At 46.6% G+C, this 72,089-nt stretch overlaps 3 protein-coding genes, 1 non-coding gene and 1 pseudogene across 4 annotated transcripts; 1 reads left to right on the plus strand and 4 right to left on the minus strand.

The window, feature by feature from the left end:
* Nucleotides 1-2,644: 2,644 nt before the first annotated feature.
* Nucleotides 2,645-5,828, plus strand: LOC129386327 (endothelin-converting enzyme 2-like). The gene is made up of 2 exons (XM_055074183.2): nt 2,645-2,797; nt 3,675-5,828. Exons 1-2 carry the CDS (start codon nt 2,645-2,647, stop codon nt 5,826-5,828), a joined length of 2,307 nt encoding a protein of 768 aa, XP_054930158.2.
* A 6,600-nt stretch (nt 5,829-12,428) lies between these two features.
* LOC129386328 (neprilysin-like) lies at nt 12,429-14,336 on the minus strand. Its single transcript, XM_055074184.1, has one exon. It carries the CDS (start codon nt 14,334-14,336, stop codon nt 12,429-12,431), a length of 1,908 nt encoding a protein of 635 aa, XP_054930159.1.
* Nucleotides 14,337-33,639: 19,303 nt separating this feature from the next.
* On the minus strand, nt 33,640-33,831 carry LOC126537224 (U2 spliceosomal RNA). Its single transcript, XR_007600764.1, has one exon. It is a non-coding gene; the product is annotated as a U2 spliceosomal RNA (small nuclear RNA).
* Nucleotides 33,832-43,612: 9,781 nt separating this feature from the next.
* LOC126537221 (U2 spliceosomal RNA) lies at nt 43,613-43,783 on the minus strand (annotated as a pseudogene).
* Nucleotides 43,784-46,575: 2,792 nt separating this feature from the next.
* Nucleotides 46,576-47,519, minus strand: LOC126536549 (uncharacterized). Its single transcript, XM_050183563.3, has one exon. It carries the CDS (start codon nt 47,425-47,427, stop codon nt 46,579-46,581), a length of 849 nt encoding a protein of 282 aa, XP_050039520.3. The 5' UTR covers nt 47,428-47,519; the 3' UTR covers nt 46,576-46,578.
* Between the last annotated feature and the right edge of the window lie 24,570 nt (nt 47,520-72,089).

Genomic DNA, 72,089 nt, shown 5'->3' on the forward strand with positions numbered 1-72,089 from the left:
CCCAAATATTATTATTATTAAGAACGTGGATTCATGAAATGTTCATGAATCTTCATGAAATGCTTCAATTCACGCATATTGCATCTTTACTCACCTACAGTGCATGACCAAGCTAAGAAAAGCGAGAACAGACGACAAACTGTTTCAAAGCGAGCACCAATCTTGTCGCCTGTCCTCCAACTTTAGCGGCCCGCTGATACTTCTTACGTTTCATATAATTGTACATGCAATAACAAGTTCTCATAGTTAAACAAAACATGTTTTTGTGCAATAATAAAGCTAAAACAGCTTCTTACGTGCAGTTTTAGTAGAAAGTTAATCATTGTGACAGACGGAACGGTGCTTGCCTCCGAGAACGATGCCAATCCGAAGTGACATTATATCGGTATTCCCATGCATACCGCAGCGCAGCAGCGCCAGATTTCCCTCTAGGCAATATAGTGAGAAACTCTATGGGGTACTCGCAACGAATTGGCGCAGCTGCAATGTACCGCACGCTTTTTTTTTTACTATGCTAGATCGTCCATTCAAAGTGGGTGAGGTAAATAAGAACGCTTCGCTTAAAAAAAAAAAAAAGAAGAAACTGACAATCAGACGGTCCTGCTGGTCCTGACGTCAGAACTTCGCCAGAAGGCCCTGACGAAGGAAGTGCCTATGTCTAAACACTGCTTCAGCGGCATTTATTGTTCTACCACTGTTAGTCACTTCGAGGCTTCCCCTTCCTGCGAATATGTCTTTTGTTTGGATGGAGAACAAGCACCTTCAATTAAATGGTAAATACGGCAAATAAGCTATTCAATCTAATCTTACACAACACATAGGGTATACGCTGAGCTTGCGACTACACTGTAAAATAATTTACACCCTTAAAAATGAATAAGGGAGGAAATCGGTCTATAACTGACGCTTACACTCAAAAAGCATGTAAAAGTGTGAGTTATAAACCTATTTACACTCTTATTCACTTTTAAGGGCATAAATATTTTACATTGCTATAGTGGGGAATGTAATCCTCACATTCAGTCGCTTCGTAATGCTTCTCCGACCCGTATACAAGTTAATTGCAACCACGCGGTGGGTACGGGAGAATAACGAAAAGCCACTGCATACACCAGAGACAATATTTTTTGCTTGGACAAGAACAGACGCTATAATTGGGGGGACGACCTCCCCATAAACGATGGAAGCAAAGGGGCCGGCTCACTTCTCGTTGCACGGGGTGAGGCGACGGGCTTATTCATGGGGCAAAAAGGACCGTAAAAAGGACCGACTTAGCCCGTCCCCCTGCGAGTCGTGTTTGTATATTCCTGTCGCCTTCATCCAGCAAGAGGGTCATCCTCCTCGCTTATAAGGGTAATATATGTACTTCCGTCTTTCCCACAATTCTGGTGCAAATGCGCAACACGGAATCGCGACGACAGCGGGAAGCAGGGGAAGGGGAATGGTGTGGTCTACACGTTCTCAAAGGCGTCCAAGCCGACGGAGAAAGGGTTATGGCGGGGAAGCTCCGCCATATACAGTAGCAACTGTCCGCCATATATGGTGTGGGCTTGTTCTTTCCTAGTAAAAGGCGCGGGCGGCAAGGACATCTGAGACGGCTTCCGCGACATCGAGGAATAAAAAGCGAGGTGATAACGACTGGTCATACCCGTAGCCTCTTTTAGTTAGTCTGAGTGCTCGCTCGCATACTAGTCTGGTTATTGCAACATCTCTTGATTTTGTGTTTCTTTTACTTCGCGTTTATTGTTTTCAAATCAGAATTACGTTTAGCTACCTCCTGCCGCCCGATTCTTGGCCTATTCCCGGTGGGTGCGAGCCATGACAGAAGTTCATCATCATCATCATCATCATCATCATCATAATCATCATCATCATCACCACCACCACCACCACCACCACCACCAACACCATCATCATCATCATCATCATCCACCGCTGGAAGCTCGCTTTTCTGTGTCCTTACCGAGGCACGATACTTAGGTCCTACGCCTCGCGTGGTTTGGAACGTTCAAAAATATTATCACGATTGCGGCGGCGCAAATGACGCAAGCCCGCTCCTTGTGAAAGAAATGTGCCGAATCTATGTCCTTTACGCGTGCGTTATATTGTATTTGTGTTCGTGTAGCCATCATAGGCTTAATTCTGCAACCATAGTGTTTTACTTGGCTCTGCTAATCAATATTATAATTAGCGACTTTTGGTTTATTTCTCAGTTAGTATAAGTATCGTGTATTTCGTGGCGTTTTCTTACCGCCGAGGCTGGGTGCCCATGCAAGTCGCCTTTAAGCCACTTGCTTTCTGAGAATCTTAGAATTGCTGAAGCACGTTCCCCGCCGTTCGTTGCAGCCTGGTTGTAGGCTACCGTGATGACTGAGCGATTGCAGAAGGGCGGCCTCATTTATGTTATATATACATTTTTTTTTGACTGAATGACTGTCTACTTAATCGCATTGCAATTTCCTCGTTTTAATTTATTTATCAAAATTATAGATTTAACCATTTATTACCTGAACACGTATATAAAGTCTGCCTGACTCTTGGCCAATCACCGTGAATGAGTATGCGCCAGACACATCAGCATCATCATCATCATCAGGGCGGCGCCTCCAGAGAGGTGCACGGATCTCCACTCCTCCGGCCAAAGATGTCGACCTCGCTGACGGACGTGCGCGGTGGTCGCGTGGTAGCGGCGACGGGGGCAGATGCCGCGTCCTCCAGGGAGCGGCGTCGTTCCTTGCAAGACGTTGACGGCGAGATACGTAAGAAGACCATGCCGACGGCCATCATCCAGAAGCCGGTGAGATAGCGGCCGCGCTCGCTCTCTCGACATGGTCGCTTTAAGGTGGCTTAAATAGAAGTATCGCCAGGAAAACTATGGCTCCAGGTTGTGGCCGAGCGTGACACCAAGCAATTCCTATGTTCTTGTAATGTAGAAATGTGCTTAGCTATGACGCAAGAATAGTACTAACAGACACGGCCCATGAGTACCCCGATTAAGCCTGCATTTTTTATCTGGCCACATCTTTTTGTATCACGCAAGACATCTATACATTGCTATCTGTACATTAAGATTGCCGGTTTGGATGGTGTAGAATCGCATCCTGACGCTCACAGGTTAACTTCGCCTTCGTCTCATAAGCAGGCTTGACATTTTATTTTGCTTTAGAATTGTGATTTTCCGTCTACGCGCCGCAGTTGCTTGGCGGCTGTGGTGTTGCACTGCTATAATATAAGCACGGGGTCGCGGGATGAAATCCCAGGCGCGGCGGCCGCATTTCAGTGGGGGCGAAATGCAAAAACGTCCGTGTCCCGTGCATTGGGGGCACGTTAGAGATCCCCTGGTGGTCAAAATTAATCCGGAGTCCCTCACTACGGCGTGCGTCATAATAAAATCATGGTTTTGGCATGTAAAACCCCAGAATTCAATTCAATTAATTAATTTTACGTGTATTTTTGTGTTCCTTTATCCGTAAGGTATCATTACGAAAAAAATGGAAGGTCTAAATTAAGGCATCTGCGTTAAAAAAAATGAAGCGGACTTGCTCTTACGTTTCTAATAGTTTATGTGCTTACGTAACGGCACAGTATACACGTGGTTAATTATATGTCTTCGCATCCTTCCGGGGATGCGGTCGGAGGTCGACAATATATTGCTCGATGACTGCCGCTTACAGAACTCCTGCAACGAGCAAGCGAGCTACAACTTACTGCGGCGAACCAACGCCACAACGTCCCTGCTCCGGTCGGTACAGCGCAGTCCCAGCAAGACCTGTCTTCTGACAAACTCCACCGTGCTCCTGGTAGCCGCCATCGCGGTCACACTTTTGATCGGCGTGGTTTCTTGGAAAAAGGGACGCAAGCTCCCCCCGCGGGCCGATGCTCGTGGTCCGCCGCGAGTCAAGCTTTGCCGCGACGAGGCTTGCGGCCGCATCGGGGCGCTGCTCAAGGACGCCCTGGACGACAGAGTGCAACCCTGCGACGACTTCCACGCGTATGTGTGCGGCTCCTGGTCGCACACACACCCAGGCAAGAGCGTTGCAGAAGTACTTGCTTCGGCATTCCTCAGTCGTGTCACTCGACACGCTAGAAAGAATGCCCACATTCCACTGAAGCATGCAGCCGGCAACCAGACGGCAGTTCAGAAGGCTGCAAAGCACTTGGTCGCGTGCGACAACATCGTCGCCGTTTCGGACGACCAGTCTACAGACGTCAAGCGGGTTCTGGCTGAAGGGGGCATTGCCTGGAGGTCTGATATGAAGAATGGTTCCCCGACGGACGTCTTGAAGGCCATGTTCTACATGTCACAAGTGGTTAAGATTCCCGTGTTACTGGATGCGTCAGTGGAACCCAGCTTGGACCGGCGGGTGGTAATTCGGAGACCAGACAACACGCAAGTATTACTTGGAGAAATGAAGAGCCGGTTAAATGACATGGCCTCCGAAAAATACGACGACTATGTTCGTGCCGTTTACGACAGTTTTTCGGGAGGCGAAAATTCGTCGGGGTTCGAAGTACAGAACATAGTCCGCCTAGAGTTTGCATTGGTGTCCTCCCTGGGCTTTTCTGCTGGTGGTAGCAAGGAATACAAAGACAGTGCCTGGTTCACTAGCACATCTTCGGTGCACAAAATTTCTCGAGCCATCCCAAAAGACCGCTGGCTGAAGGCGTTCGAAGTTTTCTTGAGCATACCAGAGGGACGCAACACCCCCGTCGTTGTGCACACCGGTTCTTACTTCCAGATACTGTTTGCCCTTTACGAGAAGCTTGGGGAGGCCGATTTCAATGAGCTCTATGCTTGGCTGTGCATACAAGCGCTCGTACCTTTCACTAGCAGACGCATCGTATTGGCGCAACACATGCCTGCTCCCAACACCGTTCTGCAAAGACACAGGTGGCAGTGCTTCAAGAACGCCGAGCGGGTCTTCCATTATGCTCTGGTATACCCTTACTTAGCCGACATCGTCTCCGAAACGGTCAGGGACGACGTGGCCGCGCTAATGCGGCGGATCAGCCGGTCGTTCGGCAAGGTCGTTCTAAGAGCGCGTCCACTGTCGCCGAACAGTAAATGCACTCTCAACAGCGACGAGATTTTGACGGGTGTGCACACGGAGATGTTCAGTCGCGCCAGGCCTGACTACTTCGAAGGCTATTACGCAGACTTTCCCGACATGACGCCCATCGCCGTGACGAACTGGATGCGAACTGCGGAATTTAGCCCCCTCTCCGTCACGAGCGGCGACACACCGGGAAGCGTCGGAGACGCCGCGTACGTCAACTATAGCCGCGCCTGGAGTAGACCTCTGGAAGCGAGTTACCTCGACGCCCCGTGGTACTCGCTGAGGGCGCCCCGCGCTGTCAAGTTTGCCGGGCTAGGTTCCCGCCTTGTCTCGAGGCTAATATCCGAGCTGGTACCGAAGAGGCGCGCTTGTGACAAGGCGTTCCTCGCGGAAGTTGAAGGCACAATTGACTGCCTCGCAACCGTGCATGAAAGTCACATTCGAAATTTCAGCGCAATCATTGACGATGTTCGTGCTGCAGTGCTGTCCTGGACTGTGCTCTGGAAGGCCCTCGAAACGCACGTGGGGTCAAGGGCTAACGCTACCGCGCTCGAACATTTTCCTCGTCTGTCCGAGCCAGCGCTGTTCTTCGTCCTGGGATGCCTGTTAACGTGTGGTGAGGCCACAGAAACGGCGGAGGCAAGATGCAATTTGCCTCTCAGACATGACGCCAATTTCGCCGCTGCTTTTGCGTGTTTTCGGGGGTCGCCCATGCGCCCCAAAAATCAGTGCCCTCGCGACTTTGCGGGTAATAGTGTGGGTGATCTCTGAGCATATCAATTATATGTCACATTTATCAGAACTGTTCTCGTGTTATATAGGTTTCTGAAGTCTCACCTGCAATACACGTGGCAATATATAGAAATATAGAACATTGTTCTTACGTTACAGTCTAGTACTACCACGAAAGTATTTCATAGCGAAAGATAGCAACCAATCTGTCCTTGACATTACTTTGCCCTTTACTTACTTTCTTAAGCTAAGCCTGCATGCGAGCACGCATGCCGTTTCATAAGTATAGGCATGTCTCTTTCGACACACACGCAAACACATGTGCACGCAGACAGAGGCACGTGCAGCCATATGGTAGGTGCGTGTCATGTGCAACGTTTACGAGCATTTTGCCTCCGCATCAGCAAATTTTCCATAACGAGTGTCGTTAGTGATGTTGCCTTTCCGAGCACCGGCCGATTTACCGACGCTACTCGAAATTTCCTGCGCATTTCCTTGCAAAGCGGGGAACCTTATATGCCATTGGCAGCACGCCGCCTCACGCTGGGCTGGCTTTTATCTTCGGCTGTTTTTTAAAGCGCAACGAAACGAATAAAAACAGAGAAACCACAGAGACAAGGCGCTTACTCGTATTTGAAGAATTTATTTAACAAGCTTCACATGTATATGTGCCTAGAAGTGATCGTGCATGCGGCGGAAATCAGGATTAACAAATCGAAATGACATACCGATTGGCAAGGAAATTGGCAAGGAAATTTAAAGGGTAAACCGAAACAAATTCCTTATCATTTAACAAGACACAAGGATGGCTCACACAACCTTCTTTTCTTTTTTATAATATGAAAGGCCTCTGCAAAGTTCTGCCGTGAGCTGATTATTGCTTTTGAAAACAATCTGTTTTCTTAAACACGGAATAGCATCCTCACTCTCTGCAATGGGCTGCCGTATGCAACAGCCCACTTGATTTTAGAGACGCCTGATGCTACCTTAGACCAACATTATACACCGGACAGATTGGCCCACATATACCTTGGCACAGTTAACCAAAATCGCGTATACAATTCCTGAAATATATTCCACAAACTTTTTGCTGTGTTTAATGGTACATTCAGGGGTCTTTCTATGTACACAGCAGAAGATACGTTGAACCTATTTTTTCTTAACATGAAAACCTGACTTCCACTTTATATCTGGCCCCTACGTACGTTCTTTAATTCATGAGCTGTCCTATGCATGCACGGACTAATTTAATTTTTTTTTCTTATGACGGCGTGCCTTTAGCTCGACGCCTTTCATGCCTTTAACAGAGGTAAGCCAAAGTGATGTAATATCATTCTGTGGATAGCCAGCCTGTTACGACTTGTCGAACTGTTATTGGAAAGTCCAATTCATTCGGTGTTCGCAGAATCTTTTCTAAATGCATAGCTCAAGCTGGCTTTAAAGATTCCTCTTTTTACCAGTTTTGAACACCCAGATCTCTAATCAAGGATAGGTTTAAGAGATCTGTGTCGGCAATACCAGCAGACGGGACGCGGTAGAAAGGCCAATCTGAGATCGAGGAGTTGGTCATCATGGAGCAGCTCACAAGAGAGAAAGAATGAACTTTAGTGAAAAAAATGACTCAGTAGCCTAAGCAGGGTGAGGTTCAATGGTGGGGATCATAAAAAGTTTTAATAAAATCTTTTAAAATGCTTGCAACGTCGCAGAAGGGATGGACTTCCTGGACCTGTGAAAAATGTGTTTAGATATGGGGATAATTTTCAAATATTTACTAACGTTGATATATCCCTCGCGCGACGTTGTAAACATTTTAAAATGTTTTGAAAAGCTTCAAAGATGAATACGAGCTTCTCAAATATAGTACGAATTTCACAAGTGTCCTTCTTAGTCGCCAGACCCAACAAAGATGGCACACCTTGCTCTGCAAGTGGAAACAACGCGGTAGATCCGGACGCTGTCTCGGCCACCTTGCCTTGCGTGGAAGGCGCCAATGTGAGGAGCAGGATCCACAACCAATGTAAAGTCCCGCATTCCATGGAAAAAGCCAGGAGGCACGTACTGCAAGGCGGCGCGGCGGTCCTCTAGGCCACCGACCACAATTTCCACATTAGGTGTTTCGTGGTGGGTCCTACTGTTTCATAGCAGTTGGGGCAGGTATGGCCACATTTGGGGACGCCACGTGCGTCGTTGTCAGCGTGAACATCTTGTCGACTTGCATCGACCGGACGTATTGCGTGAGTACGCCATTTTTCTAACACATCTGACGTGAAGGTAAATCCAGATTTGTAGCTGCAAAAGAAGCACTTGTCCGACCCGGATCACGGCATCTCGCAGGTGCTTCTGTGGTCGCTTCCTATAAGGGAGCGCTGGACTCGATCGGGGGAACTCAGGCTGAGAGTTGGACAACGGTGATGCAGAATATACAGGTGTTCGGTAAATGCTTTACAACTAACGGCGATGCGTACAATCTAGTTTGTTTCATCCTATACAACGCGCAATCTAAGATAGAACTTATTCACATGTAATTTTTATGTTGTCTTGTGCCACAGTGGCACATACGCACTCCGAAGAATTGGCAAACAATGACGACCCATTCCGTGGCACATAGCGAAGGCTAAAAGAAAAAAAAAACATAAAATAAGTCATTAAAATGTAACCATTAAGATTATGAGCCTCAGTTGGGCATTGGGCTCATAAGGACGGTCTTGCGTCCACAACGTCCACTGGTACTTGTGCTTGGCGCACACGCAACGTTCGCTGTGTCCTCATACACATCCACCGACACACTGACCGACCCAGACGCAGACAGCAGCAGCAGCCATCGCGAACGGGTGAAGGTAGGCGAAGAAAAATTTCTTTTAAATTTATAGTTACAGGTCGTGTTGATGCCATACTGCGCTAGGGCACAGGGATACGAGACGAACGTGACACAGCGCGTGTCTCCGTCACCTAGGCAGCGTCAATGCAAACAAACCCAATAAAAAATGTCAGCGGTCTTATTCTTCTTCTATTATTAACTGTTACTTTGCAGCCCGACATTCGTACCTGTGGACGTCGGTCATCTACTACACATTTTTCGCTTGTGGAATTGAGGCAAGGAAGCGCTCGTGGCATGTCTGTTTATAGTGAAGTGCTGGATTTTTTTTTATATCGGCTCGCAAGGCCTGTAGCGAAGTGCATCGGCATTCCGTGCATTATTAGCCCACAATGACTTCTTTAAGCACGTGCAACAGCCATGCATTCCATGGCAGCTAGTGTCAATCTAGGGCTTTTTTATACACGAGGGTTGCAATGTGGGCTTGCTGGTGATGCATCTTGAAGTGGTGTACGGTAGCGCGGTTAAAAGACGGGACAAAAGAAGACACACAGGGACGCACACAGCGCTGTGCGTGTCCCTGTGTGTCTTTTTTTGCCCCGTCTTTTAATCGCGCTACCGTACAACCCTTTTATTGTATACGTATGCACGGGCCTGCAACTTCAGCGCATTTGTAATGTGCGCCATAAATTAATCATCGTTAGTGATATATTGTCTAATGAATATTTAAGTAAATACGACGCGGTTTCGAGGCGATTCACTCGCCCCATAATATCCCATGTTAATTGTGTTGCCGTATATTCTACGTGTCACTGACTATACAACAGGTGCAGGCTAGTGCGAAATGCGCGAGCTGACAAGGTAGTCAACCACATGAAGCCTAGCCAACCTCCCAGCCTTTCTTTTTCCCTCTTTATATTCCAACAGCCCTGATGAATCAGAACTCTGCGATAGACTTCTTGGAACTCTAGCCGTAATATTTACGCATTATGAGCATGTCTGCGTAAACTACTGCACTCGCCTAATGGGAGTGGCATCACGCTACTGAGGTCGCCGGTTCGAACCCGGACGTAGTGGCCGCATTTTGATGGAGGCAAAGGGCATGAACGCTCCTGCAGTTGAATTTAGGCGCACGTTAAAAAAACCCAAGTAAGTGGTGAATATTGATCTAGAGGCCTCCACTATGGCATGCCTGAGGATCGTACCGTGGTTTGGCATGCAAAACTTAATAAATTATTTTGTTTCTGTTCGCGTAAAGCGGGATCATCACGAACCATCCATTATGAAATGAACAGGTGGAAGAAGTCTTTGCCTGTATGCTCTATCATACCTGCCAGCTCTCTCGAATTTCTGATAACGTTAACGAATTTAGACCCGTTCTTTGATTTTATGAATGGTGCGTCAAATTTTATGTGAATGAGGTCCTGTTCGCGAATAATGTTTTCACGCTGTCAAAGGATGAGCCAGCGCAAGGTTGCAAAAAAGAAAATTCAGGCAAGAAAGATATTCTGATGGTACTTGCATGCCACCATTTAGTGGCAGCGCAAGGCGCCTACATACCAGAGGGGTACTTGCTCGAAGAATGTTGATTTAGGCGCCTGAAGCTTGTGAAACCGGCGGCAGCAATTCGCACTGGTCTAAAAACATTGTGTTGCTTTTTCAGTCTCTGCTGTGCCAAGTTAGTTTCTTTTATTACGCTGCGCATTAAACCTTGGTTAACAAAATGCACATGTAACTCAGGTCCGCGAGAATTTACGAACTTTACAGGTCGGCAGGTATGGCTCACTAAGCAACCACGGCGTGTTCAGGAATGTACGGCTCGCATCAAGCAACATTTAGGGATTTACAGCACGTTTGATGTCGCATATCTCCGAACTATATATATATATATATATATATATATATATATATATGTGTGTGTGTGTGTGCATGTATGTATGTATGTATGTATGTATGTATGTATGTATGTATGTATGTATGTATGTATGTATGTATGTATGTACAAAGATGCATCGATTCGGCATAGACTGCGCGCATAATGTGCGATTAGGCTATCAAAAGCGAATAAAAATTGCATGCTTTGCAACAGTTGTCTGCTTCACACACACACACACACACACACACACACACACACACACACACACACACACACACACACACACACACACACACACACACACACACACACACACACACACACACACACACACACACACACACACACACACACACACACACACACACACACACACACACACACACACACACACACCTATATATATATATATATATATATATATATTAGAAATTGCACACGTTGCAACATTTGTCTGCTTAAAACATACACGCACACATGTTTATATATATGTAAGGTGTCCCAGCTAACTTTAGCCAGAGTTTATTATGATACAAACGCCACGTAGCCGGACAGAACAAAGGTAATGTTTGCCATCGCTTGGAGATATTGAAACTATTTTTTCATTCGGCCTTATAAACTAATTAGCCTTAATTAATCAACTTCTCAAATATTATAGTTAGATGAAATGTGCCAATGAGAAAATTGTAGAGCGACATGCAAAACTCCCTATACAGATTTCGGTTCCTCAATACGTGCTACATGATGATGATGTCCTTGATGAGTTTGGCGCTTACCCACTCGCGGGGATTGGCCAAGAGTCGGGCAGAATTTGCTTATGTGTTCATAATTGTTTTTCCGAGCGTGAAAGGAGCCCGCAAATACACGCAAAATGCCTCGGGCGGCCAGTCACGCGACAATTTTGCGTGCATTTACGAGCTAATTTCACGCACGGAAAACACTTTTAGGTAGCACGTATTGAGCAACAGAAAGCTGTATCGGGAGTTTTGCATGTCGCTCTACAATTTCTTCATTGACACTTTGCATGTTATATTATTTGAGAAACTGATTAATTAACACTGCTTATCTAATTAGGCGGAATGAAAAAAAAAGTTACGAGTATCTCAAAGCGACAGAAAACATTACCTTTGTTCTGTTAAGCTACATGGCATTTGCATTTTTTTAACTCTGGCAAAAAATTAGCTGGGACTGTGTGCTATAGATGTGTTAAACAGACAAACGTTGCAACGCATGCAAATTTTATTCGCTTTTGATAGCCCATTACACGCATTATGGGCGAAGTCTATGCTGAATCGATGTACCTTTCTTCCGACGTTTACATTCCACCACGAAATTTAAGCTGTGCTGTAGTCAGAGGCCAAAATAATGCCATTACTCTTGACAATGTCGAACACTATGGAGACGACGAAAATGTATTGGCGCTTACCGCGCAAGTAGAAGCACGCCATGAGCACAGCTGCTCATTTGCCCACATAGCAATGCATGGTCGTGGGCACGATCATATGGCCAATTACAAATGTTTGGTCTCGGTTTACTTCTCAGCACGATGTTCTGGCAATTAAATCGATAAGCCACAATGTATCGCAGAACTGAGCTGCAACAAGCACTATTATGCACAAATATTCGGGAAGAATGCGTAATATTTCATTGGTCTCTTCGCACAATTGGTGGCCAGCAATGCCATTGGATAATTATGCTTGTGAAATTCAGGTTCACACATTCCCGCAAAGTCAAGGCGTTGTTAGCAATGTACTGAAGTTTATGTGGTTACGACATTCGGTCATCAAAGGCTAATTTCTCACAATTACACTAATAAGGACGACTAACAATTAATAGTTCATCAGTGCACCTAGATATTCGAGCTATGTGTTGAAAGAAAACGCACGTTCAGTGTCTTTTGAGAAAATGACACCCACAAACATTCATTTCAATAAATTAATCGATGCTTTCACAGTAGCTGACACTGAAAAGATTGGTTTCGTTGGTCTGTTGGAGGGCAACGAAAAGCCTCATCAAACTCGGGCACGTGTTGAGCCAGAAGCTCACACTCGTGGCGCTTTGCTTTGATCCTTCCCGAACACAAGCTGAAGCACGCAGTCATGAAGAGCAGCTCCAGGCCTGTGTAGTGCTCGAGTCCTTCAATGGCCCACGATGAAGAAGCATTGGTTCTTTTGTATGCGTCCACAAGGGCGCTGAAACCGACAGCGTGGACCACATTGTCATCGGTGTACATCTCGCTTCCCGACGGCCCCAGTTTCATACAATTGATCAGGTACATCGACACGTTTCTCTTCTCGCGGTAAGATTCGACGAAGATGGAGCTGATGGCGCCGACGATCTCGCTTCCAAAGGCCCCGTAGTTTACAGACGCTGGCAGGTCCGGGTCGAAAAACAGGACTGACAGGGAATAAGGCATCAACTGGAAGTCTCGGCTTTTCCAGAGCACGACGTAAAACATCAGGTGGCAGATCGCGTACTCTAAGTGCTTCGTTTCATCTGGCTTGTTGACGAGCGTCGAAAGCTGCCAGTTGTTGACGAAAGAATCTGACATATCAGGCATTACATCGTTTTTTGCGCCAGAAGTTTTGTGCTCGTCCTTGTCATACTCGAAGCTACGAAAAGCAGTGTCCAGGGAGGTCCAATTCGCGAGCACCGTTATGTTTTCATCGAAGTGAACCCACTTCGAGAGGCGCCGGGAAAAAGCAAGCCGCACCGACAGTGCAATTTCTTTCGCACCGGAAACCTTGTTTTCCTGGAGGGTGCTATCGATGTAACTTGCGAAGGATGCTTTCCGAAAGAACACCGCGGCTCTGCTGAGACAGAAGGCTCTGTGGTAGACTTGCGCCTTCTCGGAACTCTGGCCATAATAGTTAAGAATTGAGCCTTTGTTCGCGTAAAGCGCGGCGACCTGGACCGTACACCACGAGACGAAGAGGTGGAAGGAGTCCTCGCCAATGCGGGTCCAGAGCCCCAACAGCGTGGCCAGAAAACCGGGATTTCCGGTCTTGATTCGCAGACCGCCGCGCAGGCTGACGCTGACGTTGTGCAGGGCTTCTAGCCAGCGAGCTTCTGTCACGCCCGCGCTTGACAAGTTTGCAAACCAGTCGGCTGGGAGCCGTGGCTTGCCCCAGCTGTCGTAAAGAAGTGAGAGGTCGCCAAGTGCTGGTTCTGCGATGGTCTGCATCTGCTCGTACGTCACGGCGCTGGTGTTCCTCGGGCCTCTGAGCTCGAACAGGTTCCTCAGAAATTGGAAGTACGCGCGCTTCGAAGCCGGCGACTCTTCTCTCATGGACCTCGACACCAAAAAGTGGAATGAACTTCCAGGATCGACGACAAGCTCGTCCACCGTCTCGCCTCGGTGCGTAGTGACATCGAAAGAGAGAAGAGCGTCCCAGCCCAACTTGATGGAACTGTAGACCAGCGCGTGTACAGCGTCCCCTCCGTGGGCGTGCTGCGGCCAGACGATGCCAGCGTCGCGTAGCGCCGCCTTCACAGCCGCCATCTCGTCCTTCTTTCCTTGTAGCACGTCGTCACAGCTGCGGTACAGAGCAGCGGCTCGCTGCTCGTCATTTTGTCCCGTGAGAGGAATGTCCGCGTCGTTCAACGTCGCGTCTAACCTGTCGAGGAACACGATGAACTGATCCTCCCTGACGTCAAGGTTCTGGCTTCGCTTCCAGCCGCCGCAGACGAACCGCGTGAAGTCACGACACGGGTCCACTGACGTGTTGATGGACTGGAGAAGCCGGTGCGAGTAGGCATCGCAGGCGCTCGTCAGGCACACATTCGGGGAGCCCGAATACTGGAACCACACGATCTTGAGCACGATGAGTACCACGATCACAAGGACGATGCTCATGATTAGGCCCACGATCCTTTGGCTATTACTTACTGTCTGCATAGATAATTAAAGAAAGAGGTTGGGAGTGAAAGATATAACACACTAAATACTAGGAAAATGCAGACTTTGAAATGATACCTAACGGTTGGAACACACATGCTTAAGCTAATGCATAACGAGCATTTAAAGTACCACTGAAACACTGCAGCCGCAGCGAGAAGGGCGGCTCGTCTTACGTCCTTTTTTTCCCTTCTGTAACACTGGTTGCCTGCAACGTTTCTCTTCGTTATAAAGCTATTCAGTGCAAGAAATCAGAAGAAACGGAGGGTCAATGTGTCGAGTTGAAAGAAGGCTGTGAAAGCGTCATATGTTTGTATATAAAACAAGGAGTTTGTATATGTTTCCATTGAGCCTCTTTACATCTAAATTCTGCTGCGTACATGCCATACGGACCACCTCCATCGCGGCATCGTGAAGACAGCATTTACGTTTTATACAGACGTCATGGTATAGCGGAACATCAACCTCAGCAGTGTAGCTTGTAACTGCGTGCTCACAAATCAACGCGTCGCTGGCGTAGGTATACGGCAACACCCCACCCCCCGCCCCCAGCGACTCCTTGGAAACCACTTGGAGGTGTGACAGTGCGGTGTGACAGCTCTTCATAACATGACGTCCTATTTCCTTGTGTGCAAGCAACTTCGTGACTAAATGAGCTACATTTAACCCATTTCTTCCATTCACTTCCACATTCAATTAATTTCTGACCTCTCTACGACTTCAACAAGCAGGCAGGTTCTTTTCCCAGGTCACTTAAACTGCAGGACTTGTAGTTGACTGTCCAAACTACCGCGATAGCTAGTGACTATGGTGATGTACTGCTGAGTACAAAGCAGAGTTCAACGCAAAAATAAATATAAATAAAAACAAAACTACGTCAGATTCACCACACTTGTAAAAACTTGCCGTAAGTGAAGGCTTGTTGAAATCTCCAGGTGATCGAAAATATCTATAGAAACCTCCACTTCGGGGTCTCTAAAATCCCGTGTTTCGATTTGGGTCGTAATTTACTGAAACAATCAATCTGGACACTTGGAACATCCTTCCCACGTTTAGCCAACGATGTATAAGCAGCAGCACTCTCGTATGAATCACGAGGTCCCGCTGCCATAGTTTGATGTCGTCCTTCGCAATGCATACAACGATCGAATACTTCGCCACCAAATGCGTATTCAAACAAGCTCTGTAATCTTTCCTTCTGTGTTGAAGCAGACAGCACAATAATGGGAGCATTGAAGCAAAGATTATTGTGAAGCATTCTAGTGAAGCGAACACTTTTTTAAATCAATAACTGCTAGAAATGCACTACATTTAGTTACTAACAATTGCATTGGTGTTGTGCCATAGGAAAGTTTCGCAGCGCATGCCGAGTGTCTCTGCAAAGGGCAAGCCGGGTTGTGCACATGTTTTTCCACATTTAATTGTAATTGAGCTGATATCTTCCATTCCACTGTGCTTCTGGCAGTTCTTGATTCAAATAATTGTGCGCTTTGTGGTATTCGCTTGAATGCACCGCTTCGCTGTAAGAAAAAGTTACACACTCGTTTAAAGGCGTGTGCAAGTCCAATGCCCTCTAAATGACACTACTCCTAAACTATATAAGGGTGATAACTTTGTTTGAGTATATTATTTAACAGGACTCTCACAATTCTTTTTTGATCAGGCACTTAGTTATTAAATTTCATGGAGTCAGGGAACTAGCGAAGTGCTTCACAGCGCCTTTTGCTCCTACCATTTAGTCTCGGAAATGCACTAAACCGAGAATGTCATCTTAGGTTTTATGCCGTAAATGGGGCTGCTGTCCCTATGATAACGGTGGGTTCCTACTGGCAAAACATTGATACACCACTTGAAGAACAGATGCACCCATATGACGCTTTACTCTGCTCGCAAACTTGTCCCTCAATACGCAGCGTGCTGCACTAACTCCGGCTTCCATTTTAGTTGAGAACTGGAACCTGTTAATGGTAAGGGAAGGCAGGGGAAAATACCGGCAGAAATAGAACGAGAAGGGCAACACGAACGTTATTTTTTATACTTGTCATCAATGACATTTCCCCAAGAACTAGTGAAGTTGTTACACGATGAAGAATTAGAAAGAGCTTTCCTCTTACTCGCAGCTCATCTTCCAGATTAACTAGGTGGTTAGCTGTAGTGCACCATTCGGTGTACATACGATTCTGTTGGCGAACGTCTCCCTTAATTTAGTAACAAATAGTCAAGAACGCCTCGTAGAATCTAGATAACCAGAGCAGTCTGGCACTATTGGGGCGCTATAACGTAAAGTTACCTAATTTTGACTGAATTCCAATCTGCTGACGTGAAATTTACGTAACCGCCGCCACAAGCCCGAGCTGTGACCCGAAAGGTTGTTTCAACAGCCCAATTAAGCAATGTCCTCGTTTATAGGAGGTGACTTTAGTTTGGTTTCAAAGCGAATAACATTGTCTACCATGACAGCTTTTCTTTTATCTAATTTGTGAACGAGAGGTGAGGAGCGCTCAGAAAAGAAAGGGTTTCGGTAGCGCCGAGCTTCGTCAGTAAAGTGATGTCGGCGTCTCCGAATGGTCCGCTTCCCCTAGCTTAGCTCGCGGTGGCTCGTCGACGATTGTGGTGTTGTGCAACGAGGCGTTAAAAACACCCCACTGACGGAGACTCAATGAACAAGATTTTGGCAGAGCGACGTCGGCTATGTGGCGAAAAGGATCGGTAACGTTATACTGCCATGCACAATTTTTAAATTGGACAAATTGGACAAAGGTATTGTCGTTTTCAGCTTCACGTACACAGCGCTGGAGTGATCAGTGCACAGCCATCTTCTATTTCGTTAGGAACGGGGCAGTTGACGACTACTCAAAAAAATAAAAACTTTCATGATTGTTTAGGGCATCTTTGGTGAGTACTCCTTACTTTGACGTGGTGAGTTTCTTTGGTTTGTTTGACGTCGTGCGACAGATAGGTGGACTAGGCGTGGGCCGAAAACGTTTTTACCAATCCAGGAAGGCTAATGGAGATAAAGGCGTAGAATCAGAAATAAGTAAAAGGGCCTAATCATAGATGATCAGTGTGTACATGTCTTCTTGAGGTGTGGAGTTTTCGCGGATATCATGGCGTCTTGTGACAGACAGGCGATGTGGCGTCGCTACAAAAATGTTTGACCAATCACGGAGGGCTAACAAAGGAAATGGAATGAGAACATATTGCAATAACTTTACATTACAGCGCCCTTGTTGTATACACTTCGACAGAATAGCACAAATACGAGTCATGGACAATGTTTTGCCTCGTTTGTCTCTGTATTTGTATTGCGCTATCATTGTGCCATTGTAGAATCTAACTTGTCGCCACAATTATGAAGCAAAAATGACACATATTCTTCTAGCATAACCAGTCGATGCATGATTGCAGAAAACCTCTCTCGTTCTACTTGTGTCCATGTTTGCGTGCCCTGCCTTTCCTCACCATGATTCCTGACTAACTTGTTCAAGTTTCCGTCGCTCTAAATTTGAAGCCAATTCGCTTCTGTTTTTGAAATCCTCCGCACTTACCGGACAAGCGTCTCCATGAGACGTTTCGCCTGCCTTACTCAGCGGCGGGGACTGCTTTCGCGAATCGTGGAATCCAAAGGTTCTCGGACTCCGGCAAAGTGCAGCCAATCCGAGGTCGTGCAGAACCGAGTGACTCACGCGGGAAGATGCGGCGGCGCTGGCCGTGTTCGTCACTGCGCCACCGCCATCTTGGTCCCCGCCGCGCCATCGCGGCGGTTCCCGTGCTTGCACCGTTGCGGCAACACCCGCGGTAGCTTTTCGGATGTGCTCTGAAGCCGGAACGTTTCTCGGTAGGATGCTGAACCACTCGCCCACCTGACATGGGGGTGTTGCCTTTGCGGATGGTGCATTCGAGGGAGTCGCATGCTCCGGTGACGCCGGCTGCGATGCGCCGACCGGAGAACGTACAAGGCCACTGTTGGCGCCTGCAGCCAATTACATGCGAGAGAACGCCATGTTCCAAGACGCGCTTACGGTTGGCACGTGCTGGTGGAATACAAGCGTCTATACTTGAAAACAAAGAAAGCAACCCTCATTAATAGGGCAAGGAGGCATGCAGACCAACGCAGCCACGCATCAATATCTCTGGTAGAAAGCGAATTTAAATTTCTTCTCAGCACGTGTGTCCATGTCAAGTAGTGCTTTTGTTGTTTGGTTTTTTGGCTTTCCTACCTCTTGATATGTTTAACTGGTTGTCTTTAGACCATGTCATGTTCGTATACTGCGGTATTTGCAATCACCTATATAGATGTTGATCGTTTCAATGAAGATTTAGTTGAGAACTAGCGCTCGTCCTGTCTTCTTCTAGTCTGTGTGTGTGTCACTTCGCGCTACAATCCAAGAAAAGCACGTCATAGTTTTCATCGCTTGAGGAGGCACTTTTTTTTAATTCCTGAACATGCGCCAGATGGCCTAAATTTTCATTTTGTTAATAGCATGTGTAGCAGTTGAGCTGAAGGTGCGATGCATAATCCAAAAGCAATGCAGTGCTCGCCAATACTTCAGACAGTAGGAAATGCTTTTTTTCCTATTTACATCCTCGTATTTTCAAATATTCTTGTACTTTCCGATGAAATAGGTTTATTCGCCTCGTGGTCAACTGGATGCTCCCTCGTGGGGATAAAGACTCTCGAAGATGTAGCTAAACACGGAACAAAGAGCTATACCCGTATAACGTATTTGCCAGTATGTCCACGCTTATGCCAAAATATACTACTTAGTGCTTAGCGCGTTTCGTATCTGTTATTACCTGCACGTAACCCGAGGGTTGTTAAGCGGAATGTCCTCGCGCTACGCACAGACGGCTTAGAGCTTTGTTAGGTAGTCTGAACATTATGGTGCATGATATTGTTGCACAAAAATAGCTATCTTCAGATTGAGGTACGCTCCTCCTAAGTAATGCTTTGTCTCGGGATTTTTATGGGGATATTTATGTTTGTGGCGTGATTTCCGGACTACTGATAACGACATACATTTAGTGCCGTTCCATGTTTTCCCGACCGACGAGTTCAAAGCTGTCGATTAGGTTTGTGTGAACTTGCGTACACGTCACCTCTCAACTTTTCCTGCACCTCTACGCGTACTTGGGCTGCATCGGTTTGCTATGCGGCACTTCTCCGTCATCAGTATCCTGCCATGAACCAACTTCATGGAAGCGTCGAAATCCAGGCCAGTTGGGCGCAGCACCGTCAAAGATAAAAATAGAACAGCACATAGTACACACAACAAGACGTTTATCCTGCTATCCTAGACGATTTCATAGCTCACATGTAAAGACTCGCTGGATACCTTGTGTAGTTGGTCGAGGAGACGTCGAGGACTTGTGGGGCCCCTTATCGGTCGCGCGGGACGCCGGGTCGCCTTTCAACGTTATGGCTGAGCAGCTCACGCATCTGCTAACTGGAGCGGTGGACACACGTTCCTTTCTTGCGGGGCTGCCCTTGAGCTTGGCGAGTGGCGACACGGCACCTTTATCCCCGCTTTTCTGGGGAGCCACCGGACGGTTGCCGCGTTCCCCGGGCGACGCGGCAGCTGCAGGACTTTGGGGGCCGCGCTTGGTTCTGCCATGCGTAGAAGCCGTCGAGGGTGCGGTCCCCTCCCTACCGGTGGCCATCTTGCGTTTGACCGGTGCTCTGTCCTTCTCGTAGTCTACCGTGCCGGTCACGACAGCGGGACTGCGACCCACGTTACTGTCCTCCGCGCAGACTCACGGCCAGAAAACAGCCAGGGATGCAACCTACGTCAACTTTAGAGTTGGACGTGCCCTTGTAACAGTCCTTCGACGGCGTCCGGCAAATTCTTCTTGGAATGTGCTGATACAGAACGTGCAGCACGAGCTTCACGAGCTGCTCGAGGTTAATGCTGGTCCCAAGTGACCTGCCACAACCCACTACAGGAAGGAGCCAGGAATCGGGTTGTAGGAAGGAGAGGGTGTTACGGAGAATGTAAAGGTATGCTGAAGAAAGGCCAAAAGAATCAGTTGAGGTATTTATTTTATCGCCCGGACTGGCTTACGACTTCAGAATTACAAAAGAATTAAGTGGCTATTTTTATCCTTCAAAAGGGACAGCTACTAGGCCAGCATGGGGAGATAGAAGGTTTGGTGGCTAAGTACGTCGCATTCTCGTCACATTGAGAACGATATTTTTTGCTTATGTCCGGAGATATCCAACGTTCTCTTGTGCCAGCTTACCAATATTACGTAAACATGTGAAACCTCGCAACGTGCAGGGATTCTGCAGTGGAAGCTCTGTTGAGTCTACGCGCTGAGATCATTAGGCCTGTTATGCGTTTTGTGCCTGAGCGAACCCACAGCAAGTAGAACGCATCGACGTCACATGTCAATTAAGGTCTACAGTTGGAACAGATGTCACCGTCCATATGTGCCGACTACGAGGGCGGGGGGAGGGGGAGGGCGGGTTCCGGGGCCTAAGCAGCGTCAAAAATTTTTCCCGGGGGGGGGGGGGGGGTCAGAGCTTCCCCCCCTAAAATGTCATTACCAGAGTTTTGTAACCCATATTTGACGTTTCTTTCGAGTTGCCTCTACCTTTCCACTTAAAATTTTATTGTGACTAAAAGCATACTGCTTCATTGTTGGCGCGGACGTTCAGGGCTTTTAATTCATACTTTCATACGCCCATTTGCTCCGAACATACAGCGGGCTTTCTTCCTGAATCTCCCTGATAGAAAAATTACTCCAACGCCGCAAGCCCTTGCGTTGGTTAGAGAAAGTAAGGCTGCTACTCTTTATTCGCACTGAAAAGATGAAATTTTTAAGGAGTTTTAAAGTTGGCCTCCTGTATAAACAGAACGTTGAGTCCCAACTAGCTGCCTCGCCATATCTTAAGAAAGGCACGGCTTCAGCTTGTCCCTGAAACTCCTGACGTTGAAAGAAGCAAACTTAAAACTACTCATAGCAGCTTAATGGTAAGCAGCATTAACGAGTGCGAGGCGCAGGAATAATACAAAAGGTCTGTGGAAGAGAAAGCGCGCACTTGCGCTTCCTGAAAGAACTATAGGGAAAATTGTGTCGCAGGCAATATGAGCTTACACCCATAGGCACTAGGTATAGTGTACATTCTTCGTAGAAAAAGAAGAGAATACGCACGCACGCACGCACGCACACACACACGCGCGCGCGCACACGCGCACACACACACACACACACACACACACACACACACACACACACACACACACACACACACACACACACACACACACACACACACACACACACACACACACACACACACACACACACACACACACACACACACACACGGCCGACACATATGTCCCTCAGGCACATAGTAGGGGGTTGCAGAGCGGCACCATTAAATCCTCCGAACCCTTACTCCACTAACGAGCTTTGGGAGAGAGCCTTGGCCAGCTCCGACCTCGAGGATCAGCAACGGCTGATTGCGAGGGTCCAGGACGCGGCCCGAGCTCAAGGCATTCTGGAATGAGGACGCCTCTCCAAAGCTTTATTCACCCAATAAAAATGTTTATTCTCTCTCTCTCTTGCGTTTCACAATCACTAGATAATGATCCCTCATCATGTTTAGGAGTATCCTTTCTTGGCTTTTTCGACTTCATTCGTCGTACCACGTCGCTGTCGCTACTGGTGTCAGGGTCGGTACGGCGCGGCGTGGTTGGAGTGTCCCGTTCTTCTTGTGCCGGTCGTTTCCTTTCTGGGTTGTTTCCTGTGTTGTCCTTTTCTGTTAGACCTTGAGCGCCGCCTTTCCTTGCTTTTCTTGTGTTCGGCGTCAGCGTCTGACGCGCCGCGTCGGCATCCGGCGTCCAACCTCGGACGTCGTACCGGTAAAAAGAATTTCGAACCACACATGCCCAGGCCATCCATGTGGCGCAAGGAAGTTACTGAACTAATTCCATTTCTCAAGATAAAATATGCAGAAAAATTGTAAAGTACGACTTATACACAACCTACTCATATGATAGCGTCGAATAGCATGTGGTTTGAATATACGAGAAAACATAATTCTGTTACGCGAAAACTCAAACCTTTTTCTTGCAGCGTTTCTACCATACATAGACCGGCCACGGCTTTCGCCATTTGCACGCGCCGGCGCGCGCAAATCGTCGAGGCCATGGAGCAGCTCGCCGGGTTCTTTGAAACACCTCCAGATGGCGCTCGCCTTCGTTGCATCACGGCCCACGCAAGAGGCTGAGTTTTTACCAGAAAGCCCGCCTTTCTGGTAAAAACAGCGTTCGTGCACCTTGACAAGGGCATACACACTCGCGCTGCGGAGAACGCCTGACGCTGGGCGCTTACCCCCCTAACAAACGTCAGCTTGCGCGACTTGCATCATGCCCAGGTTTTTGGGACCGCTATTACCGTATTCGAAAACACAATCAGCTTGGTACATTTAACCTGCGGGTGAGGGGGAGGTTCGGAGAAAGTGTTACAATCAGCCGCGCCCAACGACTGGCGTACTTTAAGGCATGAAATCGTCGGTTTATCAAATGCTGGAACTATTTATGCTCTGTCTAGAGATAGCCTACGTAGCGTTGCAGTCTCAATGTATTAACACCATCAACAATCTAATCAAACCTCTTACAGGTATAAATTTCCAATTTTATCATGCAATGACGGCTTATCGTAGATAATGCTAGTGAAAATGACATTGGTCGAACGTGCAGAGCCATTTCAATACCAATAGAACAATAACTTGAATTTTTTTCTAGAGGAATGTGTCCCTTCTGGCTTTGACGATTTAATTTTCAGGCTGATTTTACATAAGAGCTACACCGTTACTTGTTTCCCAGCAGGAGAAAAAAAAAAACAGCAGATATTCCGTATTTTGAAAAACGAGGCCCACTTTTTGGTGACGTGTACTGAAAATTCTCACTGTGTAGGTTGCTTATGTGCTCTGAAAACAGTTATTGATAGTCGCTTGCTCCCAATTCCTAGCCGTTATACATGGTATTTAGTTGTTTTCCTCCGGTACAGGGGCGTAGCCAGGGTAGGGGCTTATAGGGCTACAGCCCCCCCACCCCCCCCCCGCCCCGCCCCCCGATATGTTTTCGAGCTGTCACGCACCGCCAACCAAAACAACCTCGGCACCCGGAAATCATTCTGAATTTTGTCTAGAATGTCTTTGTATGCTCGAAAAGACATTGCGGTGCAAACATTGCGAACTCGATCTGTTGAATTTCGTGGCAACTCCCATGCACCTGGAGTCACATAACGCAAGGAGCCCCATCCGAGCACAAAGTTTCAAGGGCGTTTTGATGACGAGCGGGCTCGTAGTGCATCTCGCGGACGCCGTAGAATCTACGGAGCGCATGGATTTCAATTCCGAAGTTTTAGGGGCATAAAGTTCTCATAAACATTTGATGCGAAAGGTGCATTGACATTTCTAAAGTCATGCTTTAGATTTTCAATTCCGGAAATTTGTGGGTTTAATATTGTCATAAACATAAGACGCCAAAGGTGCATTCACTTTTCTAAAGTCGCACATCGGGCCATTTATCGAGACAAGCCAAATCAACACACCATCATACAAGTTGGCAAAGCACGCAGCTAAGTCCTACGGGACGAAGCGTTGTGGTGGTTCATTTGCGCCGTCATGTCGCAGAAAAGAATATCAAAAATTTTTTCATCTGCGCCAAAGCATCGATGTCAAGACAGTAAAGCCAGCAAAGGTAACTATGTTATTATTTGTTTTTTCTAGTTTGACTTTTATTCGCGAGGACACATTCAGCCTTCTCAATTTTCTTGTTCTCGCTACTCACGGGCTGCCAGAGCCAGCCAGAGGGCATGCGTTTTTCTCGTGTTGCAACAACCACCGCGCGGCGCACTTTAGTGCGCGTTCGTTTTTCTCTGGCCGAGTGGAATTTCGCCTGCCAGTTTTGGACGCTTTCTGGCTAGCAGACGAGAAAAAGAAACAATGGTCGCTCACCGCCATCACTCTGGGGACTCGATGAACTGCAACGCCTTCGCTTGAGGGAATCACTTTTACTTTGATGTTATTGCAACCTTTCCGGAAAGTCTTTTGTCCCTCCAGTGTAGGGTACCGAGCAGTATGCGTATGGTTCTCTGTAGACCAAGCGTCTCACGTTTTCTTAGATATTCCTTCGGTAGCCGCATTAATTAAGTGCCCAAAGTAGGCATTCGATTGTGGCCAACATACTTTCCTTTGCGTTTTCTTTCGCTTCGTTTCCCCCGCCCCACAAAAGATAGACATTGCTGCGGCGCAGTGAATTGTCGCATGGTGAAAGTTCGATTTTGTTATTTTTTCTTTTGCAGAAAGTGATGGGCTACGGGACTCTGATGCTCTTATTATATTATTGCGATAGAAATTACGTGGATACTTCAGGCGGATTCCTGCTGTCGCCGTCATGTTCTGTGTAAACTCCAAGAGCTGAAATCGAAAGTTTGACGGCAGGCCGTCTCGACGGAGAAATACATGTTGAATAAACGCGAAAATACTGCGTGATTTCAAGGGCTGAACGACTACTACTAGAAGCAAGAATATCAGAGTGTAAGGCTAAGGTCCGTATGGTTGAAAATGATGCCTTCTATGCCCGTCGCTGAGTAGAGTTCCTGTGCCCCGCCGAATTTGCTTTAATACAGCTACACGCTAACTTTCAAGCAAGTGTGAGAACACGAAATAACGACGTCATGCACCATGTCAAGCTGGAGATCTGCGAACATCCTGAAATGGTACGTCCCAAATTTTACCAAGAGAGGCTATACACAATCTTTCTTCCTGTAAGCCTGACAAGGCGGAACGCTCGGTCCTGAGCCTTGGTCTAAACTTTAGCACAGGGCCCACACGAAATACGAAGTGGCTGATTTGTGCTGTTGAAAAGGCTGTAAGCCAAGTCGACGCCTCTAGACGTGACGAAGCTCGCAAGCTTGTTAGTAACGTGCTTTCTAATCTTCAAAACACTTCTTCAAACTCCGCGTTGTCGCTAAAGGAACATGAGGCTATCGACAGGCTTCGAAGCAATCCAGGCATCGTCATTCTTCCGGCTGACAAAGGAAACGTGACTGTTTTGCTTGATAGCGGTGACTACACCAAAAAGATGCTGACACAAATTAGTGACGCCAATACCTGTACTCACCTGACGCATGATCCCACAGGAAAACCGCAAGGGGACTTCCAAAAGCTTCTAGCTGACGACTTCCATTTGGTCCCGCCCCAGCAAAATCACTCTATTACCGACTACTTTGTCACAACGAATAAGCTCCTGCACTTTATGGCCTACCAAAGATACACAAACAAGGTGTTCCTATGTGGCCCATTGTCGACTACACACGCTCACCTCTGTAGAAGCTTTGCGGTTTCTTAGACCGGATCATTTCGCCACTCGTTGGAAAAAGCGGCACTCACGTACGCAATTCTGGCGACTTTATTGAAAAGATACGGCACGTTGTTCCTGCTCATGATGACGTCATGGTCTTATTTGATATTAGATCACTTTTCACAAGCGTTCCAGTAGAACTGGCTGTAAAGGTTTGCACCGCTGCCCTCGAAGCTGACTGGTCGCTGCCCGATAGGTAACCGATTGATGATTCAGACCTGTCTCGTCTCCGTATGTTCTGTTTGTCGAATACATACTTCGGGTTCCAACAGAATCTTGACCTGCAAACGCATGCTATGGCTATGGGTGCATCTATATCCGTTTCTGCTGTGAATCTGGTCATGGATGATGTCGAACGTCGGGCGTTTGCATCTCTTACCCCTTCTCCAAAGGTTTTCCTGGAATATGTAGATGATTGGTTCTGCATAATTCACAAGGATGCTCTCACTGTCTTCCCTGCTCGGCTTAAGAGCGTCGAACAGGCGATTCAGTTAACTGTCGAGCAAGAAGCATACGGTTGTCTACCGTTTCTTGATGCTGTTGTCAAGCGCGGTGACTCTGACCTTTCTTTCAAAGTTTACAGGAAGCCCACAAATACAGGCCAGTACCTGAATTTTAACTCGGTGCTTCCGCTTTCACACAAAAGGTCTGTTCCTGCTACGCTGTTCCAGCGAGAAAACACCGATTGTACAAGACAGGAGGACTGCACGCGTGATATTGGGAACATCTGTGAAGATTTAAGAACCTGTGGCTACCCTCCGTCCTTTTTGTCCTCGGTAAGGAAAGAAGTGTCACTCCCAGAAAGACAGCGTTCTACGTCGCCTCCGAAGAAGTGAGCGGCCATTCCATATGTCCATGGCACAGGTAAGACCATCGCTCATATGCGCAGGTACGCCGCCAAATTGCGCATTCGCCAAGCCGCAAACTAAGAGACGTTTTTAGTAAACGTAAAAGACAAATTGCCGCAGGAAACTTTTCACGGTGTAGTCTACGACATAACGTGCGAGAACTGTGATTACAAGTATATCGGCGAGGCAGGCGACTTCAAGAAACGTGCGAAACAGCATGAGTATGACGTCAAGAAACTGCACGTGGTGTCGAGTGCCCTTGCTGAACATGTGGATTCAACAGGCCACAATATTGACTGGGCAAGTGCACGTGGTCTGGCCAGGATAAAGAAGCTTGCGTCACGCCTGCATATAGAATCCTTGCACTTACAGACCACGGCGCACACACTGAATCGGCATGACGGGGCACTTCTGACGGTGCACATTCGCTGCTTGCGTCACGTACTGAAACGTACTTAAATACGTTGTATCTCTGTTATGGGTTTTATTGTGAACAAGGCTCCCGTATGGGGAGCCGAAACATCATTAAATTTTCACTTATCTTGGTCGGTGCATCTCTTCGTGCTTATTCATGTAACTTCAAGGGTGATAACATCGTCATCGCGCGCCGCATACTGTACGTGGGAGTGAAAGCGTAGGGGGAAGGGGGAATACGTGAGCCGACGATGGTCTTGTGTGTGCAAGGGAGGAAAGCGCAGGAGGAAGGCGCGCCGCCTTCCGTCGCGCGCGATGCATCGCGGAGAGTGGAGGAGGAGGAGGGGGGAGTGCTCAGGATTCTGTGATCTGTGAATCTGTGATTGCGGAACATGTTTATTTGCCTTGTTTGATGCATTATGTACAGTGACTTTTGTTGAGATACTTAGATTTATTGGAGACTTATGCGTATATTTAAATATCTTGTTGCGAGCTTTTATATATACATGCAGTGAACTTTGCTTCCGGTGACACATTTTTGCCCTTTATCAAGCTGTATCTTCGCATTTGTATATTCCATCGTATCGTCGCATTTTTAATGTATATTTTGCAGAATAACGCTTGCTTTTATATGTGCTCTCTGTTGCGACTATAATTTTGGTGCAATTACTCACAATACGCGACTGGTGACAGCTGCTCCTGCGCAATACATTGGAACGAAGGACAGCGGCACTGAGATTTTTCCCTGGCCGTTGCATATGTACAAAAATGTAAAGAATGTTCTTGAATTACAAAGTTTCATTAAGGTGGTTGTCCTGAACTTGTTCACCTCAAGGCGTTCACGTTTTCTTCATATCAGCGGCATGCATGCACTCCTTTGCTGGTATCGGCCTTATATAATTCTAAAGATCGTGCGCAATTTTCTTTTAAAAAGACAGAAAAGGTGGAAGCAGTGATATCAGCTATTTCTGGAAGAATTTTTTGGGACATACGAATATATTCTTTTATGAAACAATACATATCTTACATGCCTTGGCAGTGCGTAGCGCTCAAGAATTCGTTTGCAGCAGCTTTGGCAATGGCAAAGCAGTTATCATAGATGTATTTGATCCCTCGACAAATTCTATAAGGAGCAGGCCGGGCTGGTCCCTGCAGGCCGGTCCCTGCATTGTAGTTGCAAGAAATAAATGCAAACTCAAACAATTTTACGGGCCCCCATGGTTCACTACGTGTGATCGATAAATATGTCAATGTCTGTTAAAAATAAGTATGACTGACAGACGCATTTGCAGGCATATTAACTTATTGTAATAGTAATGTAATATATATATATATATATATATATATATATATATATATATATATATATATATATATATATATAGAGAGAGAGAGAGAGAGAGAGAGAGAGAGAGAGAGATCAGATCGTTTGCGGTTTGTCCCCGCACTCGAGAAATAGTTGGTACGCCCACTGCGCATACACACCGAAAACTTCGAGCTACCCATGTGCTGCAGCCCTAGTACCGTCATCTCCGGCAGCTAATTCTATAGCATCAGTTAAGTCATCAATTGCTCCGTCACCATCAGGCGCATTAAAAAAAAAAAAAAAAGTTTACCCTCAACGAGATCTCACACAGTGTGTCCATCTCGGGGGCCATTACCGCGTAGCCGCCTGGCTGCAACGCCTTCAACACACGTAGCTCGTCTAGGTCGACTAGTTGCATGCAGCTGGCGCTGGGCTCTACTGCACTCTGGTGAAGCCGAGATTCAGCAGATGGCGCTGGCTTCGCGGCAGACTGGGAGAAACACGGCAGTTGCGGGAGGTGGCGCTGGGTATCCTGCCGTCGTTGTCGGCGCCAGGTTCATCGGCGATTCAGCAGGGGGCACCAGGGAAGCCCCCTCAAGTTGCACAGCGACTCGAGAGATGGCGTTCCGGGCCATGTCCACGTCGTTGGAAAGGATGTCGATGTTCGCTGGAAACGAAAAAAGAAACTGAAAAGCTGGTGGGGGAACAGGGAGATACGAGAAGCGATCGCCGAACGACGGAAAGCAACCCGAGAGCACAGGGAGGAAAAGAAGGCGCAGTTGCCGCAGGATGAAGTAGCCAGTAAATGGGAAATATTCCGGGAGAAAAACTCCATGGTTGAAATACTGGTGCAAGCAAAGATAAAAGGTGAAGGTGAACGTTGGTTGCCAGAAATACGTGAGAAAAAGAAGGCCGCACCTAAAATACTTTGGAACCACATAAAATTATTAGGCAAGATGACAACAACAATACAACATATCCTAGACGAACATGGAAACAATCTGGAAGGGGGAAGCGGTATTAAATTACATCCGAAAAGTAACAGCCGAATCTTTCCAAGGCAATGACGAGGTTGTATTAGCATGAAAGGGAACCAGGTGGAAAAGGAGCTGGTGCTGACAAATTTCAGCTGGAACAAAACCGAAGAGAAAATTCCTAAGCGCACACAGGGCTATACGAGGTTCCCGTTAGGCTGATTAATGAACTAGGATAAAAAAAGTAAGGAAGCTCTGGTGAAAACAGTGGAAAAAACTTTAAAAGATAGATGAATACCAGACAGTTGGAGACAAAGTAGAATGAATTTAATTTATAAAGGCAAGGGGGAGATAGATAGAATTCACTCGTATAGACCGTTGACCATTACATCGGTAATATACACGCTAGCAATGCAGGAGATCAAATTAAAGCTGCAAGCATGGGCAGAGAATAATGGCATTTTGGGAGGGCTTCAGAATGGCTTTAGAATAGGTCGGCGTTTGGATGATAACTTATTTTTTCTTACTAAGTGTATTGAAATATCGAATGCAGAAAGCAGACCGTTATATATGGCCTTTTTAGACATTACAGGAGCCTATGACGACGTACACGGCAACATTTTGTAGGATATTCTGGAAGGGGAAGGCTTAGGTGACGATTGTCTACAGCTTTTGAGAGAGATTTACCTAGAAAGTACCGTTTGCGTTGAATGGAAAGGGATGAGGAGCCAGGAGAAAGTTGATATCAACAAGGGACTGAGGCAGGGGTGCCCTTTATCACCACTGCTGTTTATGCTGTACGTACATGGTGAGGATGGAGAGGGCGCTAGAAGGAAGTAATAACGGCTTTAATCTCTCATTCAAACAGGTGGGTACAGTAGTAGAGCAACAGCTTCCAGGTTTATTTTATGCGGACGAAATTCTGTTGCTAGGTAACAAGCAAAGTGATTTGCAACGTCTCGCTAATATCTGTGGACAGGAAGGCAGGAATTTAGGTTGGAAATTTAGTATTAAAAATCAGTGTTTATGGTATTCAATGAAACAGTGAACAGACAGTGGCAATACAGGGCCAGAAAATACCTCGGGTAAGAGAATATAAATACCTTGGTTTATGGATAAACGAAGGCAATAGATATATTGAAACACAGGAAAAAACAATAACGGTGAAGGGGAAGAGAAATGCAGCCACAATGAAGCACAGAGCGCCGTGGGGATACAATAGTTACGAGCTACTCCGGGGTATGTGGAAAGGTGTAATGGTTCTAGGACTTACTTTTGGAAATGCGGTTATTTGCTTAAAATCAGGGGTACAATCAGGACTCGATGGGAACCAAAGTTCAGTGGGACGCCTTGCATTGGGCGCTCACGGGAAGACTACAAATAAAACTGTGCAGGGTGATATGGGCTGGACTAGGTTGGAAGTGAGGAAACCTCACAGTAAAATTGATTATGAAGAACGACTGAGGAATATGAAAGAAAGTAAACGCGTTTGGAGAGTGTTGAGGTATTTGTACAGGAAAAACATTGATTCACAGTGGAAAAAAAGAACTAGGAAGCTTGCCAGAAAGTATGCGGCCTGTAGGGTGGGCAACACAGCAACAAAGAACGTCAAGCGGAAAGTCAAAGAGGCTGAAATAATCTCATGGGTAGCGGCAATGGAAAAGAAACGTGCCATGAGTAACTACTTAAGAGGAAGAAACGAAATCAGGAAAGAAACACTTTATGATAACTCAAAAGGAAGCTCATTACTTTTCGAAGCGAGATCAGGATGCCTTAGACCACGCACCTATAAAGCGAGATATAAGAACGAAGAAGAAGCGTGTGCTTGCGGCGGTAAAGCTAGGGAAACGATGGAGCATGTTTTATTAGAATGTTAAGATATTTGCCCAGCGATCGATTTAGGCACCACTGGACTCCTTGAAGCCCTTGGCTTCAGCGAGAGCAGGGGAAAAGTAAACATGTCCGCAAGATAGTTTAGTAAGAGGCGAGTGGAAGATTGGGGGGAAGAAAAATAGGGAAACGACAAAAAACGGAGACGTACTAAAGCAAAGTTCGCAACAAGGGGGTCAGAAAATTTCCTTGTGGGAGTTCATATTGGTTTCCTTCTTTTTTTTTTCTTTTTTAATCTAGGTAGGTCATTAGGTAGTATAATAGCAAGAGCAACCCACCGCCCCGTTCCAAAGGGGACGCTCATAACATCTATCCATCCACGTGATGTCCAGACGTACGAACTGCTTCCGTAAAGTTCTATGCAGAAATGCTTCCGTATGAAGCAGTTCATACGCGTCAAGAAGCTCGAACTGCTGCACGAGACGACCTAGCTCCCTAACGTTTCCATTCGATCTGCCCCTGCCAGGGCCCTGGACATCTGTGCCCGAATCGAGCACGTCAATTGAAATCGTCCAAAAGGATTTACAAAAGCTATTGGCATTTGTAGACTGTGCCGGACCATGAATACACAAGAATCTGAGGCGTAGAATGTGAAATGCGTAGTCGAACGCCAGCAGGCGTTCTAGCGGTTCGAAAGATACGCGATGGTCACGAGATGGCAGTTAAAACAAGTTCTCCATAATGTCCCTAAATAAAATAAAGGTAGTGCCATCTCATAGAGAAAGAAAAAGACTTCTCTAACAAGTTCTCCATAATGTCCCTAAATAAAATAAAGGTAGCGCCATCTCACAGAGAAAGAAAAAGACTTCTCTATGGCCATCTCCTTTCTCCTCCTCCTGCACCGGCGTTGTCTCCCCAGAGCCTAATTAGGAGACGCTCTTCGAATGAGACCCTGTCGCTACGTGTCGCTCGCGCTTTTGAGGCCGTATTCTGATCGGAATTGTTTTACGGTATATTGTGACTGGCTGTCGAAACATCAAGAGAGGCTGTATGAATGTCGCCGCGTTTGGTTCGCTCGGTTGGCTCTACTTATTCGTGCTGCCTCTCTCGTTTCAGCACCAACGAAGCGGGGAGAACGCAGCGTTTCAGCTGTGTCTCAGCAACGCCGCACTCAGCTACTTTCCCAGATCGCTTTTGAAGCAAAGCCACCTAGAATCTTTTTCTAGGTGGCTTTGTTCTGAAGGCACGGGCCCACGCGTCTCTCTGCAACGCTAATGAGAACACAAAGCGCGAACCTATATCAGCAGTCGGCATTTCTTTTCGGCATCGCAGATCGCTTTCAACGTGCGGTCGCCGAGCCGTCACCGCTTCGTAACGCGGCGATACACTCAAGAGGGGCTGTTCGCACACAGTGAGGCGAAACAACGACCACGCGATGGAATTTATGACTGAGTCGACAAAAAGCGCGTGCGTTTGAAGACGATCTGATTGAAGTGGGACACAAAAGTTGCAAATAAACGCAGTGCGAACATGCGGAACTTAAGAGAGCGAAATACTAACGAATCCGCATACAAGTGGCAGCATATGAGATTTGTGATGAGCGAAGAATCGTTCGCTTACCTAACATAGCCGGGACCATTGCGTTGGGTTGAAATAAGTCCGGCTGATTCTTTGAAGCCAGACCTTCCTCCGCCCCGCGTCTCGCTTCGCAGATGGAATCCAGAAAAGTCGCCTGCCGTCAGCTTCACGTGTGGTGCATCCGACGGCAGATCAAGACGGCATCGCGAACACTGAGCTACGATATTAAAGCACAAAGGAGGCGCGAAATGTGGCACCTGCGTAAAGCTCCTCATTGCGTCTGCGTACGCCGCTCGGAACGTTTGGCACCGCTATGCCTATGGAAGCAAAAACAAGCAAGAAAAATAGGTGCGTGAGGGTGTTTGGCCAATGGGAGGGCCTAGCGTGGACGAGAAAGCGCAGGGAGGAGGACGGCGGCAATCTTCAAGGGATGGCGCTACCTTTATTTTATTAGTACTCCAACACCGCTCGAACGCGCGGTGGCGCATGAAAAGAAGCAGTCAATATAAACGCGTGTTTAAATTTCAAAACATCGCCTAGTTTAAAAAAAAAAAGTTCGTCTCTTGCAGGAAGAGGTCGCAAGCCGACGAACGGGCAACGGCAACACCTCGGCCTGATTTTGGATGTTACGAAAGCCACGCACCTTAAATGGATCACTGTAAGATTTAGATCCATAGTGCTAGGAAAAGCGAGGAGGTACCTTTAACTGACAAGGTTTTTCTGCAACGTGTACAAGCACAGCCCGCCCTTCCTGAAATTGAAGGTGGCTTTTTCGCATAGCTCCGTCGTCCAGTGGCTGAGCTTTTCAAATATTACGGAGGGGCAACGAGGCGGGAAGCCGCGTCCATACTTGTGTGTTGATACCTAGGAAGGCATGTAATGTTATTTAATTCTGATTTTCGATTGAATAAGTTTTCTCACCCCCGTAGGGGTGAGTGGGCCGATCCCGGAGGCAGTGCAATACCGGGCCAACCCGTGGCGGAGGTGAAGCAAGCTTCAAGCACTCCGCCCCATTCCAAAAATAAGTTTAATATCTTGGGTCCAAATAGGACCCGTATCAGATATTAAGCTGATAAGAACAGATACTACACTTTGATCTTAGCCAAAAGGCCGAGAAGCGATAACCAAAATTCGGACCGAGGTCTGAACAAACCGTTTAAGACCAGAAAAGAAACTCCAGTGCCCATTTCAGCGAGCGGCAATAAAACCTATCTGTTACGGCACAACTGCTGAGGCGCTCGCTTTGAGGAATGCTAGGTTTGTTTTCCCGTAGTGCTTCTAGTTTAAAATGTTGCAATATTACCTAAATTATTAATAAATTGGAATAAGAGACGCGAAATACAAGAAAATGCCCCTAGAGGTACTCTCGACCTCGCTGTGACGTCATTCAGAATAACGGTCGATAGCGTCAAGTTCCATGGGGAGAGGCCAGAAAACAAGCACTTTTTCTTTCCCAAATTATAATTTTATAGACAAAAACCTAGCTATAACCAAGTCAACAAACTCGACTACAAACATTCTTGGTCGCAACAAGCGACGACGTCACATTCAACATGGCTTCACCCATGGCTTCTCCGTTCATGCCTTCCCCCTGTACGCGTCGGCTGTCAACGCGACGAGTTCGTATCGCTAACTTTATCGGGGACATTTATCATATCTATCACAGCCACTTCCAAATGGGCGCAAACGTTATCACCAAGGTCTACGACTGCAGGCAAGGAAAAACTCCTTACGAGGCAAGCGAGCGCCGTGAATCCGTGCGACATCTCGACACGCCCGCGCAACCATCCACTGCTTTTATTGTTCAAAGGCTGCAGCTACTTCCAACTCTTCGAAGGCACCGCCACACGCTAGCCGTACAGCGGTACAAGCGGTACAGCTCGAGGTAATAACGCCGTCTCATTATGCCAAACTCCAAGGATTTCTTTTTTTCGTGACAGTTATTTCAGCGTGAACGATTGCGTTACACTGCGATGAAGCGACGTTGTTTCCAGGCGAGATGCGAAGCCGTGCAAGCTCTCACTTGCGTTGTTCATCGATCACAGCTCGTGTGCGTGCGTGCGTGTGTCCATATGTGCTTGTGTGCGTGCGTGCGTGTGTGTGTGGCTCATTCGAAGAACCCTAAGAACTGCACCTAACTCGGAGAAGGATATTGTTTTTTCAATCATATCGTTTGCAAGGGAAATGAAAACGTCGCTACGAATCTATGCATGTAATTTTAAACGAGCGCAGGAGCCGTGCAACGTCTCACGCTCGTTGCTCGGGCTTCTCGTTTAAGAATAAATGAGGAATTCTCATAGCGCAGCAGCCGCTGAACCGGGACAAACGAAATTTGTCGAGACCTAAAGTGAAAATCAGATTGTAGTGAAGAACACAATCACATAGCTTTGATTTAGACCAATGTCAACAGAAACGGGCATGGTGTACTGAAATGGGGTAGTGCGTCGTCGATATCAACGTTACGTAGGCAAAGCAATTGGACAACCGGGGACGCTTCTGGCGATGGCGCCACCAGACGCGCGCTGCGATCGACCGGTGTGCTCAGCGCGCGAAACTTAAATATTTTGTGCAAAGCTTTAGGGATTTGTAAACTAAAACTCTCTCAAAACATTATTGAAGTTACTATAATTCGCAACAAAATAAATGCACCAAGAATCCACCAATAAAAAGGATGCACCAATAACGCCGTCTAAGCTTGCACGTTTACAACCACAGATGGTTGAGTGTTCCTGATCGTCTGCTCAGCGTTTCGGTTGCAGAAGACAAACACACTCGTATGCTCGTTCCGTTCGGTAAGCACGCATGTGTTTTTGTTATCAAATTATTTAGAAAAACACGAGGATGAGAAGACCGGAAGAACCCAGCTTCACTGTGCCTGGTGGTTTGCACGGGATTCCTTTCATGTTGCCTCAACCAGAAAAACGGTCGCTAGGTTTCACTAAAGAAAAAAAAAATGCTCTGTGTTGAATGCAACCAGCATCGTTTGGACATTTCGCTACGCAAAAGGGCGCCGAAGGGCAAGAATACAGCCAATGTTCTCAATGTGCGCGATGTGAAGAAGCCTGTGGCTGTTGTGATCCTTGTGCAGGAACCTCAATGCACAAAATAAAGGCTTTTACAAACCCAGCGCTGACCGTGCGCATAAAAAGTGTGCGAACGCGGCATGACAAACAGCAGCAAGCAATCGGCTAGCTCCGCACGGACATGCATGACCTCCGCGACCATCGTAACTGTCAATCCCGGAGGCCCTGTGTTGCTCCTTTGTGGCTCCGCTTGCCAGCAATGACTTCAGGTTGCAGCGACAGATGACGCTGCAGTGTACAGGAGTGCTCCAAGCACCCCAGGCCGTCATCGCAAAAAGAGCCACGTTTTCACCCCCGAACGATACACTGCCCCATTCAGCTAGAGCGTACTAGGCATTGGTCGAGTCGGACGGCTCCCTCTCGCTGAGGCGCCGGGTGTGGAAAAATTTTTGCGAGGGTGCTGCGAGCGAACTGGTTTGGGGTGGAGACACGCCTCGCGGCATATTCGACGTAATTTCGCTGCCGGCGCTGAGACCGATTGGACGCGTACGTTCTTATAATGGTGCTTTATTTCAACGGCAAATTTATATTGACATCTTTATGCTACGTATGCATATTTGACGCATGGGTTATACAACATGACGTATTCAATTTTGCTGTCGTTGTCAAGTGCGTCGTCTGTTAGCGAGCGCGCGTTCGTTGCCCGTCCGCTGGCAGACGCCCAGTTTTTCTCGCAGAAAGTCTGTGCAGTAAACTTCTTTATGGTTTTACTTGCTTTGGTGCACCCGCTAATCTTGTCGGCTGGTACCAATTTAGTTTCACCCAGGTGAACTGCTATATTTAGCAGTATTTTCTAAAGTCAACGCGTAAGTTTTGCCACAGAAGCCGCCCATCTGCAATATGAAGCTACGATAGAAAATTTTATCAAAAACAATGATCAAAGAAAACAATATTATAGTGAAATAAACCAAGTTTATTGACTGCGTGGCGTGAAGAGGTGCAGATGACCAATGACTTCTAGGTAAATTTAGCGTACAGAGACATATATATCGAAGACTTACACATAAGAAAAAAATTATCAAATATTCTAAATGCACTGATTGAAAAAGTGAAAACTCCCGACCGGAATAAGCGTGTTTCTTTAAAAACCAGCACCAGCCCGAGGTGAACCAATCCACATTCCGAGAAAAGGAATCAAGGCAATTAGTGGACGTTAATATGAACAACAGTGTTAGGGAAAATATATGGCATAGGTACTCAGACTGAATCAGGGAGACCAGGAAGTCTTTACCAATGTAATCTCCGTGGTTTGTCTTGCGATCTCCTTCAGCGTGCCAGCAGGCGAAACGAAGTAAAAACATATGTCTAATCGAATGATATTTGCTATTCAGATCGTATTCGACTTCGAAATTCATTATTAAAGATAATCGAAAATCTCTTTCCGTTCTAATGAAACGCATAGCAGCACTTTTGAAGTCTCGAAGGTGAGGGGCCAATGCAAGTGAGGACTCTTATTTGAAACGATTCTGCTGCTTTAGAGTCGTGACTGTTGCGCAGAGGCGCACCAGTTCCCGAGAGAACTGACACATTGGTGCCAATCGGTTCCGCTGAACAAGTTCGCAGCTGTCATTCAATATAAACGTCCCGTTTTGGCGCAGCCTGTAAATCTGCTAACTTCATTCAGCCAAGGAAAACATTTTTTTTTTTTTTGACAATATCACCATATCTGCAACCCATCAAAACTGGATGCCCAATGTTTGGCTTCTGCTTCACAGTTCGTCAAGGAACGCAGCAGGTCTACAAATATCTCTACGTGTATGTGAGGCATGCCGTTGCTTTAATTGCTTCGTTATTGTCCTTATGATAGTGCACCGGATAACAAAAAGAAGCCATTTATAATACAGAAGCTGCTTAGTTGAGCGGACGTACAGCTGGGAACGGTATTAAATGTAGATATGAAATATAAGATAAGCGCAACATGTCTTTCTTAGAAAACAGACTGCAGAATAATTTCTTTCGTTTACACCCCTGAAAACAACCGAAGGACGCAGCTGCCTCTTTTTTGTACTTTTTTTAATTAAAAGAATTCTGGCGTTTTACGCCTGGCGATATGATTGTGAAGCGCCTTGTTCAGTTCTCATCACCTGGGGTTCCTTGACGTGCACCTAACAGAAGTACATGAGTTTCGTTCCCAGTGAATTCGATCCGCGACCTGGCTTGAACCCGTGAGCTAAAGTTTAGCGACGCAACGCCATGTCGACTATGTAGCCACCAATTAGGCTACCGAGCCGCTTTTTTTTTTTTCACACAGCTTACGGGGCAAAGATTAGTATACATAATGAGCACCTACAACTGTTTTCGGAGCAAGAGGTTCAACCGCAATAAAAGGACGACTCCGCGTTCTGTTACACGAGGAAGACGGTAGCTTAAGTGGAACGTTGCACTGCAGTTTTTTTTCTTTTTGTATAGGAATGCTTTCCGTAAATCTGAGTACAGGGCGTCGGATGGGGCAGATATGTTTTATTTGTTTGAAGCGGCAAGCAAGAAGTTTACATATGTTTTTTCCGTCTGCGTTTCGCAAGACCTACTGATGGAAAACTATATGCGCAAAAATACACAAGAAAGATACATGCTGCTTGAAGACGAAGAAACGTATTTGTTCTCCATAGGGAACCGTCCAATAACATAGTAGAATGAAAGTTGACACTGCGGCCGCAAGGCAGGCGGAATCATCGAGCAGCATTAAAGAAATTAAAATGAAATAAAGAAGAGAAAAAAATCTATTGCTAAGGCATAAATACATGTCATATCCAATTATAAACACCATTTGAGCGGGCTGAACGCATGTAGCAGCGCGTGAACTAGTACGAATGACCCTTCCGGGAAGTATCACCAGCAGTTTACAACGGGGCGACCGTGATGCGGCCCAACCCACTTCGATCGCAGCGCCACCACAGTATTTTTCGTCGTCACGCACCCCACTGCAAGGCATGCGCCGCCCCAATCACTCGTCCCACTCAACCGCAGCTAGTACACTCTATGTCCATGTCCTTGTCAACACGACGAAAAGAAGAAAAGGACGCCCAGTCAGGTGGATTCCCGCTCGAGGTCACCGACACCAAAATGTCCGCGCTCCCCCGTTCCCCCCCCCCCCCCCCCCCCCGCTTCCCGTCAACGGCACTCTCGCGGGTCAAGCTCCCCCAGCACAGTCATCCCAGCCCACCAACACAGCTGCAGCCACGTCACCCTTTCGCTACCCCCTTCCTCACCCCTTCCATTCCGGTCTGACAAGTGTCTCCCCACCCTCCGTACTCTCCCCTCCTTTTTTACGAAAGACGCTTTAAAAGCTGCACACCGCCACCCCTGAAGAATACCCCCTGAAGGAACCGAACAGGCTCCAAAACGTCGGGCTAATAAAATTCTCTTATTTGCCTGGAGTCAGTCTGAAAGTCCTAATCAAGTTCCCAACCAGACAGGTAATTCTGTCGAAATGTTTAGCTCCAACCCTAATTCCAGCACACCATAGCACAGCTTTTCCCTAGTGCACCGTCCCAAACAGCCGCGGCGGCTGAAACGCGGCCGCGCTGAAGCGACATAATGCGGGCGGCTTGGGCTGCTTCTGCCGCCCTAAATTGTGGAGTGTCACGCTTCCTGTACAAAATAGCAAGATCGTTGCACCTTAGAAAAACCGTTACAGCCGAGAACTCAATGTTCGTGTGCACTTCTGCAACATTAAGGGAAGGTGCCAATTAAACAGCAAAACGTTTGATACACTTATGTTCACTTACTTTTTTCCAACAACTCTTTCGAAAAGGGAACGACTATAGAACGTTCGGTTTAAATCCTTTGACTTGTGTAACTGCGCATTAATGCTAAAAAAATAGAAGGAAACGTTCACATATGCCAACTTTTTCTCCCTTTTAGTGCAGCAGATTAAAAAAGCAAGAAAGAAACAAAATAGCCCGTGACTGCGCCTAACAGCGCGCTGTTACGCGTCTTCAGGTGTATTTAGGGAAGAGGCGGACGTTACTTACGCGAGGAATCACAATGTTCATGCAACTAATTAAGAAGGTTCACTAACTTTCAAAATTTTAACTTCATGGCATACATGCTAAAAATTTGATATTGAAGCCGAGAAAGCCTAGCAACACTTTCAAAATAACCGACCCTAAAGCGTGCGGCGACATATGTGGGCGTTCCAGCTAAAATCTCCCCAAAACCCTGCGTCGTGGAGTTCAGGGTGATCGTAACTGTAACGCTAATCATATTTTTAGCGTACTTCAAAGGCGCATTTCTCTATCGGAAACGGCCCTTGTTTGAAGATCTCTGCTTCACAAGCATGACTTCACTTCTGCACGGCTTCAATTCCGCAATTGGAACACGTTTGCTTAACTGAGTAAATAAAAAGTTGGTGGACCTTTCTCATTATCAACTTGGGCACTGCGATTTGCTGCGCAAGAAACATCTGCCTTTTCAAGTAGTCCACGTAAAAAGGCCGAATCGGGCTATATGTGCTTCGGGTGAATGAAAATATTTTTTCAGAAATAGGGTACATAAGAAAAAAGAAACGCGCATGCACGCACGCACGCACAGATCTAGTAATAACAGAAGTGATACAGCAATGGAAAACATTGCACAAATCACGACACAAGCTGTCTAGGGCACCACCGGCGTTTAAATGTTATCTCGCGGCTGACACCTGCGCAAACGTAGATTCATCTATAGTGATGTGGCCTTTTTGAATGCACTAATGATACCAGCGTCACTAAAGAATCGTCGATTATTCGTAGTTGCGATTATTGCAATCGCTCAGTCCTCACATCTGAACTGATGTTTCGCTTCTTTCAGTCTTGTGGTGGTGCCTTTACTACACAGGTTGCACGCTATCGTCTTCCGAATAACAGGCTTCGATATACTATGAAGCATTAGGAAATATTGTTCGCTCAGTGCAGTTTGTTAATTGGGGCGTATCGCAACGCTTCGAAGTGTTAGAAGTGTTAGTCGCGCGTGCGCTGGCAGTACGCGCACACAACTCGTATTACAAGGCACCTTCCCTCCCACATAATTCTTGGCAATGAATGGATAATATTTAATTTTTGTATCGTTCGCTTGGTGCGGTGGCATTGGAAGGGGCTTGGCGGTGGTATTGCGAAGGAAAAATGGTTGGTACATATGCCGGATGGTGCATGCTATTGCTCATTTTGTTTCCGACCAAATGCCGACTGCAGATTCTGCTGTTTGGTAATGGCTACCACGGCTGACCGTCTTCACTATCGAATAAACCAAGCACACACGCGCAATTCGATTTAGAAACCAGGCCTACACCGCTTGACAGGGCGACAAGACGGGAACTTACCCCGCTTGCCTGACTGCTCGGATCCAACGCCGCCTCCGTTCTTGTTCGTACGGTTTAGATGGAAAGACGCAGAATGATACATCCTCCCTCATGCCGACGTAGTTGCGGCACTTGTATACGCAACAGTATCGTCGGCGTCCTTTTGTTTTCCTTCGACTTTCAGCGCACGCAACGCCACTACCAGTAGCAATTTTCGTCCGCGGGAGCGGCTGCATTGTGCACGTTCTGACCGCCAGGGCGGCGCTGCAGGTGTCGTGAAAACTCCAGCGTAGGTTCCCCATTCCGGTTTCGGTTCCCTCCTCTCCTTTTCTTGTTTATATATTTTTGAAACACCCTCACCAACACATTCCGAAGTCAATATGTCCTTTTCCGGCACGTCAACCCAGGGTATCGCCATTTCTGGATGCCGCCGTAACGACACCTACGTTTAGCGACTGGGGCAATGCCCCTTGAAAGACCATGCCGCTGCCTTTCAGTCTCCCCATACATTGCACCGCAGACTCCTCGTCGCCTTCTTAACTACTTCAAAATTTCTCGACGTATTGCTGCTATGCTACTCAAGTCACTCTTTCAACTCATGTTTTTTTTTGTCTTTTGTGTTACTCGCGCACTGACCACCTGGCCGGCTCTTCTAATGCCACAAAAACATGCCGCCAACGACACCCCTGAAAGCTTCCTTACCTCTCGCCTCCGCAACGCCCTCCCATGTCCCCGTCTTTCTTAATTTTTTTTTCTTTCTTGTTCTTTCTCTCCCTCTCTCTTGTCTTGGTGTCGCCCTGGCTTTTCTTTTTTTTTCTCTGCTTTCTTTCTTTTCTTTTCTCCCCGCGTTCCCACTGTCCCGCTCTTGTCCCCTCGTCTTCGGAACGAATTAATCACGATATTTTGCTCAGAAAGTTACCCTCATATGGCATAAGAGGTGTAGCATATCCTTTAATTAAGAACTATCTCAGCTCCCGTAAGCAGTTTGGTTGCCTAAAAGATTCTAAATCCCAACTTCATAATTTAAACTGCGGTGTTCCTCAGGGCTCAATCCTAGGCCCAACTTTGTTTCTTCTCAATATTAATGATATTGTTAACATCCCAAACACACCGTGCATAACTTTGTATGCAGATGACACCAGCGTTTTCTTCTCTGATCATAACATTCAAGGAGCATTTAACGCTGCCAATAGATGGATGGGGGACCTCAATTGTTGGCTAAATTCAAGTAGAATACAACTGAACTGCGAAAAAAGAAAGTATGTCATAATTAGACCTAAAGGAAAGCAGCTGATGGGCCACTACGAGTTAAAGTTTCGGGGGCGCAGTATAGAAGATACGAAGTGCGTAAAATTTTTAGGTGTATGGTTTAACGAAAACCTGTATTGGTCCATTCATGTAGAGACCGTGAGAGCCGACATTCGTAGAGCGACGGGAATTATTAACATGTTAAAGCCTCTTATTCCAATGAATTTAAAGAAACAGCTGTATTACACACTCTCGTCTACACTCTCGTCACACTCTCGTCTACACTATTCCCTTCTGGTCTGGGGAACTACTACCAAAACTAACCTTATGTCACTATATAGGCTGCAAAAAAGAGCCGTAAGGGCAGTTTGTAACCTACCTGTCCTTGCACATACTAAACAGTTTTTTGATAAGCTTGGCATACTCCATATAGACCACCTGTTTTTGCATAAACTATCGCTCGAGGCGTTCCGTCTCCGTCAAGCTGATCCCATACAGTTTAATCAGACCTTCGCCACCAAAGAAACCCGTATAATCTCAGACATGACCCAATCTTTATACCGCTTAGTCGCACGAACTACGGGAAACAGGCATTAGACTTTCAAACATCGACGTTACTAAACAATAATCCCACAATCCTGGAACAATTACAAACATCTAAATCAAGCTTGAAGTTCAAGAAATCTGTTAAAATGTATTTTCTTCGCTGCTTTATTGTATAACTTCCTTATGTACATCAATCTTATTGTTTTGTTTTCCTTTTTTAACATGTTCTGATTAAGATTCGAATTCTTTATTGTTTTGATATGTTATCATATTTTGGAAATTGTAACACTTGTTGTGCTGTTGTTTGCTGCGGAGTGTCAACGTGCTTTGGGCGCTGCAGCCTTTGTGAGGCAAGAATACTGCCTTTTGCTGCAGCACCTGAGACAGCTGTATGTCTCAAACAAGAAATAAATGAAATTAAATGAAGCTCACAGATGTCGGACGACAGCGATCATTACGTCTGAAGTCTCTCCCTTTAAATCCAGCCGCTAGCGACAACACCCGCACGCGACGTCACTGCACTAACCCTTTAAAACTAACATGCCGAGGATGACGAGGCCGCCTTTGACGAAGATAGGTCCTCCTATCGAAACCTTGGCCAGCATTTCTGAGGCACCTTATCCTTGTTTACAAACTTTATACCAAAGTGTGCTATTCCATCTGTCAGCCCCTTTTGTGATTTTGGACATAGAGTGTGATGGTATTTAAGTCGCATTTTTGACTCAACAAGGTATTTGCCCACCCCCGCAGGGGTGAGTGGACCGATCCCGGAGGCAGTGCAATATCTACCCAACCCGCGGCGGAGGTGAAGCAAGTTTCAAGCACTATACGCCACATTCCAAAAATAAGTTTAATATATTGGATCCAAATAGGACCCGTATCAGATACTAAGCTGACAAGAACAGAGGTTTCCTGAAAGAATTTTCAGTAGAATTTTTTTGAAAAAGACTTATTTACATGAAGACACCTAGAATTACAATGTTGGTGTTAGTTCTTGAGCAGACATGAAGGTGCTTGTTCGTTTAGGGTTTGTTGAGTATTGTTGAAAGTTTTCGGAGTGGCATAGAAATGTGCGTAACTTTAGTGTGTGTCTGCCTAGTGAGATTTCAGAATGGTAAGTGGGATGCTCTGCATAACTTTATTCTGACATTTTCTTCAATTGATGAATTCACATCAATCGCCAGGGAGTACTGCTGGACGGCGTACGAAAGATTTAGCAGCAGGGACCGAAAATTATGGGTCGCTGTCGGTCTGGCGTAGGAAAGAACGCAACAGAGAAGCACTAAAGAACGCAAGTGGAAGATAAGGCTTCGGGTGCTAAAACTCGTTCCCGTTCTAGCGTACATAGCAAGGCGCCGAGGTGGCCCCAAATCGTCGTTTAACAAATCCCACTTTTTTATTGTTGTTTTTGTTGCCGGAGACTTTATTAACTTAACTGTACTTGCTTGCATTGACGAGGTGGTCCCATGCGCTTTTACTTAAGCCAATTATGAGTGTATCGAACTTGTAGATGAAGTATTTGCGTTATCTCGTTCCCCTGTAGCCCCACTGATAATAATAGGTTGTATTGATAATAGGTTGTATAAGCATCATGTGGAGGTGTCCACGACAGTGGACAGGTGGCCCACAGAAAAAGCTGTAGGAAGGACCGCTTGACAAAGATGAAGGCCACCGCAATGGCACCTTTGCTGCAACAAGAAATCAAATTCTCTGCTAATAAATATCTTGGAACCACCTTTTCTCCGTCGAGTTCGAAAGAGGACCCTGTTTCGTCCACAAGTTCGTCCGCCCACACTTTGTCCACCAACCAAAGTTTTCCGGTAATGACTCTAGCGTGTCATTACCAGATTTCTGTCTCACACGTCATCTGAGGTTTATTTTGAGTTACCTCTACCTTTTCACTGCAACATTGTATCCAACGCCTTCATGATTCTACAAGCGCTTTCAACAAACCCTTCCTTCCCGTTGCAACTGAACAATGGAACTTGCTTCCGGAATCCGTTGTTGTAAGGCGAAACCCTTCGTAATTTCGAGATTTTCTAACCATCCATATTTTCAACTAATTATACAAAAACCTGTGTTTTATTTAGCAGTGTATTTTCAGTTGTTGGTTTTTGTTGCTTTGTACATGACCATTCCTTCGATGTTTGTATTATTATTTTGCCCCCCCCCCCCATCATGAATATCCCATATGGGAATAATAAATGATGATGATGATGGCTTAAAATTTTATTGTGGCTCAAAGCTTACTGCATCATTGTTGCCACGGACGTGAACACCTTTTAGATCACAGTTTCGCTTTACTTCTGCAAATCCTGAGAGTAAGAGGACAAGCACATCAGAAGCACCAGCGGCAGCTACCTCAACCGTATTTACTCGCTTTAACATTTCTTTTGAATTTCCACTTTGAGCACCATGCATTGACACAATATAGTTAAATATATACCAAGGACGAAATTTATTGTGTTTTTAAAGAGGTGGAGGTAGCCAACTAACAATTCTTTCCGATATTATGGATAGCCGATGCCTAGACAATGAATATGTTGCTGTATGTTCACCTCGCTTCTAGTTGCTTTGCGTTCTTTTTCCACCCTGTAAAAGGCCTGCAGACTTCAGTGATCCTTTCAACAGAGCCTTTTATCAACCGTGTGTGAAATGCATGTGAATGTTAAATGTCTCAGTATTGCTTATTTTTTCAGTACGCAGTGCTAAGGCCTCCATGAAAACAATACTCTACTAATACTTAACAATATTTATTAGATATGGAAGGATCGCCACTTGCATGCAGAGGCCATAAATGTATATAGTTCTCTCAGTAACCGAAATGAAGCCAAGCCAGATTCTCTGGAAATCAGAATCAATAGCAGTCATACGCAGCAGTACTTATACACGGAAGGAAGATTCTTACCGTTTGAGTATGCTCCATAGCTCCATAGTCTATGCTGTGCGTTTTCCTTATTAAATTTTATTAGTCATATGCTGTATTAGCTGCTCAATAACGCAGTCCACGCTGCTCCTACTTGCTCTCGTGTCCTTTCACGCTTTTGAGATATCGCTGTGTCTTATTTATTTATTTACTTATCTATTCATTTATTCATCGTATTGAAAGCTGGGAATGCAAGAAGACGATACCCTAAGGCTCGTACAGGCCATAGTGATTAGCCGAATCACGCACGGCTTACGCCACTAAATCCTGAACAGGGAAGAGGAAAGGAATTACTTTCGACGAACCCAGGAATGCCACTCTGATGCGACAGAGGGAATGCCTAGGCTTCACAAAAATTGGTAGGGCAATAGTGGCTCGGCTCAATATCCCAGCATAGCCCATTTATCTCACCGAATAGGCCTACACCCATCCTTCCATCGAAAATTACAGTAGCTCCAATTCCCAAGAACGTTAATCCTGAGTACAGTAAGGAAAGGCGCAAAGCCCGCGCACATCATATTCAATCGACGTACACCAGTAACCATAGGTACAATACGTACTACACGGACGCAGCTGCTTGTGCAGAGGCGGCCGGGTAGTGCTACCAAAGCAGATACGCCCTGGTAGTCGTGAATGCGATCTGCCAGCAGCAAATAACCGCGTCGGCCACGGCGGGCTCCAACACCTCGGCCGAAATGTTAGCAGTGGCGACGGCGCTCGCTCACGCGGTCTGTCTGTCTGAAAAACATTTATTTAGATAGGTTTTGCATCAGCACTAGGTGGGCTCCCCCTTACGGGAGCCCATTGGCGTCGGCCGCCGCCCGGGCCCGCTCGACCAAGGCCCGTTGGGCCGTCAGGTCAGAGCAGCCGAGCAGGGCTGCCTCCCAGTCCTCCCGGGAAGGCTTGGGTAGGGGGGTTAGATTTGTTTTTTTTTGACATGCCCATACCATGTGAAAAATGTCTGAGGACTTTTCCCCACAGTGCGGGCACTCCCCCGTGCAAGCGGGGTCAAAATATTTTAAGGCTGCCGGGCACAGCAGAGTTTTGGTATAAAGGCGAAGGAGAATGCGCTCCTCCGCCTTTGTGAGGCCCTTACAGGGCTTGGGATAGATGGCATGGCCAGATTGGTAGAGCTGAACGATCTCTTTGAAAGTATAGGCGGGATTGGGTTCGGGGTCCGGATCGGTGGGGGACGAAGGTGATGCCCGGAAAGTGAGCGCGCGGGCGACGGCATCAGCCGTCTCGTTTCCTTCGAGGCCCGTGTGAGCGGGAGTCCAGATAATCGTACGGTGCGAGGGGGCACCGAGATAGTCGCTGTTTTGCAAAATTTTGTAGGCGAGGTACGGTATGTGCCCCTGCTCAATATTGCGGCAAGCACCCCTCGAGTCGGTGATGATGACCCGCGAGTGTTGATCTGCGGCGGCTAGCGCGATGGCAACCACCTCCGCGTGTGTAATGTTGTGTGCACGGAAAGTGAGTCCGTTTACTGCTGTGTTTTGGTGGACGACTGCGGCCGTGTACCAACCCCCATGGTACGGGCCGGAGGCGTCCACGTAGAAGACTCCGTGTTTGTGTCCGTAGTGGCGAGCCAAGGCTTCCGCCCGCGCGAGGCGTCTGCCACTATGGTCCTCTCGTGTCATGTTGACCGGAAGAGGGCGCACGTGCAGGGCATACCTCCACTGTGATGGGATATGTACGTGCTCTTCCGTATGTATTGAATGATGGATGTGTAGTCGGGCAAGGAGTCGGCGACCCGACGGCGTTTTAGAGAGTCTCGTGTATTGGTTCATCAAGTGTGCCTCTCGCAGCTCTTTAAAGGTGTTCACCATCCCCAGGCCCAAGAGGCGCAGGTTGGAGGTACTGACCGGGAGGTCGAGGGCACGCTTGTAGATTTTACGGAGAATGACTTCGAGTGCATTCTCGTCAAGTTTGCGTAGGTGGAGGTATGGAGCCGAGTAAAGGACTCGACTGGTTACAAATGCATGCGCCAGCCGCAAGGCGTCTTTGCATCGTAACCCCCCGCGCTTGTTCGAAACCCGGCGGACCATCCGGCCCACCTGGTCCCCCACCTTACGTAATTTGGCCAATGTTGTGTCAGCTTTGCGATTTTTGTGAATAAAGAGCCCCAGTACTCGGATCTCGTCGTGTTCGGGTATGGGTCCACTGTTAAGGGAGAGGTCGATTTTGGTGGTGCACTTTGGTGAGGGGCGTATGTGCACAAATTCAGATTTGGACGGGGAGCACTGAAGGCCGCATCGACGGGCATAGTTGTCTACGATGTCCGCCGCTTGCTGCAGGTTGGCCTCCATTTCTCCTACCGAGCCGTGTTTAGCCCAGATGGTGATGTCGTCGGCATACAGCGCGTGCTGGATGCCGTCGATCCTCGCCAGCTGAGCGGGAAGTCTCATCATCGCCAAATTGAATAGGAGGGGCGAGAGGACCGCTCCCTGCGGGGTCCCTCGCGTGCCTAATTGGTATGGGCCGTGTTCGCTGTCCTGAATCCGAATGTATGATTGTCGGTCAGTGAGAAATTGCCTAATGTGGTTAAAGGTGTTTCGGCCGCAATCTGTTTGGGAAAGATGTGTTAGAATAATTTCGTGGGTCACGTTGTCGAAGGCCCCCTTCAAATCCAAAGCGAGTACTACTTTGTCACTTAAGGGATATTCGATCGGGTCCAGAATTTCTCGGTCAAGTTGAAGCAAGACATCCTGTGCGGACCGGTGTGGGCGAAATCCGAACATGGTGTCTGCGAAAACATTTTTGTTCTTCAGAAACTCAGACAGCCTGTCGCGCACCATCGTCTCCATTAATTTTCCCACACAAGAAGTAAGGGAGATGGGGCGGAGGCTGTCTATGTTGATGGCTTTACCAGCTTTGGGAATAAAGGTGACCAGAGCGGTCCTCCAATCAATTGGGAGGGGTGTTTCCCCGATCCAAATGGAGTTCATGTAAGCGAGGAGTGTGGAGTAGGCAGAGTCGGGAAGGTTGGCAAGTAATTTGACTGTAATTTTATCCCGTCCCGGTGCCGTTCCTCGCTTCATTTTTGCTAGGCCCGCCTTCAGGTCGTGCAGCTGGAACGGTTGGTCCATCTCCGCGTTCTCGGAACCTGCATACGAGTACGCGGGCCCTCGGGGGTCCTGCTGAGTACAGAGGTATTGATCTCGGAGTTTGCATGCCAATTTTGAAGTGTCTCCATCGAAGCAGTGAATGGCTCGTTGGAGATGTTTTTGTGTTTCTGCTCGAGTTTGGGTGGGGTCGATTAGGGCGCGGAAGAGGCGCCACGTACTCCGGCTGGACATTTGTCGCGCGGCCGTATTGCATCGGTCCACCCAGTTAGAGTCAGCGAGCTGGGCCGCGTACTCTGCCGCTCGTTGGGTGAGCTCAGCGATGCGAATTTTGAGTTTGCGATTGTGCTTTTGCCGGCGCCATAGGCGGACAAGGCTGTGCCGGGCCTCCCAGAGGTGAAGGAGGTGGTTGTCCACCTCCGGGGTCGCCTCAGAGAGTTGAATTTGAGTTTCCGTGGAGCGAAGGGTGGAAACCAATTGCTGGGACCAGACGTGGTACCCTTGCTCCTGAATGGGGGTCGAGTTGGTGTATGTTTGTCGGAATTTGGTCCAATCGGGCAATTTTGCCTGTGCGAAAGGTCTTGCCAATGGATGGGTGCGAATTGTTGTATTGAGTATGCAGTGGTCGCTACCGAGGGTTTCTTCGGTGTTGACCCAGTCTACATATTGAATGTTTTTGGTGAGGGTAAGGTCCGGACACGTGTCCCGGGTCACGGAGTTACCCACGCGAGTTGGGTGGGCAGGGTCGGTGTGGAGAGTAAGGCCCAGCGTGGACATAAGTTCCGCCAGCTTACGTCCACGTTTCTCTTCACGCGCGTATCCCCAAAGTGTGCTGGGGGCGTTGAAATCGCCCACGATCACCAGGGGATCCCTGCCCGCAGCCTTTAAGGCGCGGCTAAAAAGGTCTGCGAAAGTGATGTTCGCTAACTTAGGGGAACAATAAATGTTGAGAACGTGTAGTGGTGGGTGCTGTTTTCGTAGCGGAAGGAGGGTCACCATCACGTACGAGAATTCTGTTTTGAGGTCAAGGTCAACGAAGTTGGCCGTGTAATTTTTATGCACGCAGATACAGGAGAGGGGGTCCTGCTGAAACGTGGTGTAATTTGTAAGTGTGGCGCCGCTCCCTGGCTCCTGGAGGGCTACCACAGCAGGAAGGTGCTCGAATGTTGTGAGGAAAAATCGTAGGTTGGCCCGCTTAGCGTGGGCCTTGAAACCTCGACAGTTCCACTGGGTAATTAGGATGGGGATGGCCAATTTGGATCGCTCACGCGGAGCGTGCGCAAAGGGACTCGTTCGTGGTCACGGACTTGCGGGAGACATGTCGCATGTTTCTCAAGGCGCACGTGACTGCGGCTTGCCTCGCGGTAATCCCAAAATTCTTCAACCTCCGTCACAGCCTACTCTGGCGTCCGAGCAACGTGGAGGTATAGAGGGGATCGAACGGGCTAGCGCGTTAGCTCGAGGGTCTACTAAGCGAGCTACGCCGTGCTCTTCTAACCCCAAACACTCGCGCTATCCTTCGCAAAATCCCACCCTTTTAAATGCCAAAGACATCTTTGCTCATCAGCGTGGAGTCTGCGGAAAATACCCGCAGCCTCACCCACAACTTAGCGGGGAAACGGCCGCCGAGTGGCGCAATCTGTAGAGGCCGGGGTATTCTCCCATATAAAATGGCTAAATGCCGTGTATCTCGCGCGCTATAGGGCCAACTGCCCTTGGTGCGGTGGAATACCCAGCCCAATACATGCAACCTGGGAGTACACCAAGAGTAAGAATTCGATGCCAACGATCGATTGATTGGTTCGTTGAAATTCACCCCCACCGTCGGCGTCCGAGACGCACCGTCAGAGACGGTCTGCACAGGTGGCTCAATGGGTGACTTAGGTTCGAAGGGCAAATACGCTGAAGTAACGAACGAACAACAACTTGTATTTACAGATAAAATTACAAAGTGCGGTTACAAAAGTGCATAGTTTCAACAGTACATCGGTTACAAATAGTTACACTGGTTTGGACCACATAGGGCGACCCTATTTCGGCAGAGCCGATGGTGCTTAGCACCGAAGCCAGGTCCAGAACTCCCCATCGGAGCGCTGCGGCCGCGTTTTGTAGACGCAACGCTCCGCCCACAATCTTTGCTGGCGAATTGCCGCCGGGTTGCGTCTCAACTGGACAATTCGCTCACCAATCACTGCGTTCAGCAGAACTTGCGTGCGTGATTGGCCAATCGAACAACCCTCCGTCTAAGAACATCTTTTTTTAGTACAGTTCACAGTGTAGAATCCTCACCCGAAATACACAATATACAACAACAAAGGGGTGAGGGTCATGCCAGCTGTACACATCGCAAGTTCCGAGCAACGGCTCACGAGTACAGCCGGCGCAACAAGCACTGACCAACAAAATACATTCACAAAACCCAAAAGCCTGGGAACGTCGGGACCATGTTTTCAGTGCTCGAACACGTGCGCGACGCGACCGGATTCCAAAAACCCGCAGGCCATGCGGCGCCATAAACAAGCAATTGTTTGCAAGCCAAACTGTCACAGAGGAGCCCGGGATAATTGTCCACCCGCCGAGGTCGGCCTCGTGTCCGGGCCGTAAGCCGAAGAAGACGTTCCCACGGCGCCTCGGAACCGGGACAAAACCGCAGGCTCTTTTGCGGCTCAAAGAATCCCTACGCCGGTCAGCGCGCGGTGCAAAGCCATAAAAAGTAATGAGGCTGGCGCGCCTGCTTGATGCCGCGCGATCTCCGTTGCCCGCGGCCAGACCCGAACCAAGCACTCTTCAAGGGCACCCATCAGAGCACCGCGGAAGTCAGACGCGCCCGCCCGTTACGGCGTTTGACGCCCATTCGGGGAGATCCCAGCTGTGAACGAGTTTACACCCGCCAGCCCGCCGCGCGCAAGGAAAACGCCTGCGGGGATTCCGAGGAAGCGCAATGCGACGGGGGTCCGAAGCTCCCTTTGTACCGTGATGCGCGACCGCTACTGTGGCGCTGGCGGTCCTCTCCGCTCCCCGAACTGTGCGGCAGCCGTGGGCGCCGACAGCGTGGTTACTCTGCTTGCCTGCATGGCCCCGCTCTGTGTCAACCGTTGACAGCCATTACTCAAGTGTGCAAACAATCTCGCCGAGACGCATGCCCCTGCCCAGATGGCCCGCGCCGTCCTTCTTGGGTTTGTTTTGCCGCTGCCCGTAGCGGGGCTTACAGTGATTTTCAGGTTTTAGTTTACAAACGTAACCTCACTGTACTGTAATCACCTCTCCCCCCCCTTTCGGCCCATGTAATGCCCGCAAGGGCTCGCAGGGCGCAATCAATCAATCAATCAATCAATCAATCAATCAATCAATCAATCAATCAATCAATCAATCAATCAATCAATCAATCAATCAATCAATCAATCAATCAATCAATCAATCAAATGTGTTTATTAAAACGCCCAAGTACAACCTCGAGGGTCTTGGTGCTGGTGCACTTGGCAAAACAATGCACAGTAAGAACAATGCACACTCACACACACATACACACGCGCGCACACATAAAGAAAGAATAACGATTTCGCGAATACAGATTTTAACAGAGCATAAAATGTGCACACGAAGAGAATATAAAGCAAAAGTGGAGAAACAGAAAAAGGATTGCAAAATGACGGAACACAACAGATATGAGAGTTTTTGTTCAATTATTGAAATTCCTCTGCAACTCCTTTCAGGAAAATATTAAAATTAGGCATGAAGATATCCAGGCACTCTGAACGGGCGTTATATGTCGCCTGCACTCTAGACAGAGGGTCACGAAATTCTGAAGGTTGGATGGAGGTCTGTTTCCGTGTGCCTTTCTGCGGAATATAAAAGTGCACATTAGAAAGCAAATTCGAGCAGCAGATTTTTTCATGTATTAATTTGTGAAGAAAAAGAACATCCCTTTTATTGGCTTTAGAGGTGAGGGTAGGTAACGTGAGTGTCTGTGTTAGCTCTATGGAGATGGAAGGCTTTTGTCAGAATCCATGTTTAAATATGGACGTGAACTTTTTTGCACATCTTCGAGTAGCTCACAATTGGACCTACAAGTGCCGCCTCAAACCACGGAGGCGGACACAAGAACTGAAGCGTACGCTCTTATATAACGTTACAAATGGTCCAGGCTGTTTGATGTCTCTCGTCACCCTACATACTGTGCCGAGCGTTCGAAGTGCACGCTGCCTCGTCTGTTGAGCGTGGGGCGAGAAACTCGGAGAGCTATCGAAGTACATTCCAAGGACCTTCGTTCGCTGAGCTCTTGGCACGAGAACGTCTTTAACGCTAGAGGGAAATAAAGTCCTGCTAGTCTTCCGCGTGAAGCTTACAACTTTTGTTTTTGATGCATTTATGACCAGCTTGTTTTCAGCGCACCATGACGCAAAACCTGCAATGTCCTTCTTAAGAGCGGCGACGAGAGTTGAAGGATGAATCTAGAATGGCCGCGACGGCATCACGATGATGGTATGACGACGAAAGCTTATACGAGCGACATATTACGAACGCGCATTGATGGCGGTAGCATGACGACGGCACGACAGCAGAAACGGAGCTTTGCGTCACTGTGACCGAACTGCCCTCTGTCATTGGTGGAAGCGCACATGCCACTGCGTCCGCTTCAACCACTGCAAGAACCTGACGGCACACTGGCAAAAATCTGCGGCTGCGAACGACACCAACGGCGAGGAAATAACGAGTAACGTGGCGTCACGTACACTTCTTCCCCACAGGTTTCACTCCCGCCTCCACACTACTCTCTCTCTCTCTCTCTGCGGACGGCGCCAACGGCGCAAAACTGAACAACGAGCTAATGAAAGCACGCCTGAAAAAAGAAAAAAACCAAGTAGGAACCGTTGACAACGGCTGTCAAATAAAGCGTCAGGTACTCGGAAAGCCGCTGCAATTACCTGGAGTGCCATTTGATATAAAGAAGCTAAAGGTCACAACAAGAGCAAACGCTAGACACCCGCGAAGAGTGGCCTGATGCGCAGTGGAGCTACCACGGGATACCACTACGTCATCCACAAGGCTGCGGGTTGTACATCCTCGTGGATCAGTTTACTATTGTACTTGCTTCGCGATCGGCCCAATTCACTCAGATAAGAAGGCACAAAAAAAAAAACTTCGTCTTAGTAAACAACTTACGCCGCTGAACGCGTGTATCTGTTGCAGTGAGGATATTTCGGTGAAACTTGTTTCTTGTTTTCTCCAGAAAATAGATTCTATAGAGAACAGAGAGCCGGTCGGCAGCTCATCTGTAGGGGTGTGTATAGTTATACGTACCAGTGCATTATAGTGCAGTCGAAGTAGCCTTAGTAGTATGGTATGGCATTTTACGCATAGGTGAATCTCGTAGTGCGTGTAGCAAATAGAAACTTTTAGTGATCGTGGTCATAGATAAAGCGACCAAAATTTCACCGAATATTTGGATTGTGGGAGAAAAAGCGAGCGCATAAGAAGTTGGCGGTATACCTGAGTTTAGCTCATAATCTTTCACGTCTTCGTTTGCATTCCCTTTAATGCTACTGAAATCATGCGATGGCTGACAGACAAGCAGGCCTGTGTTCATTTATCCAGAAAAAACGAAAAACACAAGGAAACGTAACAAAAAAGCTTTTGTATCGCGTTGTGGCAAGCTACCTGCCTGCTGTTGCCCGTTTGTTTGGCGTGTTTGTTTTCTTCTTATTCGAGAGAAATAGCACTACCAGAAATGTACAACATTCGCGCGATCGCAGTATAGTGTTCTGCCGGAATGCATTTATATTCGGCTGGACTCTTGGTGTCACTATTGTCGGTAGACAAAGAAAAGAGAAATAAATGTCACTGTCATCCGCTCCGTATTCTTCAGTTTGTTGAATACGTGCATGAATAATGCAGGAATTGTGTGCAATATTGTGTGCGTACATGAATAATAGCGGTCCCCTGGCTGTCAGGGTAGAAAGCGCGTGTTCACATGAAAACTATGCAACTCAGGTTCGCGGAAATGAACGGTGCACCAAACTTTAGTTGTCATTAATCAGCAGTTGAATTTGTCCATATCAGAATAATAACGACGCACGCTATTACGTACGTGCAATGATTGAAACAGGCAGTGCCGTAGTACCCTGTAGTGCGAGGTGCCTAAAATGGAGGTCCTATGGAGCCGCTCCTCCAGCTTACGCAGCGACTGTGCTGTGTGTGCCGTGCAAGCCTGTCACTTTTTACGTCCACAACAAAGGAACAAAACTTTGAATCGGCATTCAAAGGACAACGGAATGGTTTCTAGACTACGTGTCCCTACAAGCATACACAATTTACTTGGTCATTTATTTGATTCACATGTGAAGCAATTTAACAGCGATACCACAACAAGCAAAGAAAGGAACCACACCGCAAGGAAATGTGAAACTTGTACAGACTTAGTACCAAAGTGAAAGCCATTTTGGACAGAAGACTTCTCAGGCGGTTCTTTATATCGGTAAAAGAAAGTGCTGACTGAGCTCGATGTCGCGCGTGGACCGAACAGTAGCCGAAGTATTTCAGGCTCAATTCTGCTGCAGGGTTTATTAACACATAGAATTCATCATTTTGTTAATGCAGCTACGCTTAATGAATTACGTACCATCTAAGTGTCAGACAACTATTATATTCTTGCTCCTGTTTCGCACCTATTCGGGGGCCGGAACGTCATACATGTCCATGTTATTACAGGAATCAGCCGAACGTTAGTGATGCATGATGACGAAGAAATAGAATTGAGCAAAAAACTAATTCTTACATTATAGGGGCCGAGCATACAGTTGTTGTTGTGCGCCGTGAAAATTATATTGTTCGTATTTAACATCTGCCTTTTTCAATACTGCCGTACTAACTAGCGCCCTTTCGCAATAAAAATCAAGCGTCGTATAGTTTTGATATGTGAACGTCCATGCCCTCCGTTGGAAGAATGTGCTTTCTGAAGTGTTTAAAGTGAAGCACAGAAGAAATGCGAGCACTGATTCGCATCGTGCTTAGACAGAACGCAACCACATGTAACAGTCATAGCCACAAAACTAGCGATTGTCTCAGATTTTTTTCTGAAAAGCAGTTGACTTGAGTGCGCGTACGCCATCTATCAGCAGAACGCCAAATTCTTCGACACCACTGAATTGGCCTCCAGCATCGACCCGCCGCCCGGTGGTGTCGGAGGCGACGTATCTGTTAAATCAGTTCTCTTCCTTTAGAGAGATGGCGCAGGCAGGTGAGCTTAATGCACAGCCTTACATTTTCGTTCGCCTCTAGTTTCCTGCAATCTGATTGTGAAAGCGCTGGCTTTGCTCCAATGAAAGTGCTCTTCAAGGAATCTGGTGGTTCTTCCGATACAGCATCGTGCATCACCATGCAACATTACCGTACCTGGGTTACGCTGGGTAAAAACAGTTACTCCAGGTGGCGTGGTCGAGAGCGAATTTGTGCAACGACTTGAATCAGCCTGCCTGGGTTCAAGATGTAAATACAAAGAGGTGGTGCAGTACGTTTGCACACCACCCCACACTCAAGAGACATGGCAAACTTTTGATTGCGCCGGTAAAACTTTGCGTCAGAAAAAAGCGTTTCTAGTTTCAAGAGGACCGTCATTACCACAAGGGTCGACTTTGCAGCTCCATTTGGGCTCATTTTGTGCGCACGTTTATAAGGAGTATTGCACACGCAATACATTATTTAACGTTATCATTTACACAGTTTTTGTGATGAGCCTGGGCTACGTGGGCATTCAGGCTCGCAAACCGGACAAGCGGCATTGCAAAAAAAAAAAAAAAAAAAAAGAAATTGTGTCGCCAATCTATAAGTGCAGCTCGCACACACGGGCAATGGAGCGGTATTAGCGGCGCTTCCCGTGGCAATGGGGAAACGTGGCATAGGATGGCTGGCCTGAAACGCTTCTTGGGCTACGCCTTCGCGGCGAACATGCCGAGAATTTCGGAGGCCATACATGCCGGCGACTCTTCCTTTCTTTTGTGACCAGTAAGGCCCGCAGTGACTGCGGGCAGTACTAAATGCTCCAATTGAGCCGAAACGAAGGAACACGGCAGTAAACAATCAGCAGTGCAGGTAGTGAACGTCTAGTGAAAAATAAATATAGGGTGTAACAGTTATCGTTATAAATATGTTGTTTCCTTAGTTTGCTTATTTTTTTCCAATTAGCCATAAAATTGTAACACAAAAAATTATTTAAGTGACGGAAAGGACAGATGACCGAACACCGTACCCATATCATAACCATATGTTGTACTAAGTTTTGTTTAAAGCTTGGCTAACATGTGTTGTGACATCTTGCATAGTTTACGGTTTAAACGTAATCGGCCATTCACTTACGCTGTAGTCGGAGACGCAAGGGGATCCGAACTAACTTCAACAACATGTGCTCCTTTAGATTACTCAGGAAAGTTGCTCTGCGAGCAGCTTTGCAGTCGGCCTGATCAGAGTGCTGAAAACTGAGCCTGTGTAATCATTCTTGGCTGTGTAGAGCCCTTTCCACTGAACGATTGTTCCAGTTTGAGGACGCGCAAGATAGGCCACCAAATTAAAAGACGCACATCGGCACAGTGGCATGCTGACAATTATCTTGATGCTTTTATAGATCCACTGAAATTGCTAACGTAGGCAGCATGCGGTGGCATTGTTGACAGTGATGGCCGATTGGACTTACCGCCCTCCGCCCCCTCCCTATCTTTTTTTTTTTTTTTTGGCAGCGTATGAATACATGCGAACAAGCAGTTCCCGATTTAATTTCTCGCTATCCAGCGCAGTTATGAAGTGCACATTTCGCAGGAAAATGCCTCTCGTATCTAAGAAGAGCTCACAATCCAAGGCAACATCCATTGGTGGTTTATTCGTATATAGCTTCATCGCGTTTTGAGCAGCGTTTCTCCTTGCTGGTAAGTGCAAGAATAATACTCCATCATTTGCCTCCTGGCAACCTAGTGCATTACTCCCCCTTTCCCCCCCCCCCCCCCCATGTAGCTATCATCGCTACAACAATGACCGAAGCACAAGCATGTTGCGGCAGTGTTTTCAACTGCTTGTTTTCTGTAATGGCAAAACCATTAAATACTCTGTGAGGATTAACACGACAAACCCCACAGAAGAGATTGGTGTGCGCCGTAAGGCAGTAAACAACGCTGCGACTCTCGAACACTGCCGTCGGAATACAAATCGAATCATTTACATGTGCGCAACATAGTGGTAAACAGATGTCGCATACATGCAGATTTCATGGCCTACTAAGGATCAATGGGCTCATGTACAATTCCGTCTGTTACTGGCTACAGCTAGGCATTGGGACATACTCTGAGAAAGCTATCATGCTTAATGTCACTTCGCTTTTTACAACGCAGTTGATATGGCTAGGGTACTACAGAATTTTTGTGTCCGCACACAAAAAGCTATCATATCATCAACTTTCGTAAGCACTCATATCCCCGTAAGCAAGAAAAAAAAAATTCAATGGCTCATAGCCTTGTAAGGCAGACGCCACAAGCAGTCAGGAAAGTGAAGCGAACAGTGCTTACATTCACCCTAATCGCGCATACAACATACAGAACCGCAGGTCGAAAACTGTCATCATCAATGGCTCACACCCCGTAAACAATGGCTCATACCCTTGCAAGCAAGCAAATAGTGCAATGGCTCATAGCCTCGTAAGGTTTATGGCTACTCACTTTTCGTGAGTTAGCTGCGATGACACCAACCTTGTGGCCGTTGTCAGCGATTTCAACATGGATGTGTCGGGACCGAAGAGGGAGTGGTTTAGGCGTTTCATGTTGCACACATATCGCTTGCGATGCCACACCGATCCGAGCACTCAGCGGCGTATATTACCAAAGAATGTGTTTGCAATTGCGAGTAAGCCGATCAGTGTATATCATAGCCACCACAAAGACATTGTGACCGTCGTTACTAAGTGACAATGAGTGATGCACTAAAGTGTTTACCACAAGTTTTCATACAACATGTTTACATCACCGCTGGTCATTCACTTTCTCAGGGCGGAATGGTCGTGATTCTTTTATTAGGAAGTTTATTTTTCAGCCATATCGAATGAAGCTTTTAATAGCCAAAGTGGCAGTTGCCTATGTCTGTGCGTGCGCGCGCGCACACACACACACGCGCACGCACGCACGCACACGCACACACACACACTCACACACACACACGCGCGCGCACGCACGCACACGCACACGCACACACAAACACACAAACACACACACACACACAGACACACACACACACACACACAAACAAAAGCTTACAAGTACGTATATGCAACAGGTGGGGAAATCTGTGGTCTGCCGTTCCTCAAGCAACTCGGGCAACTGTCGGATCAAATCAAGTCGGCGTAATTGCGTTCCCCTTAGGTCACGGCCGGAGCAGACATGCACCTGCGCGTCTTGTGCTTCAGTGCAACACAATAATTACTGGCTCCCAAGTGCACTGAGGGCTGCTCTGACTGTCTTAGCTGGCTCAGCTTATCGCGAGCGGCAAACTTCGGGCAAGAGAGGAGAAGAAAGATAACAGGATTTAGTTGGCCCCAAGACCAGACGAATCAACTTCTTCGAGATGCAATCACGCTGCGAGTCACTCTGAGTTACCTTAGCCATTCCCCGTGACGGCAGGGAGACGGCAATAGAGTGATGATGTTTTTTCTTCGACTCGGCTTAGTAGTTAATCAGTTCAAATGCCTTTGCGTAGCGATATGTCAGCTGCAGCGAGGGGCTGGCGGTGAGAGCTTGTGGCGGTGAGAGTGGTAAGGTTCCTGTGGGGCTAGGCTGAAACCGTTGATAATAAATACACGTCAAAAGCCTATGCATTGCATTGTGAACCGCAGCGGACACATCCTCTCTGCAAGTCGTGCGCTACAAGAGTTTATAGACCGTGCATTAGCCCTTTCTTTAAATGAAACACGAGTGATTTATAAGAGTGTGCTTGTTGTCGTCCACTTTTAGGGGTAAGGCTGTAGAGGTTGTTCACTCCGCGAAAAAGTGCCTCACTAGAAATAAAATGCCTAGAGGAGCTAAAATGTTGTGGGACAGTCTGCATAATAATCCTTTTACAGTTTCCCAGGTGCATGATATGAACAACATTCTGTCCGAAAAGTTAAAAGACATTTTAAGCCTTTGTTGTCCTGAATGCTAATAATGTCTTTAACCCTGTCCTTGACAGGCCTGCTAATGAACATTTGTGTCAATACAAACGTGTCACACGATTTTCAGACGAAAAAGTATTAAGATATGTTCATCAGTGCAACATGTGCCTCTCCACAGCTGTGGATTACCCGAAAGACCATGACACAGTATTGATTTGGTAGAGCATCGCACGCGTAATGCAAAGATGTGGGATCGTTCCCTACCGGCGGCAAGCTGTTTTTTCATCCTCTTTCAATTACATTATATTTGTAATTTATTTATTTCAATTAATAAGTACAAGTAATTTCCCCTGTGGTGCCCTTGGTGTCTTTGTTGGCTGCTTATGATATGACTATCATATATATTTATATCTTTTCCCAATGGTTCATCTTTACTACGTTGCCTATATATGCCGGGTGTCTCAGCGAACACTCCCAAATTCATTTAATGGCAGATAGCACAATTCTAGTTCATGAGTTCTTCCACTTGGAGAGGCCAAGATTTCTTGCACAAGAAAATAGAATGCATAATATGCTAATTAATAAAGATCACTAATTAAGCGTATAACTAATTACCTTAAGGTACATGTGAAAGTTACACATTCTAGCCGTGGATTTCGCAAGTCGGATCCACTTAGAACGAATTCTTAGGATGACACGAGTTTCGAGATATTAATTCCCGAACATTGCGGAGGAATGCATTGGCGTTCCAGTTATTTTATTAACGAAACGTCGTTTTAGGCTTTCCAGCACAAAAGCCATAAGTGGCTATACATATAAGGCATTGTTCACGTAAAGACTTCGCACTGTGCACAAATGAACTTCAAGCAACGTGAACACGGAACGTGAGGGCATGTGGTTGATCAAGTTTGCGTTTCCCGAAGTGCGCGGGCCATTTGACGAGTGGCCTGAACGTTGACCCAACTCCTCTGTCGTTGTCAGGTTGTTCTCGGACACCATTCATGGAAGGGATCATCCAAGGACCACAGGGAAGTTTGATTGCCAGAATGATGGCTGGACTGACATCGCAGGGGAGGTGGAGGAGGGGACTTGAGGAATAAAAGCCCCGTTTCACTTCGGAGGGGAAAGTGCGTAAAACCAGCAGTGCGGATGTGTGAAAGAGGATTCGAGATTTGACGAGAGCAGTGCACGTTTAGCTGACGTAGCTCTCTCGAGAGCAGTTTATGTTTATTTTCGCATTTCTTTTTCTTCTTGTCCTAACCCCGGCAAAGATGTAAAATGAAACCAAGTTAATCTTCCCGCCTCGAGCGTCAGCATCCCTTCGGCACGCTTCAACACCTCTGGCCGGAGAGCGTTGGAAGTCACGGACACCGATCTGGTGGAGAAGGGAACCGGGCACTCAGAAAGGAACCTTCCAACCCCTCTTGGAAGCCAATAGCGTACAATCAGCCTCGTATGTCAATTGTGTATTTCTGAAAATTTGTTTCACGAATGGGACCTTACTGCAGCATTCTCACTTTCATACTAAGTGTGGCTTAGCAGCAATGAGTATTTGTGAAACACGTGTCCATCGTAACAGCGTGCATGCCATTCTGCTACTTCGACAAGCCTTCAAATAGTTATAGTGACGTTTCACTTCGCGAGCGCAGGTTATCCGCAAGCCCCCCATATGGGTGCTATTTCCATACGCTTGCGCGTAACCCGCGTTCCCATAGCGTAACCGTAACAACTTGGGGGACGCCTAACCGGCGTTCCCCAACTTTTGAAGACAGGACATCCTATTCTACTGTGTGTTTTCCTACGTTTTGTAAAGTGGTTTGACACCTCACAATCGTAACGAGAGTGTACAGTAGCAGACATGTGAACGCATGCATAATGTTTGTGACAGTGGCCAGAAAAGTGGCCAGAAATTCGCGAATAAGTACATTACGACGAACAAGAGGAAATAATCAAGTGCCATGGATTTCCACAAATGTAGGGAGTTACCACGTGAATTACAGTGTGCTGGGTCGCGCCTGACACATTTTGATATAGAAGAGGAGGCACAGAGCTGGCCAGACCGTATGCAGGGGACGCTGAGATATCCAGTTTGTGCTCGAGTGTTTGGTGAATGGCAGCTGAAAGTTTCTCATGGGTGAGGCTCAGCGTAGGACGGAGAAAGAGGATGTGGTGGACGTACAGACACAAAGGGAAACTAAGTTACGTTATCACAGGCAGAGTGCGTGTTGCCTGGCTTCCGTGTTTCATGAATGTTTGACACTGAGCAGCTACGTGCTGTCTCCACAAGTTCCGGGCCACCGCAGTAGAAGAATGGAAGTCAGGCAAGAGGAATGAGGTTAGACAAAGGGAAGAAGAAAAACGCGAGAAAAAGAAGTGTAACGCACAGTTGTAGGGCTATAAAAGGAAAAGGCACGAACAAAAGCCAGTTTGTGCCACGGTCAGAATGCCCTGTGTGTTGTTCGTACTTGTGCTACCACTAGGATCCCGCCTCGCCCTTTGTTTGGTCTCAGGCCTGCAGCTCTCTTTCATGGCAACGAATGCCGGTGCCTTGGGTCTGAGTCGCACGGTATCGCAATAGTTCTGCGCACCGTAGCCAAGCCGCAGAGGGAGTGAACACAAGGGGTACTGCTCGGCTCGCATCATCGCTGCTAGCATTAAATCGGCTTTACTACTGCAGAACGCACATCAAGTTTGAACGAATTTCGAACCAAATGACAAATAAGTTTGACAGTGTCATCGTATGAATTTACTATATCTCGCTAGAAGCATTGTAGCTCATCTATGCACTTAACACTGCTGAAATGAATTAGTGTTGTCATCTTTAGAATTACGCATACTTTGTGGATGCTTTGACACTGATTTATTTACTATTGTAAAATGATATATTGTGATATCTTTGTTAATATTTTTAGTGGACACGGCTTTTAGGTTGCATAATTGTACGGAGCCGGTGACGGGGTAGGCAGACGTGTGCCAAATTTCATATTCCAATGGTATGTTCATATTCCGGCAAATAAAAATATTACTCTCACCAAACAATGCATCTATCTCTGGCTTATGCCATCTTTTAAATTTCATTGGCACAGCCCTGTTAAGCAGAAGATGGCCACTGTGCGAGTGTGGCGCAGTTCAGTCTTGAAATTACTTCATTTTACTCAAACTAAAACAGGAGACCTCAGTGCACGTAATGAAACTAACTGAAATGCTAAACACGCTTCTTTGTATGCTTGATGTCGCATATTCTAGAACTTTGTATACTTTCAAATGTAGACACTGATTCGAATCTGTCTGCGCTTCATACGAGAAAAAAAACGAAGCGAAAAAAAAAAGATCAAGGACATCGTGTGACCCCCAACAGCATGATTTCTACTCCAGCCGTTCGTTGCGAGCTTATGACGGGCTGATTGTTGAGTTCTACATCGGTACTGAATGATCGTAAGTGAACAGAGATTGCTCCGCCATCAGTGACTACGTGTTATACTATTGTACCTGCATATGGCTGTCTCATTTGGCCGAAGAGTGGCGAGACTGGCAATGCCCATTTAGCTACCTACCAACGCCACGCAATGTGCCTGGAATAAGGAAAAGCACACTTCGCATTAAAAAAAAAGCTTCCGAATAACATATTGAACCGGTGGCCTTATTGACTTCAGTAATGGGTAAATAAAAAAAAACTGCGCTAATTGTCGAGGTACATCGACCGAAAAAGTACAGTAGGTATACATGATGCTTGGAGTGGAATACGCGCTACTTGGGTAAATAAGGGAACTGCACATAATCGATTCAAAAGTGCTTAAGAAAGTTGAAGAGGCCGTTAATGGGGGAGGATTGTCTCTCGGAAAAAAAATCGCTGTGCTTGATAACGAAGTGACAAGAGCCTGATGATGAAGCCTCCGAAGGAGAGACAATTTTGATGATTTTAACGGCAGTATTTGAAGGTTGAGGGGAGGGCATGGTGCATTGAAGCCCATGTTTGTAATATCACTCATACGAGAGGTCTTGGCGAGTGAGAGGACTAAAAACATCTCAAAGATTTCCGCCACTTTGAGTTAAAGGAAGCAGTAAGCCTGAATAAAACCGGTACCTTCTTTTTTTTATATTAGTGACTAGGCAATAAATTCATCAGGGCACCGGATTACTGCGAGCAAGAAAATAAATTAATGTATCACGACAGAGTGTTCAACGTGAGTGCCGCAAGCTGAGCCCTGGTAATGATAATCGCAAAGTTCTTTTGCGAGGTAGCGGTGGGACAAACGGAGCGCGCCGCAAACATTGCAGGTGCACAAAAAACGCGTAAGGTCGTATGTAGACAACTTTAAGGTTACTGAAAATCTAAAAGTCAGTCTCAGTTTTGTGGAAGACTATTAGAAAACTGTCGAAGAGACCGACTAGATCAAGCATACCATAGCGACAAGGTTATCGAAGTCATTGAAACTACGCCCAGTGGCAGGGCACGCGGCGCCCAGAATTGTGTTGGCTATCGCCTTCCTGTTATATGTACCGGCAGCACAACACGTGCCTTAGTTGTTTGAAAGTTCTGATTGAATGTTGATATCGATAAAAAAAATTCGCAGGCTAGAAAAGAGCCCCCCGATTCTTGTGGACAACAAGAATCGGGGCCACTTGGAATTGAAGAGAAGCGCTCTCACCAACGACACGAATTAGTTTAAAAATTTTATTAGAACAACGAAAAGCGTATAATCGATATATTTTACTTCTTCAGGGTGATTTGTTGACATAATCTTTGTGAATGCGAGTTCACTCTTTTGGTCGCTAGGCAGCTTCAGCAGAATTTTGGTGCATAAACTTCAAGTGTCCTCGAGCTTACGTTTTGGAAGCTCTTGTAATTCAGCTCAGGAGAGACATCGCACCTTCTGTTTCTTGTGAATGCATGTACACTCTTGAGAGTAGGCGTTACCTTAACGAGCTTCTTACACTTCGGTTATTGCACTGTAGTTACATGTGTTGTGCCAGATTACCTACGCTTTTTGACGTAAATGAAACTTTTCTTTTTGCCGTTTACTATTGGTCCTTGGATTAGTTTAAATTTGTCTATGAATGTAGTGCCTAATATTTTTTTCTTATAAACACCATACTGTCACTTTTGCTTCGGGTGGCCGGAGCTTAGTTAAGGCACGGCGAAACAGCGCTTTCACCGGTTTCCCTTTTTCACCATTTATCGTCAATGATTGAAGTAAAGCTGATGTTATAACTGATTTTACTGATTGCCTTAAAATACACATTAGCCAACTACCTGAAGTGGAAATACGCTTGCATTTCTTATCTCCATATTGAGTTAGTTTAACTTCAGCTCCTATTTGGCATCACATACGACGTTTAAAGATGTTGTTTGAGAAATAGTTAAGATGAATGGGTGAAAATAAAGGAAGCCGTTGCGAAAATACCAGGTGAGGGGATTGACAAAGTATGCCACATAGAGTAAAGCCAGTAACACAAGGTCATTTTAAAACGTATCGAGACGTCCTTTTAGTCAACTCGTCTCAGCAACTTCTAAGCGTATTTGTTGTTCAGCTGATTTTTATTCTTGCTTTTCTTCGAGTTTAGCTTTTTTTTAATAGCACAGTAACTTTTTTGCATTGTTCCGCAGCACTCGGTCCCTTTTAACGGAGACAGTATTCAATCACTCCTACTGTAAATCTAGAACTTAGAACAAAAATATTCGTACAAGAAAAAGAGAGAACTTGCGAGCTGCTCTATTACTGTGTTCGACCACACTTGTATATGCAATAAAACATGAGGCTAATAAGAGGTTGGGGGGGGAGTTGTTGTACCAAAACTATGGTGAAAAGGCAAGGGCTACGACGCAGTGACCACCAGTATTGCCTCCTTCCTTGCCATTACCTCCTGCATCCATGGGCTCGCACCTGCGCTTAGCGCCGCTTCAGTTCTCAAGCTACTTGCGCACGCGAGAATATGACAGTAGAGAAACGTTTCCTGCCATCTCCCTTGCTTCCAGGGGATAGTTTCCTCGAGGCCCTGTTGTGCTAGCTTGGTCATTTGTCCCCATTCTCGCATCACACGCTTTTCTCCTATGAGACGATTTCGTTCTCATGCGAAAGTACACAACTTGCGAGAGGCGTTTCTCTCAAGTAGCACTCTTCTATTCACTGAGAAGAAGGAAAGGCAGTGAAAAGAAAAAAAACTTGAGCCGACACATAGTACACAGATATCTTTGCGATATCGTCGCGCCGTCTCTTTAGTCTTTTCGCTTTACTGAATGTACAGGCAAGCTACACGAAACGCGTTGAGATGTGGTCCATGTCAACTCGATGAACAGGTTAATCTTTGTGAAGGAATTGAAGCGTAAGCTAAAGCACTTTGCCCTCTCTTTTTTGTGTCTTGTGTGGGCCTTAGATTTTGCTTTCACGGCGCAGCTTTTGTTTCTGAACCAGAATGATGAATTCGATAGAGTATTATAGAAGGCGCATAGGACAGCGACTAAAAAGAGACACAAAGGAAAACGTTATAAAACGAGGTGGCCGAGGTACCAAAACTGCATCCATAGATATGAAGCCCGAGGGATAATGGGCTCCTGGCAAAAGAGTAGGCGGGGACTGAACGCGCGCGCAAGTATGTGCATGATAGCAAATATATTTTCTTAAAAGGCAGAAAATACATATTTCATGGCTTCACAGGAGAATCGAGGTTGGCTGTGCTTAAGAAAATAATTGGTATGTCAAAGAAATCTTATAGAATACTCGCATTCACCTAACGCACACTGAACTGCGAAAGCAGCACTTTGTTTTGTTGTTCTTTCTTTCAACTCAGACTTGTCCGACCCGCAGATTTATCTCGTGTGCACTGCAGGAAGTCATACACAGGCGATGCTTCGGCCATGCTGTCAATTAACTGCCAAACACGAGGCAAATTCTGCGTCTTTTGTTGAAATTGTGACGTATTACAGGCATCCAAGAAGTCATGCATTTGAATACATTGTCACATGCATGTATATAGCTTTGATTGCACTAGCACACAGGCGTGTTGTCGCGCAGACGCTACAAGTTAGCCCTGCCACTCTATAAGATGAAGGAAAACGGGTAAGGCTGTCCCTGCTAACAGGGTAGATTGTAGTGAAGGCTTTCTTATACAGACGTGATTGCCTTCAAGGTATGCAAGGTCTCGAAGTTACTGTTGAACTGCACGCCACACGTGCGAACGCAACGACGCCTGAACAACAAACAGCTGTCACAGTGCTCAAAAACCCTTGTACGACTACTCGCCCCGTCATGAAATTAATATGGAAGTTCTTGCTACGTAGACACTGCACAGAGAGAATCTATGGCTTGAACCGCTCCCTGCCTAAAGGCACGGCACTAAGCGAACAGCGAGACAGAGAAGAGGATTTTCGCTCTTCGCCTCGTACGTTGAGACACATCACTGAGTCTAGGCGAAAACCACACGGAAGTGTGGACTCTTTAACTTTATGTGTTCTCATCCTCGTATGTCTACGTTTTCACCCACTGCTCGTACTTTCGGAGTTTCTTGGCCCCAGGTAGATTACCATCTCATGTCGCCGATTCCTTTAGCCAAGAATTGGCGATCCTGTGAGCGTCGGCGGCCTTTGTGACAAGGTGCTTGAACAGACGGAAAGGCTCATTAGCGATTCAGATCGACTGACCAAATGAAACGAGACCTATGCGACATCGTCGGCACCCCTTCAGGAAATGTGGATGCTCTGGTCAGACGTCTGTGCACTTATCGGCCTTGCACGTTTCCGATTGGGTTCGTCAAGTTCCTTAGCGCCTAGGACGGAGGGGGTGGCCGGGAGAGTAGAGAGAGCCTTTTTTGTCCGGCGCGTAAGAGTTTCCTTTAGACTAAGCCTCCTCATTGGGGATCTCGTGCATTTGATATAGAAAGGCATTTCGGTGACATTCGTAGAATACTTAAGTGGCTGTCTGTTCTAAAGCACTAAAAAAATAATATTTTACGGTGTACTCCTTTTTTGATGAGATAAGGTAGCGCGCATTAGTAAAGCGTAGTGACATGCAAGCGCCGACAAGCGATTTTGAAAACAACGAACGTTCGTATAGAGTGTAAGTACAATGATGGTTCACCCCTGATAGACAGCATGCGGTAGCCTCCGACGGCACCTTCTTTGTGAATATACGCGTTTCTATGCGCAGAATAACTGCGCTCCGTGCCACTAGTTGACAAAGTCGGCAGTCTTCCAATTATGGAAAGTAAAATTTCTTGTGACATGGCTCCTGTCGAGGTCCGCTCGAGTTGCTTTAGAAGCGCTCGCGTATTTTGTAAAAGTATGAGTACGCTAAAGAAAACAATAGTTGTCAGGCGCCTGCATTGTGTTTATGTGGATTCTTTTAATGTATTTTCTTCACCACCCCCATCGCCCGTCGGCCCATAAAGCGGTGAAGGCACTTTTGCGCTTCTTAAGGACGACGGGCTTGTGCGACCAACTGTGACTATTAATGCAATTTCAGTAAGGCCACACACGTCAGCGAACTCACTGCAATTTCCTTCTTTCCTTCCCTCCTCTCTCTCCCTGTTATCTTTGTTTTCCCCCTTCCCTTTCCCCCGGTGTAGGGTAGCCAACCGGACATGATTCTGTTTAACCTCCCTGCCTTCTTCTTATCTCTTTTCATCCTCCTGCTCCTCTTCGTTTCTTCTAGTGTTTTATATCTGTTTTCTCCTCACCGGTGCAGCCAACGAAACAGTTACTCTTGTTGACCTCTCTTCATATAACTTAATATGTTATATATCACGTTTTATGACTGACAGCGAACTAGCGGCCAACACGAAACAAAACCATGCCTTGTCCTTCTTTATTTTGCCGCGAAACATTTTTCGATTCCTTACTCTGATACTTTTGTAATTGCCTACCTTGGCGGTCATTACCACTATGCTACTTGAGATCCCTAAGGCGCGAGGCAACTTGGCATTTTAGCACGCACGATCTCCTTAGCAGAGTGGAATACCGCACATACACGGCGCACAAGACTGTACAGACTAAACCCGTCACTTCAACTCAGACCTCCAGCCGGCCTACACCGACGTGAAGCGTCTCTTCTGTGTCGGTTATGGCTTGGAGTTGCTTTCACGAATGCCTACTCAGCACTAATTGGAATGGCTGATAGTCCTGCATGTGATTTTTGCGGATGCGAGGAGAACATTGAACACTTATTGTGCCATTGTCCTAAATTTCAAGCACAAAGACAATCTTTGTCCAACACATTGAGGAAATTAGATGATCGTCCTCTGAGTGAACAGACGTTACTAGAGCACCATCCCGACCGATCATCGGCTCAGAAGGCAGTGAAGGCACTTTTATGCTTTCTCAGAACTTCTGGTTTGCGCGAGCGTCTTAAACTCAAGTGCTGTCCGCACACGCATCTACACCTTCTCTCTCCCTTCTCTCGCTTCGCCTTCTCCCTTCCCCCAGCGTAGGGTAGCCAACCAGACTATTGACTGGTTAACATCCCCGCCTTCCTATATTACTCTCTCTCTCTCTCTCTCTCTCTATATATATATATATATATATATATATATATATATATATGTATATGTATATATATACACACGTTTGGTTGAATAAATTACATTTACTATTCGGCATTGGTTACAATCGGAAAATACAGGTAGATGTCTACTGATTCTTTTCTTCTTTAAAATATTGACTACGTCTGTGTGGCGCACTAGGAAACATTAAAAGTGGTAACTTTTTCGACCGTAGCCATTAATAGTGTTTCTGGATAGCAAGGCTTTCGCCATATCTCCTGCCGCGTATTTATTATTACACCCTGCCGAAATTCAGGGTGTAATTTCGTACTTGCGCTTTATAAGAACCTTGGAATATTTCTCCGACGAAGTTACTCGCTATGCGTGCTATGAAGAACAGGCCAAAGAGCTGATAAAATAGTTCTAGCACTCCGTTTTTTTATTCAACCCTAAATAATATACTCAGCTTTGTTACAACTTCTCGTTAGGTGTTTCTCCTTTCGCACTGTTCGTAATCACTGCATTTCTGGTGGCTTTTTTTAATGTGACCGTGGACACTTGGATACTGGCACCATGGACACCTTGGCACCATGGACACTTGAAGCAAGCTAACTTGTTTGGTATAAACCAGCGTGCTACGACGGGATGGATTAAGAAGCACGCCTGTTTAAATGCCCCCACTCTCCCTTCTTGTAACCACACCACAAGCTTGGTTATAGGACTGCACTTCGTTTATTATAGTGTTATAACTCTAACATACTAAAACACGTTTATTTCCCATAGGCAAAAAAGGGAGCGGATAGCCTTCTACTTTATTCGTGCTCATAATTAATCATAGCCCATTGCGAAGTTCTTCTGCCAGAGGTACTTTTTTTTTCGAACTTATAATTTTGGGTCGTTTTACCAGCAACATCGTTAACGCACATCTTGCTTTTATTCATCAGGTAATTTGAAAACGTGTTGATTCAAAACAATTCTGAAAGTTAATAATTTTCGTGAAGTTACCATACTGATGTCTTCACTGGAATTGAGGATGTGATTAGTGTTTGAGGGAAGTCATTCCGACAGCAGGGCATTTGATCATTGTAATGAATGCATATCGTTTATTATGCGATTTCGGTAGCGAAATTCGTTTAGTTAACGCGTTTGAAGCCCACGAAAAAAATCTTTAGGAATAATAAATCCAAAGTTGCACAGTGCTTCGCGTGTTTTTCCATGTCTCGCGGTGGGAAGCATGAAGTACATCATTTTCTGTGACAAATTAAATTTCTTAATTTTTTTGGGGGGAGGACGTAACATTGCTTTTTGCATCGCACGAAAGGTGGTTATAAAATTTCGAAGCCTGTCGGCGCCGTTCGTGAATGTGGGCGCTAATTTCCCTTCCGGCACTTCGTGCCTAAAGCCGTGCGTCGATGCTTTCTTCGTTATTACTTTCTCGTGCTTTGACTAGCGCTTCCCAATGGAAATACCGTCATAAATTTAGAATAAAACACTTCAACAGGGAACTCGTCATTATCGTTACGTAAACACACACATACACAAAAGGAGAAAAAGGGAGAAATCATTATTGCATTGGAAAGACGAGGTATTTTTCCTGTATTGAGCGCGAAGCGCTTTCCGCAGGGAATTTCGTACCTGTACACATGCGGCGATGCCTACGGCTAGCTGCCGAAAAAAGATAAGCACCAGAAGTAAAAAAACCGCCACCGCCAGGCATCTTCATATACATGAATAAATTATGAAGCGGAATTTCGGCCGAGGAATAAAGGAAAGATGGAAACTCGCCCTAACGAGCCAGAACTTGCAGCTTTTCATCACTTGCTCTTGAAATTTCTTTTGATCCACGTCGCTCTCGTATTTTTTTGCTGCGTCTATTCGTCAGTCTTTTGTGTCAAAAATTACTCGCATGCGAGAAAATTTCGCGAGCCGAAAGGGTGTACGTGTAAAAAAAAAAGAAGGCAAGGCGATGAAAGATGGTGCACCAGCGTGCAGATTAAATGACTTCATTAGTGCAGGAACGCCAGGAAGATTGCACCTCGTTGCTTGTCGAGAGCTAGGGTGCAGCTTTTCCAGAACAGAAAGGAAAGAACCAAGGGAGAGCAGACATGACAGACGAACGGAAAGCTGCTTAAAGCATTGGACTTCCCTTTCTAGGAGCGAATAATTTATTGGCTGCTTGTTGGCGACCAGCTTTACTTGTCCATACTTGAAGTTTTCTTTTTTTTTTGCTACTTGGGGCGCATACGGCGTGGAGTACCAAATTTAGCGTTGTTGTGAATGTCACACGATTACGTTTCTTTTTTGTTTTTGGTGGAACTTTGAGCGCGCTTTTCGCCTCTGCTAGTAATAACCATCGAGATTCGACACGTAAGTTTAACAAGGGCCCCAATTGTGGGAAGAGATAGAAATAATTTACTTCGTATCATTCTTTTTCTCTGCCATGTCGGCAAGTGCTCTATGAATGAATAAATCACTTTAAGTAGTGAGTAAACTACAAGAAAACGTGTGATTGCAATTACGAACAACATTTACAGGGTGATTGCGATTATATGGTTGTCATGAAAGAAAGAAAAACAAGAAAACACACATGCAGGGCGCACGTTCTTCATAAAGAGGATTTAACAAATGCGACACTGCGCTA

Source organism: Dermacentor andersoni, chromosome 4 (assembly GCF_023375885.2).
Source record: "Dermacentor andersoni chromosome 4, qqDerAnde1_hic_scaffold, whole genome shotgun sequence".
NCBI classification, from domain to species: domain Eukaryota; kingdom Metazoa; phylum Arthropoda; class Arachnida; order Ixodida; family Ixodidae; genus Dermacentor; species Dermacentor andersoni.

Excerpts from the sequence above, each read along its gene's own strand:
- LOC129386327 (XM_055074183.2), top strand. The coding sequence starts at position 2,645 with ATGTCGACCTCGCTGACGGACGTGCGCGGTGGTCGCGTGGTAGCGGCG. Across the intron at positions 2,798-3,674 it reads CGGCCATCATCCAGAAGCCG|AACTCCTGCAACGAGCAAGC; the intron begins GTGAGATAGCGG and ends TGCCGCTTACAG.
- LOC129386328 (XM_055074184.1), bottom strand. The coding sequence starts at position 14,336 with ATGAGCATCGTCCTTGTGATCGTGGTACTCATCGTGCTCAAGATCGTG.
- LOC126536549 (XM_050183563.3), bottom strand. The coding sequence starts at position 47,427 with ATGACACGAGAGGACCATAGTGGCAGACGCCTCGCGCGGGCGGAAGCC.